General features: G+C 47.3%; 1 protein-coding gene across 1 annotated transcript; it reads right to left on the minus strand.

Moving 5' to 3' along the window:
• Positions 1-20,771: 20,771 nt before the first annotated feature.
• On the minus strand, positions 20,772-49,564 carry LOC144108681 (uncharacterized). The gene is made up of 4 exons (XM_077641858.1): positions 49,288-49,564; positions 48,356-48,595; positions 25,705-25,723; positions 20,772-21,012 (listed from the first exon to the last, which is right to left on the minus strand). Exons 1-4 carry the CDS (start codon positions 49,454-49,456, stop codon positions 20,772-20,774), a joined length of 669 nt encoding a protein of 222 aa, XP_077497984.1. The 5' UTR covers positions 49,457-49,564.
• Between the last annotated feature and the right edge of the window lie 7,984 nt (positions 49,565-57,548).

Consider the following 57,548-nt stretch of genomic DNA (forward strand, 5'->3'; position numbering starts at 1 on the left):
ATTAAAAAAAATGCACCATTCCAGGTCAAAGACTACATTTCTCATTTGCACCAAACCAACACAGAAAAAAATGTGAAAGAAGTCAGATTTCCAAGACTAACTGTTCAAATGAATTTCAGTAAGAGAAGGATGCGGCTGATGCCACATTAAAAAGAGGTTTATTGAACCAAAATTGAATGCGCCATAGACACAAACAAAAACAACATGAAAAACCAACACTGGTTGCCTGCCTTGTTTTCTGAGGCAGGCTCCATGGTCTTCTTTCCAACTTAAAAAAACAAGCATTGGATACGACATAATAACATTTTAAACCAACACAAAACAAATGCACAGAAAGCATGTTTGTTCACGGGCAGTGCAATTCCTTCGTGCCAGTGTTCACATGTAAAAAACAATGGTAATTTCCATTTATTTACCCTGAGAACTTATCAGTTATCACACATCATCTTTGATGATTAGGCACAATATAGCAAATTACACTCCTTTATTTTCAACATATGCACCTGGGTGCCAATCAAGACGCTTGCTTGAAAATATCCTCTTGGATCACACCAGGCATACGACTATAAAAAGAAAAACCAAATTTACAGCCTCATATTGTTGACAATAGCTGCCCATGGTTGAGAAGAAAATTGATAAGGTGCCCTGCAAAGGTTTCCTAGAAAAGCAGCGACCCTTAAAGAACACATTCCTTGTGAAAAAAGCAGCGTTTTTTAAAAGACAATGTACGCAATTCAGGTACTTGAGTAATGTGCTCATCTTTGAATTAGAGTCAATACAAAGAGTGGACGTCGACTTTGCAGCAACTGCTAGTAAAGAGTTCTTGAATCCAGACATGGCAAAGTGCCAATAGAAGGTCCCCATGCAAAAGTTAGCTAAAGAATAAACAGCACTTTACAGTTGAAGCTCACTTTGCTTCAAAAACACTTGACCAGTACACTAGTAACATTCTGGAGACAACAGATACGTAGAAAGAGGATTTAAAGTTGCTAAAAAAGTTAAAACAAATGTTACAATATGTAATTGTAACCATCACAGATTATAAAATATGAATAAAGGTTTGAAGCAGTCTTATGCTCCACCACAAGGTTCGTATGGATAATACAGCTGCGAATGTGTCCTGCCACAGCTGAATGGTGGGAGAAAACACCACAGCTTCATGGAACAAAGGATCTCGTCAGGTGAGTTTTTTTCATGATGTACCCAACGCGTCCTATACATGAAAGCCTTCTGGCAAAAGCAAAACTTGAATTGTTTATCATTCTTGTGATGCCGCACATGGACACACAGTAATTATTATGTTCGCATTTCTTACTGTGTTGTGATGAGAATGTCCTTGCGAGTCGAGTCGATGGTACTACCACCGGGCAAGTGCATGAGGTGCTCACACTAGCTTTGACCAAACCATCGGCTACCAATGTCTGTGTAATACTGAGCTGGCTTCTTTAGCACTGCCTAGTTCTTTGTTCTTCCACATCATGTGCAAACATGCCCTGCGACCTAGGCATCCATGCACAAAGTGTACACTCTGAATGACATGGGTGGTCTTCGCTGTTACGCAAGGGAGCTCTGCCCCAAAGAAGGCGCAGGAGCACTGCCGTGAGGTGTAGACATCATAGCACTGTTGCCACAAAAGTACAGATGCAAAAGTAGCTGAGAATATGGCCAAATTTTAATGCAACAGCGTTAAGGAGCTCCTGCCGCAGAACATCTGGCGTCATTGTCGTTGATAGTGACCAAGAGAAATAAGTTTAATGATAGGAATAGCAAAGAGGTCAGCCGGAAAAATGCATATCTGGCCTGCTGCTCTGCACTGGGGAAGGGGAAAAGAAGGAGGGTCATGATGGGTGGCGACGTGGTGAGAAGAGCGATGAGAATATGTTCACACACATTTGATGGCATCGAAACCACGACTCGAGGCCCATGTCACTCAAAAAACATGAAAACACCCGCATTGCCTGGACTGCTTTGCAACACTGTGGCCAAGCGCCTATAGCAGTAAATCTTCGGAGAGTGGCCTGCTGTCTAAATGCTTCAAGGAAGCGGCCAGCTTTAGTCTTGCATGCACATATACTGGGCACACCAGCTTCACAGTCTCGGTTATGCCACAAGTGGAATAGTTCGGGGTGCCTGCCAGCCGAATTAAATGTAAGCACTTTCGTGTGAAAGTGACATCTAAATGTAGTCTAAGCATCCAGCATGCATGATGCCGCGGAATTTCACGCGGAACCAAGAATTGTATTGCCAGATCTACTCTTTTAAAGCTGGTGTGCCGAGAGTCTGTGTAAGCCGAGTATCTCTCCGTCGCACTCTTCATAAAGTCCAAACGAAGAGAAGTGGTGTCCAATCTTGAGAAAGGCAGAACTGTACGGACACCATTGTTGAGAGGGCTCTTTCCTTCAGCATCGGCCCTCTAATTTCCATCGAGCCGGCAGTGTCCAGGACCCATTCAAATGCTAGTCGGTGACCTTTTTCTTGGGCAGATGAAAGTAGCTCAGTGATCTCTAGTGCGAGTGAATGGTAGGCAGTGTGGCATAGAAAACGTCCCCAAATTTGAAGCGCAGGTTTTCAGTCCGTGAATGTACAGCTTCCTTGAGGTGGTACCTCACAGATAACCGAATCCCTTCCCGAAGAGACACAAGCTCAGCAGCAATTGATGTTGAAATACGCCCTAGAACAAAACTGAGAGTCATCTGCCGAGCAGGTATCAACACAGCTGCTGTCGATGCCATTGGTGACATAGTTCAATCACTGTAAACGTGAATGTAGTTCTGATATTCTGACCAGGTGTACGCCAGAGCAAGTTGCTTCAGTTCGCTAACTGGTAGCATGGATTCCTTCAGTATTCTGGAAATATGCAGGCATACTGAAATTTGAGCCAACATCTATGGTGGCTTGACGGGATCATTGGAAGGGCATACATAGCCTGATGGTAATTGACACTGATGGCAGCAGAGTGCACTTGAAAAACTGCCATCCGGCCGCTTATTCAGAATCATTGTCAGTGGGTGACAGCGGTGTCGGGTAAGTACCCAGTGTGAGAGCCTGCAATGCCAGCAGCCCAGTTTTTTGTTACCGTTGAGCTTAGAGTATCGTTGCACAGTTTGTTGGAGTTGATAACATCTTGTTCTTTTATCTCTGCATGCTAAAATTGTGTTCTTTTCTTGGCAGAGTTGTCAAGTAGTCTTTGATCGCTGTAGCACATGTGTGGATGCAGCTTCATTGTCAGCAGTGTTTCGTCTACCGCAGATATCCGACCATTGTTGTTTTGAAGAATTACCTAGGATGCTACTGTGCTGTATCTTGCTTAGATGATGGTGCAAATGCATCTCTTGTATACTTGAGAGCTGCTCTGTTAGCCCATAATAAAAAGTATGCCTGGTGCTGTGGTGGGTTATCTGTCCAGTGATACTATGGCTTGCAAAACCTCCTAAGAGGGAGGTTTTCTCAGCTAGTAAAAAAAATGAATACGAACAAAACAAAAATCAGCAGCTGCACAAAGCCAGAACTTGATCAGAGAAAAACTTAAATATACAAACTAGTGCACACGTTCACAGCAATGAATACAAAAATCAGTGCAATTTCCATAGCTGCTGAAGTCAGGGGTTGTGACTGCTAGGCCACTGTGAAAAGCAGTCACGTGAGGATGTGAAGCAGAGGTACACTTGACATGTGCTGCACATAACATTCGTTCTGGTTTCCACTTTTGTACTCTGGTAACAGAGTTTACAATTTCTTCTTTTTTCCATTTTTTTTGGCTAGTGGCGAACTGGCTGCATGGGAGGACAGGCGACGTGGAATTCGTTTACTTCAGCATATTCGAAAATCTGCTCAATAAGCTGTTCCCTGAAACCAAGCTGGTCAAACTTGGCATTTCGATCAAGCTTTTGGGCTTTGGGGAGCTCACTTCGATGAGCTTGGTAGAGAATAAAACTGTTCGTGCATGCAATGTCCACACAATGAAAAAAGAGTGTCTTCCACCGACGGACGCATTTTGTCAGAACGTTGTATGCACCAATTTGACTGGATGTATTCACGCTGTTACGTTTCGCCTACGACGCGCGGTATAGCCGGCGCGGATGCAACGGACGCCGGGGCTTCGTTCAAAGTGGCGGTCATTTTGGCCCGTTCAGCGCTGCCGCAACGCCTCCCGCCAAGCGCGTCCAGGCAGGTTTCAATGCCACGTGTCTTCGTGTGTGTGTGTGCATGTTGGTGCCCACGCTTGTCAATGTGCGGCAGCCGGGGAGAGGAGCTCCCCAACTGGGAGGCGAGGTCTGACCGGCGCCGGCCCGGCGGACGCGTCACGTCATGTCTCAACATGTCCGTGCGTCGCCGTCTCGTGCGCCTCATCCCGAGCCGTTCCTTCTTGCCCTCGAATCCGAGGGTATAAAGGCAGCTGCCCCGGACGCCAAAGAGAGGCTTCGATTTCTTCTGTCGAGTAACGTGGTCGCCCTGACTGGCTGCTCTTTTGCGATGCTAGAATAAACAAGTTGTTCTGTTGGCAGTCGACTCATCCTTTGCCAGGAGCTTCGGATGTTTCCAGCTGTGCCGCAGGCCGCCAGGCCAACGCTACCCTTGGGGCTTGCGACCCATTTGCAACAACTGGTTGCCAGCGGTGAGATCGCGACAACGGAGGCCAGCAGCGAAGATATGCGATCGACTGTATGCTGAGCAGCACAACGACCATCCGGGAGCATCGCAACGAGCCCTGTGTGATGACTGGTTGCCTGCAGCGGAACGACTGCGCTGAATTCTTGGCTGCGAGGTTTGGTGAGTGCGGGACTTTTTTCTTCTGAGTTTTGCCAGGCTTTTGTTAGTGTCAGAAACAGAGCTGGTAATTGTGGTTGTCGTTGCTGCCGGGTTAGTTTGCGGCAAGACAATAGTAGGCAGTAGAGAAAGCAGCATTCGGAGCAGCCATGGATTTGAAGTCGTTGCGCAAACCGAAATTGCTGGAGCTTGCAAGAGAGTTGGGTCTGGATGTCTCAGACAAACTCAGAAAACCAGAACTGCTAAGGGCTATTCTTGAGTTGGAGGCTGAGGATGACGAGCTGTCGGAATGCCTTGAGACCATTGAGGAGAGGGCAAAAAGACAGGAGCGCGAACGTAAAGAGCAAAAAGAGAAAGACGAGCGCGAACGTAAAGAGCAAAAAGAGAAAGACGAGCGCGAATGTAAAGAGCAAAAAGAGAAAGACAAGCGCGAACGTAAAGAGCAAAAAGAGAAAGACGAGCGCGAATGTAAAGAACAAAAAGGTAAAGAGAAAGAAGAGCGCGACCGTCAACATGCTTTGGAAATGAAGCGTCTCAAGGTAGAGATGGAATGCGCTCGTAATGAAAATCAGGCACACGGTGCAGGAGAACGAGTATCGTTCAAAATGACTGACCTGATGCGGCCGTTTAAGCTTGGAGAGGACATTGGTTTATTCCTGGTTAACTTTGAGCAACGTGCGAGAAGCAGGGGTTCTCTCGGGAAACGTGGCCACAGCGCTTGCTCACTTTGTTACCCGGCGAGGCGGCCGACATAGTCGCTCGCTTGAAGAGAGAGGAGGCAGCGGATTTCGACCAAGTGAAATCGAGTCTGCTAAAAAAGTACAGGCTGTCAGCGGAGGCGTTCCGTCGGAAGTTTCGGGAAAATGAAAAAGGCAGAAGTGAGTCATATACAGAGATTGCCTACAGGCTTATGTCAAACATGCAGGAGTGGCTCAAAGAAGAGAAAGCGTTTGGTGACCACGAGAAAATTCTGCAGTGTTTCGGGCTGGAACAGTTTTATAGTCAGTTACCTGAGAACGTGCGGTACTGAGTCTTGGATAGGCCAGACGTTAGTACAGTGACTAAAGCTGCCGAGCTAGCCGAGGAGTTTGTGACGCGTCGGGCTCGCGGAGCTAGGGACGGTGAAAAGGGTGAATTTGGCTCCATGTCTGAGAGGCCTAAGTTCACACCCATAAAACCAAGGGGGGACACACGTAGTGCGGATGCGAGTGAAAGCAGTCCGACCGAACGTAAGGAAACGGCGGCAGCCGAAGCCGAACGCAGAAAGCGGTTCGAGACGAGGCAAGTGCGCGTGTGTTATACGTGCCAGAAGCCGGGTCACTTTTCGGCGCAGTGTTCAGAAACAAAAACAAAAGTCGTGTTTTTGTCATTATGTAGCACTGACGAGAACATGAAGCTTCTCGAGCCTTACATGCGAGACTTCCTCGTGAACGGGAAAGAGTGCCGAGTGCTTCGTGATTCCGCAGCTACAATGTATGTAGTTCACCCCTCTTACGTAGAACCCGATATGTTCACGGGCGAGTGCGCATGGTTGCAAGCCGTGGAAGCTCATAGCGTGTGTCTGCCCGTAGCAAAAGTGCGTATTGAAGGACCTTTCGGAGCAATTGAGACGGAGGCCGCAGTGTCATCTATGCTGCCCCCCCCAGTACCCGTACCTATTTTCGAACAGGTCGGATCACCTCCTGCGCGAGAAGGGGCTTTTGTTTGGTGAGGCTAGCGTTCAGGCCTTAACCAGATCGAGAGTACGGAAGCTCGCTGCGAAGGCGGTAGTTGCGGGGCCGACGTTGTCGAACAATGAGAAAGGGTCGGAGGCGCAGCAAGCTGATATTCAGAGCACGTCCGAACTGAATAAAATTGAGCCTGTAGCGTTGAAGGCACCAGGTACTGGAGAGGAAACGCCCGACACGGGAAAGTTAGAAGAGCTATCTGCAGATTTGCTCATCGCGCCTACGTCAGATGGATTTAATAGGTTGCTAAAATTCAGCCGGTCGGCTTTTTATAGCCGAGCAAAAAAAGGATGGCAGCCTAGAAAACATGCGCTGCAATGTCAAGGAAGGTATCGCCAAGAAAAATGCTCGTTTTGTGGAAAGAGGTGGGGTCCTGTACCGGAAGTATCTAGACCGCAAGGGAGTGGAGTTCGATCAGCTGATCGTGCCTCAGTGCTACCGTCAGGATCTGTTGCGCTTGTCGCATGGCGGTTCGTGGTCCGGACACCTAGGAGTTAAGAAGACTAAGGACCGTCTCTTGCAAGAGTACTATTGGACAGGGTGTTTTCGTGGCGCAGAACACTTTGTGAGGACATGTGACACCTGTCAGCGGGTTGGCAAACCAGGGGACAAATCGAGGGCGCCGTTGAAGTTGGTACCTGTCATTACGGAGCCTTTTAGACGGCTCGTTATGGATACAGTGGGACCTCTGCCGGTAACAGCCACGGGGTACAGACACATTTTGAATGTGATCTGCCCAGCGACAAAGTTCCCTGAAGCAGTGCCGCTTAAAGAACTCAGCTCAGTTGAGATAGTCAATGCACTACAGTCCATATTTGTGCGAGTTGGTTTTCCTGCGGAAATCCAGTCAGATCAGGGCACAGTGTTTACTAGCGCTTTGACGACAGCCTTTCTCGAAAGGTGTGGGGTAAAGCTGTTACACAGCTCAGTGTACCACCCACAGTCGAATTCCGTTGAGAAGCTCCACTCCGTCATGAAGCGCGTGTTGAGAGCATTGTGTTTTGAATAACAAAGTGATTGGGAGCTGTGTCTGCCTGGGGTGATGTTTGCATTAAGGACCGCGCCGCATGCGGCTACGGGGTTTTCGCCAGCTGAGCTGGTGTACGGTCGCTCGCTGCGGTCTCCGCTTCGCATGCTTCGAGATTCGTGGGAAGGCAGGGGCGACGACCCAGTCGTGGTCGAGTACGTGCTTAGGCTCCTCGAACGCTTAAGAAGGGCACAAGAGTTGTCAGGTGAAGCAATGGCGAAGGCCCAGCAGAGGGCCAAGGTTTATTATGATCGGACAGCCAGGGCCCGTCGTTTTGAGGTGGGCGATGAGGTAATGATATTGTGCACATCGCTAAAAACAAACTCGACGTGCAGTGGGAGGGCCCAGCACGGATTATTCAAAAACTGTCGGACGTTAACTACGTGGTGAGTCTGCCAGGAAAACGGAAAGCACAGCAAGTTTACCACTGTAATCTGCTCAAACCCTATAGACAACGGGAAGCAGTGGTGTGTATGATGGTAAACGTTCCCGAAGAGCTTCCAGGACTAGGCTCAGTGACGAACAGGGAAGACACCGATCAGGTCATTAGTGACTTACTCAGTAAAGCACCGCTGTCGCCTGAGCGGAAAACCGAACTACACCAACTCTTACAAGAGTTTCAAGGTCAGTTCTCTGAGAGGCCTGGTAGGACTTCTGTCCTTACTCATGAAATAGAACTTACCTCCCCAGAGCCAGTACGATCCAAGGCGTACCGGGTGTCACCCCGCCAGCGCGATATTATGGAGGCTGAGGTAAAGAAAATGCTACAGCCCGGTGTTATTGAGGCGGGTGAGAGCGATTATACCTCCCCTTTGATTTTAGTTGAGGTACCGGGCAAGGAACCTCGTCCTTGCGTCGACTACCGCAGGCTTACTTCCATCACTAAGGATCAAATTTATCCGATCCCTAACATCGAGGAGCGCCTTGAGAAAGTTAGTAGCGCTCAGTTTATTTCCACCCTAGATCTTGTCAGGGGTTATTGGCAGGTTCCACTTACAGAAGAGGCTAGTATGTATGCGGCATTCATTTCACCAATGGAAACATTCCATCCTAAAGTTTTGAGTTTTTGTTTGAAGAATGCGCCATACTGCTTTTCAAGCCTCATGGACAAAGTGTTGCGGGGACAGGAAGAATTCGCTTTACCGTATTTAGACGACGTAGCGATATTCTCCGCATCCTGGTCTGAGCATATGGCACACTTGTGGGCAGTGCTAACCCGCCTGCGCGAAGCGGGCTTGACAGTCAAGGCTCCCAAGTGCCAATTAGCACAGGCCGAGGTTGTCTACCTTGGTCACGTGATTGGACAGGGTCGTTGCCGCCCCTCTGAAATAAAGGTGGCCGCTGTGCGAGACTTCCCGCAACCGCGCATGAAGACCGATATTCGGTCGTTCTTAGGTGTCGCCGGCTACTATCAGAGGTACATCCCCAGGTACTCCGATATCGCGGCTCCCCTGACGGATGCTCTAAGAAAAACAGAGCCCCAAACAGTCGTCTGGGGCGAGACAAAGGAAAGAGCTTTTAGCACCCTAAAGAGCGCCCTAACAAGCCAGCCTGTGCTACGATCGTCAGACTACACAAAAGGGTTCGTTGTTCAGTGCGATGCTAGTGAGCGAGGCATGGGCGTTGTACTGTGCCAACGGGAAAATGGAAAGTGGAACACCCCGTCCTGTATGCTAGTCGTAAGCTGACATGTCGTGAGCAGGCGTACAGCGCCACCGAGAAAGAGTGTGCGTGTCTCGTGTGGGCCGTTCAGAAATTGTCATGCTACCTAGCCGGCTCAAGGTTTGTCATTGAGACGGATCACTGACCTCTCCAATGGCTGCAGACCATCTCTGCCAAAAATGGCCGCCTCCTGCGCTGGAGCCTCGCTTTGCAACGATATTCCTTTGAGGTGCGTTAAAAAAAGGGGAGTCTCAACGGTAACGCCGATGGCTTAAGTCGAGGCCCCTAACGTAGGAATCCGCCTCAAAGTTGTTTGTTACTGATGTTTTCTTCCTGAGGCAGGATTTTTAACATATTGCTTTTGTTTAGTGTTTGAAAGGGATGACGTGCTTTCTAGTGCAATTTTCCCATTTGTGGACGCGTTCTGAGTACTGCTTGACTACTGTAAGGAACTAGGCAGTAGTATAAAAGGGGAAAGAGCCTGGCAGAGCTCAGTGAGGGTTGTGTCGTGCTTGCTGACTGAGCGGTTGCGTTTCGGCGTAGTTCTAACGCTTGCTGGGAACAAGAACAAAAATGGCAACTCTTCCGATGTCACTTTGCAGTGTCCTGTGTGAACCTGAACCTGAGAACGAGGCCTTCTCTGCGTGCTGCGCTCAAGCAACGCCGAGGGACTACCAATTTCGATTACGAGCATCATCGAGCGACATCCCTCCGGACAGCGGATGCAGTCCCCTGACCATCGGGATCTCCTTCTCCCGGCGGGGCGGTCTGTTACGTTTCGCCTATGACGCGCGGTATAGCCGGCGCGGATGCAACGGACGCCGGGGCTTCGTTCAAAGTGGCGGTCATTTTGGCCCGTTCAGCGCTGTCGCAACGCCTCCCGCCAAGCGCGTCCAGGCAGGTTTCAATGCCACGTGTCTTTGTGTGTGTGTGTGCATGTTGGTGCCCACGCTTGACAAAGCGCGGCAGCCGGGGAGAGGAGCTCCCCAACTGGGAGGCGAGGAGGTCTGACCGGCGCCGGCCCGGCGGACGCGTCACGTCACGTCTCAACATGTCCGTGCGTAGCCGTCTCGTGCGCCTCATCCCGAGCCGTTCCTTCTTGCCCACGACTCCGAGGGTATAAAGGCAGCTGCCCCGGACGCCAAAGAGAGGCTTCGATTTCTTCCGTCGAGTAACGTGGTCGCTCTGACCGGCTGCTCTTTTGCGATGCTAGAATAAACAAGTTGTTCTGTTGGCAGTCGACTCATCCTTTGCCAGGACCTTCGGATGTTTCCAGCTGTGCCCCAGGCCGCCAGGCCAACGCTACCCTTGGGGCTTGCGACCCATTTGCAACAACGCCCAACATGCCAGCATCATATTCGTGCACAAGGAGCGGCTTTTTGATTGTAGTCACAGTCCATGTGCCTCCTGTTTTCTGCCTTCGTTTGGCTGGAACGTGTTCGTTGGCTGTGTGAATTGTGCTCATTAGGTTCACAGCACGCTGATCTTTCCACTGCATATACAAGACGTTGCCATCCTGAAGCCACCGGATGTCTCCACGCTCTGCTCGTCTCTCCCATGCGACATCCTTCAACTATGACGGAAAGCAGTGACGATCTTTGCGAGTGGTCCCACAGGCAAGAGTTTTCCGCTCGAGGAGGTGCTCAAAAAGTTTTGTGCATGTATAGAAACTGTCCATGTAAATTCTGTACCCCTGGTCAACTCCGAGCATAGCTTACTCACTACATCAAAAGCTAGACCATGTGGTCCCGGCAGCTCACGTCTGCCAGTTCACACAGAAAACTGAAGGGTGTACCCTGTTTCGGAGTCAGCTAATACCCAGAGTTTGTACTGCCGAATTCCTGACCTCCCTTTACATCTGACCATTCGCTCATCGTTGAAAAGCTTGCACTTTGGTTGGAAAAAATTTACTGATGTTTGGTTGACGTGCTTCAAAAGCCAGGACACCCTCCAGGTCTTGCCCATGGATGCTGTGGCTGTTGAATCATCGGGATCTGCTATGTGTAAGATGGTGAGCAAAGCGAAAAACCGGTTTTGAGACATGGCACTTCGTGGGAGAAGGCCAGAGTAGATGCTTCCTGTATCCCAATAAAGATGTAGTTGTGGCACTTCAACAATACCCATGTAAATAATGATTGCAATAAACTTCAGCATCTCTAAAGGAGTGACTTCTTCCCATGAGCCGTCACATCGAGCGTACATCTGTCTGTCCCAAATCTTCATCTGTGCGCACTTGTCAGTGTTCTCACACAGGGTCTTGATCATTTCCATCGTCAAAAACATTAAAAAGTAGTCCAGAGGTCTAGCGGACCCCTGAGAGCCGCTCTGATGCGGTGCATCGATATGGGCACCTGGGTTTCGTCTAGGCCGGAATATGATGTGATTTGCAGACATTGGCAAACTGTCTTGGCCGTACGTTGTGCAGACCCTGAAGCACACAAAAATAAACTAGCGTCATCAAATAAAAACTCACAGCATGAACAGAAAAAAAAACTTACGTGCGAGTATGGGCTGACTTCCCAGGCCTTTGAGACGAAGCATTGCTGCCTGAACTGACATCCGATGTTTGCATATCGTTGTCCGACTCATCACTGCTGCTTTCATCGTAAAAACCTGCACGAGAACCAGCCGAAGTGCTTGGTGTGAGCTTTCGCTTTTGAGGAGCGTGGACTGAAGCGGTTGCCATGATCACCGACCAACACTGCTGCACGTGGTTAAAGGTTTATTTTTCACAGTGCTCCGTCAAGTTAAAAAATAAAGAACCAAGAGACTAGTTCTATAAAGACAAACTAGACACTGCAGCTTGTCTGCAAGTGCCGAACAGAATTTTTGGCGGCTTGTTCAAAATAACGGTCATATATGACCGATTGTCTACGGCACTGTAGCAAAAGTGCTAATGTCCCAAAGTTGCCCCGACACTATAGACACATTGCAGTGAAGGGCGCAGGGTTATTCTCGACAATCAGGGGTTCGTTCACCTCGCTAAAGTAGGACAGCACATAGTGTTCCTGCAAAAAATTTTAGATTCTGAGGCTTCTTTTATTCATTTTAAGCACTGTAGGGTACACAGGCCTCAAAACAAGCTCCAAAAAGTAACCTGAAACTGCGGCTAAAAGAAGGTAACTTGCTGAGACCAGCAACCATGTGCTGTCTCACAGTGATGGGGTTCAGCAACCTATCATGTGAGATTTGTAGCAAGAAAAGTGTAGGGGTTAACAGCTGCATTCAGTACGAATATAACACAGCAGTATGACGGCTGCCCATGGTTCAGTTTTGCTAAGTCCATTCATAAGAGAATATCTATGCAGTAGAAGCAAGGACCGTAGAATGTCACTGTGATATACAGTAGAATCTCATTGATATGAACACGGTTGATACGAATTTCGCGATGATACGAATTCGCGAAATTCCCCGGCCAAAGTGCATTGTGTACGATGTGCAGAATTTCGAATCTTCCGAACTCTCTCCCTTGCCTCTATGGATGAAACAAATGCGCGAGCTGCGACTGCACCCTCGAGCATTAAGCGCTGCCCGCACATCGCCAAAGTCGCGATTGCTAATCACGTGGTACGCACTGCGATTAGTGATCTATGGCTGCAGAGCAGTCAATAAATCCTTTCAGCCGTAAACAGACCTGCTTGAATGCAATTTTCATGCTTCTGCATATGAATTTTGTTCCTTTCGATAATAAAAAATTTCAGATGAGACGAATTTTTTCACGACCCTGTGAGATTCGTATCACTGAGATTCTACTGTACTACTGGCTGGTGAATATTAGCCTCAACCATGGCTAAACAGCTTGGGCATGGCTGTAATCCGAAGGCAAGGCTAACAAAGCTGGATTCCGAGAGAAGGCAAGCATAGCAGAGGTAGCAGAGAGTTAGCTAGGTGGATGAAATTGAGAAGTATGTAGGGATAAGGTGGCCGCAGCTGGCATAGGACAGGGTTAATTGGTGAGATAAGGGAGAGACCTCTGTCCTGCAGAGGGTGTAATCAGACTGCTGATGACGACTAAAAAAAACAATGAAGGAATCCTTCCCACGTTGTTTTTAACCATGTAAACCAGAGTAATGAAAAGGAAAACTTTTTAAAAATCTCATGCTCAAGATTTATCTCGGCCTTCTGCATGGCTGCCGGATATGATGTGACAACACCAACAACCGGTGCGAAAAAATTTAGGCAAATTACATGTCATAGACAAGCTTGCTATTGCAAAAAGCTTTATTTCAACTTTCTAGTGTGGCATGTGGAGCATGTATGATTTTCTATCTACCTGCTTGTTGTACATCTTGCAACAATGTTGCTGTAGGTTGAGGTTGAAACAGTCTTTCACTCAAGACAAGTAGAGCAGTGCTTTGTTTTTGACAAATGTGGAAAGTCATCAGAGATACAGCATGACGCAAGGTGATGTAAACTAATGCATGCACATGACAACGACCTTCCATGCACTGCATGCAAGTGATTTTCCTCTAATCCCCTAGCTGACAGCACATTTCAGTTTCTCAACTTCTGCATAGCATAGTGACTGCCAGGCTCAGCGATCGCAGTTTCTTATTCAGAATACAGACACACAACTGCTTTTTTAAGAAACAATTATTCTTACAGCTGCTTCACACCACTCTTAATCCAGCCAGAGCAGGATCAGACACCAATTTTTGCAGTGCATGAAAAGAATTAGGGTCCTTTAAAATTAGTCAGAAAAAGAATTAGTCACCTAAAAGAGGCACAAAAAGAAGCCTCAATGAAAAATGTTAAGCTAATAAAAAAGGAAATAGCACTGTGTGGCCATGGCCAGTAACAATAAAACACACATCAGTATAAACACACATCATACTGATGTGTCTCTTCTCTGTTAAAGTCGTGCTGTGCAACTAGTAGAAATGAACACCTTTATGCACATGACTAAGCACTCTGTTGGATGACATATCTGCTACCCTATGTTACTTGGACCTGCGTTTGATAACTTCAAAATCGAGGGATGATTTCTCTGTAGAGGAAACCGTTTTTGCCTTTTACGATCAAGCTGATTTCAGGAGTTGCATTAACTTGTTTCTTATGCTTGTACGGGATTTTACCCTAATTAAAGTTAATTTGAGTGCCAACCGCCAACCTCATTACACTTAAAAGGGCAGTTGAAGACATTTGTACAAATGCAGAAACTAACCTATACTATCAGTGACAGCGCACTGACCTGATATCCGAGAGAGGCTTGCAGTTGAATCACTGGCAGCTGCAGATGCTTCACTGGACTCGTCACAAGCCTGCAAAAACGAAGAAATATTATAAAAGCGCAACACCGAGAAACTGACGAAACACACAGTGGTGTTGCAGTGGTGTCAAGTCGCAGCCCACAACAGACGGTAAATGTGACAGCAATTTTAAAAATAGGCTTTTCGAGTTTGAAGACTTTTTCGGGACAGCATTGACAGCTGTGTAGTGCGACAGGATACAGCTAAGACATGCAACTAGTAGGCAGCTTAATTGGTATTAAATAGTCAACTCTATAACTATTACTGCTAATCTCCTTATTCATTCAGAGGTGGGAAGCCCACTGTAACACTCTTATCAGTTTTTAGGATTTCAAAAACACACTTGCAGTCAGCGCTCTGGAAGAACAAATTTTGCCTACATCACGCCAAAATAAATGTGCTTTTGAGAATCTTGAGAATCCCTTCCAAAGCTTCTAATTCATCGAAATAGGCAAAATCTGTTGGGTCACAGTACAAAGAGTAACTGCATTTTCAAAATTCTAAGAGTTGATATGAATATTGCTTGCTGTGGGCTGCACCCCTCAATAAGTAAGGATACTAACAAAAGTATCTGGAAAGTTAATTACAGAAGCCGACCAATTTTTCAGACTCTAATAATTCAGAATTCCCTGAGGAACAGTCAGGCAGCTCATAGGAATGCGTGAATTTTCATGAGCGATATTTTCGGATCCTGTGGAGTTAAAAGTTCGATTTGTTAGACTAAAACAGATGCTAGCAATGCTGTGGGGACAGTTTTTCAAGAGAAAGTTTGTTTGTTCAGCCTAACATAAATGTGAGCGTGCATTGCTGTCCCAACTAACCGATTCTCTGCCGCCACGAAAGGCGGCATGTTGGATTTAAACTGAGTCAAATGGACGGCTGGCTTGGATAGGCTTGGCTTTTTGTACTTTGTTCTTGCCACTTGAAATAACTGCACACTCTTTGCTGCCATAGAGCACAACTAGAAAGAGCGTGCGAAAGCACTGAACCAGACAGTTGCAGAGTTCGCAGTTTGGACAATGCCACATGACAATGGGGCAGATGGTGGCGAGAGGGTGCTTTCGAATGTGCTTGCTTCTGCTCGTGCCATTTCACGGGTTACTTCTCTCGGTGTTTGTGAGTGTCGTTGCCACGTAAACTGAGTAATTGCATGACCTGCGGCCGTGTCGCACTGCCTGGTATCGTAGCCCGTTGTGCTCCATGCGATGTGGACTCGGCATTACTATTTTTATTTCTTTTTTCTGCCCACACTAATTCCTGTGTGGTATCGTGATGTGAGGTGGTGTGGGCATGACGAAAGCATGACTGTGGTTAAGATACTGTCCAATATTATCGCTTGCAAGCGGAATGCGGAGTGCTGCAAAGTTCACTATCTTTAAAGCCAGTTTTTTGCAGAAAGAATATTTTTTGAAGCTGACAGATTTTTCGGACTGTTCGCTTATTCGAACAATTTTTCGGGTGCCGCAAAGTCTGAAATATCGGTCATCGACTGTATAAATATTAGTCCACGAGCCTACTAGCTAGCAAGTCACAGCTGTTAGCTGATGTGCTGCACCGCTGACAATGATTTATCGAAAAACGCACTCTTTAACTCAAAAAGCATATTTTTAAAAATTGCCTAACATCTTATGTCAAACGTCCGGTATGGACTCAGTTCTACTTCAGTAGCACTAAATTTCAAGCTACGCAATGGGTGACCACGGCGAGCACCAGACAGTGGTACACTAACTGGAGGTCACTGGAAGAGGCTTTTCTGGTGTTGTGGTCAAGACCTGGTTTTAGATGCCTGGTCTAATGCGTTAACTTGCAGCCCTGGTGCTGGCCTTCTGCAAGCAGTACAGGCTTCCACCAATTAGCAACAGACTGCCTCAGAAGAATAAATGCTGCATCAACTGCAACATAAAAGCCTACAAGTTTGATATAACATATAATTCGATATAAAAGTTGCAGTAAGTTCAACAACGTACAAACATATTGAGATGGAGAAAAATGAATTTCTATGATAGCCACTCACTGCGTGCAGATTACCAAGCGAAATATTCGTGCATTTTTTGTTTACTCACTGCCTCAGAGAGAACACATTTTTCAAAGTTATCGATGGACTCCGAACACCTGAGACCACAGCCTTCTATTGACGAGCTATAATGATGAACCATGCCAAGTGCACGGAGCACGTCGAAGCATGTGGCCACCCGTCCTTTCAAGCCTTCGTCAAAATTCACATCAGTGGTGTCTTCGTTATCCACATCAGCAATGATGTCTTCGTCCGCAGAGACAAAGTTGCCTACGTCTGCCCCATCACAAATAGCACCAACAAATATGGACACCTGGCTTCACAAATCATCAAGACTTGCAATGGCTTCATGGACCTCATGAGACAAAAAATTTGCTCAGTTTTTTCCGGGGAAGCAGTCCACAATGTCAAAAGCAGGTCTGTAGTTTCGTTTTTGACATCATTCCACAAACCACTTAGCATAGACAGGGCACCTAAGAGGTCAATATTTGGCTCTCTTCCAGTTCTCGGGTTCTGCAGGAGCCGTTCAATCAGACGTTTCCTCAAACTGGCCTTCACCGCATGGATTATCCCCCGGTCCAATGGTTGAAGCACCAAAGTTACATTCGGTGGTGAGAAGCGAAACACAATGTTGCAGAACTAGCAGTGGACACAGAATAGCGGTGGCCACAGACATGGCAATCTTGGCCTACCGGGTCGTCATTCCAAGCCTGCGGCCACTTGGGAAAAAAGTCCACAGGTTATCCATGCTCTTAATTGGACCTGTCGGTCAACAGAACCGAAAGCGAATTCTGCAAGCATCGCAGAGACTTGCTTTTTCTGATCACGAGTGGTCGAAGCTTCGTTGGTCCATCGATGCTAGTGGCAAACAACCAAAGATTTTTTCTCACTTCATTCAACTCTCTTGATAATTTCCAGTTACATGGCAAAAGGAAGATTCTGCCATTTCATGGCTGCGATTGTGCGCAGACACAGACAAGAAAACTATGCAAAAATGCCGATGGCAGCACGAGTCAGTAAAAGTGCGAACTGCATTACAACGCTAGCTAGCCAAACTGATGCAACACGTTAAAAATGCATATTCTGGTTGGCTGGATACGCGTCTGCTGCCTACACGGTGGAAAATCCGCGTTATTACTGGTCTACGTGTGCTACATAGCAATAATAGTACCCGCAGATCCATGCAGGGAAGCTAATCTTTGGAGATATGATGAGGGAAGTCATCTTTTTGAGTAGACCAGTGTTGCCAGAAGTTCGAACTATCGGATGTGATGGGTAATTTTGTACACTATAGCCGTACATTTTCCTATACATTCAAGTTGTAGCTTTACGGTGCTTAAAACTAATTCGATATAAAAGATAATTAGATTTATCCGAGTTTGATACAATCGGGTTAAACCATACACAAGCTAACCAGCAGCAAATTACATGAATAAGTAAGTCAGCACTCACCTCCGGCCGGGTGCCACAAGATGAGGCCATGGCAATAAGTCTACGCTTGCTACAGCTGGCGTCCGGCAAACCTTCTGCATCAACCTGAAGATCATCCCGGTTGGTCAGGTCATTTTCTGCATTAATGGAGGAGTAACGGTGAGACACAAAGTGTGTGCAGTTCGCAGTTTTCTAGAAACGACCAGTAGCAAAAAGTATACCGTAGCTTGCCCATTTACCCTTGCATGTGCTGTTTGCTCACAAGACCCTCTCTGCACAAAGAAAGGAACAGCAGGTGCACTGAACTGCTGTTCAACACGTGATACAGAGCCACAATGCAGATACAGTGCTGGCAAGCCTGCTGGCCCAGCTTAAGAGCACATAGCGAGATGTGCCAGCGCAAGCAATATCTGAGAGGAGGGGAGGTCCCCACTGGTTTCTTAGAGCAGCCCCTCACAGCTTTGTACAAGCACGAATGAGAATATTAGATTTCCACTGATTGCAAGAGGCTTTCAACAAGGAAACTCGAGTTGAAAGTCTGTGCTTCTTTTCTCTACTTACTCTCTGTGTGTTATCTCCGGATGCCAGCATTTGTTTTTGATTCTTTAATGCCACTCTACAAAGTGCCAGACATCCGCGCAGCACAAAACAGAGGTGCTTATACATTGTGCTGCGACTCGCACTAAAAAACAGGTAGCATATTGTTACGGTTATTGTTCTTTTATTCCCGTATCAATATCAAGAAATAATAAAGTGCTCCATTGGGTCACCCTGAGTAATCAGTGATGATTACAAAACAGCATTGTTGCTGATGAAGTTGTATGTTGCGGATAAATGGTACCCAGTAGCGATGCCTGTGTGAGAAATGAGTTTAGTACTGACTGTGTTAACCAGGTGTTGAGTCCAGTATCATTACTACTTCAATTTAGAGATGTCATCACTGCTACCAGTACACGCTGAGCTCTGTTCACACAAATTTTACCCATTCATCAATTTTTATTTCAGATGCCAACCACTGAAAAGTGGTTAGAGGTGGCTGCAGGGTGTAGAGGTGGCTGCAGGGTTCTGCCACAGGCGAAATTTCCCGCACTGTGTGGGTGCAGTTGACTGGAAACATGTGCAGATACAGGCCCCATCAAATTCTGGCAGCCTGCACTTCTCCAAAGTACTAATTGTGCTTTGTCATGCTTTAGAAGCAATGCTCATGGTTGCAGTCACTTGTAGGGCACGTACTCCATTGTACAGATGGCAGTAACAGACAGCAACCTGAAGTTTGTGGCAGTTGATGTTGACAGCTACGGTCGTCAGTGATGAGGGAAGCCTGAGTGCCTCCAGGTTTGGAAAGTACCTGGAAGGAGGCCGTCTTGGGCTGCCAGCCCCCACACAGCTGCCTGGATTAACAGCAATGGCACCACATGTTGTCATCTGTGACGAGATCTTCGAGCACCATCCCGATTTCCTGCTGTCATATTCAAGAAGGTGCCAGGAAGACCACAAGCGGATCTTTAACTATCACCTAAGCCGGGCCAGGTAATCGAAGCTCCCTTCGCAACATGTATTACACAATGCTATTTATTTGCTGGAGGTTCGTGGAAAGCGCCTTTGGCGTTATGGCCTTGAGGTTTCAGATTTTCAGGCAAGTAATTAATATGACGCCCGAAAATGTCGACTTTGTTGTATGGCTGCCTGTGTTTTGCATAACTCCGTGATGGATGATGTCTTCCACATGGATGCCACATATGCCGATCAAGAGGACAGCTTTTGGAATGTTGTACTGGGTCAGTGGCGTGCCACCAGGCTGATGGGGGCTCAGCCATGCTCGACCTGCAGCCCCTTGCTGGCCACAATTTCTCTACGGAAGCTGCTGAAGCCAGGGATATTTTTTCGTCTTATTTCGTAAGCTCTCAGGATGCTGTACCATGGCAACGTGCATCCGCTGGACTGCGACCATAGGTCATGATTCATAACAGGGCCCCTGTTAAGAGCATGTGCAGTTCAGCATCTGGGCTTAACCTAGTTGGTTACTGCTTCTTACGTGCTGTATGCTTAATGGTGCGCGTGCATGCACATACACACATACTGATATGGAACAAGCATACAGACACTTCCCGTGATGAATACTTATTCCATGTCAGTGTGTGTGCCTATTGTAAACTTTGGTTTTGTTTATGGGGCTTAACGTTTTAAAGCGACTCAGGCTATGAGGGACGCTGTAGTGAAGGGCTCCAGATAATTTCGACCACCTGGGCTTTTTTAACGTAAACTGGCCTCTAGAATTTCGCTTCCATCAAAATTCGACCACCATGGCAGGATTCGAACCAGCGCCCATCTTTCGGGTCAGTGTGCTACGTGTGGTCAACAGGTCTCACTCATTTGTCTTTTGTACCAAAAAGAGCAAGCGTTACTGTCTGTTTTTATTTCTTTTCCAGTGCAGATGACATTGTCTTGAAATAGATGGCAACACAGGCACAGTATTAAGAAAAAAATAAAGTCTGTTTCAGCTGTTCCCCTGAACACAGGGCATTGAGTACCATTGTTTTACGAGCCCTACAAGGTTATAATTTGTCATAGCTTCTTTGCTCAGTCTTTTCTTTTCACAACTGCAGCAGAGTGAAATAAATGTGGTGCCAGACATACTGAATCTGCTTTCACTTCTGTTTATTTTGACGACGATATCACAAGGTGTGCAGGATACGCTCCCTGGCTGTATTTGCCTATAATATTCAGAATTTCCATCTGCAGGTGATGGTGCATAGTACTTGGCACATTTGCCAGGTATGGTTTCAGGGACAGCAAAAATGCTTGTTGGCATCTGCTGGCTGATGCCCCAGTAGCGCACTTGGCACAGATACAAGCTGTGCAGTTAAAACATTAAGCTCCTCCTGAGTTTTCCTTCACTTTTTGGGCTGCGGTGGGGCATTCACTGCACTAAGACAAGCAGACTGGCTCGTCGTGCCTTGCTCTTCATTAAAAGGCACAGCCTGAGAGATGCTGGACTGCGGCAAATCAGGGCACACAAAAATATCCACAAAAGAGTCTGCTGGTATCAAGTCATCGGCCGCAGCTGGAGGTCCTCGCCGTGGGTGGGCGTCAAGGCCTTCGTGCACGGGCACCACCTCCATGCTGCTGTGTCCTCTGCAGTATGGTCACATTACGTAAAAATTGATCACTAAGAGAATGTAGTGATAGGCTTTGACAGCAGCACTGCCAATACAACTGCGGCTCTATTTATAACAATGTCGCAAACCTGGCATTCACGAAATCACAGCTGCATTGAAACCGTACAAACCAAATTAAGGCATTACAGTGAACAGTTATTGCGGTGGATGAAGAATATACCCTGAGAAGCAGTACATGCAACATCCATTTTTACTGTGAAAATGGTACCCAAATGTTTCTTCTTAAAACTCTCGCAAACAAGTAAAATGGAATGCGGGTGGGAAAGTTGCACTGGAGTAATACTTACTGGCATACTTCCATTTGGTCCTTTAAGAACCTCATTCTTTCCAAGTGCACCCAGCACCTACTAGTCTTCGGTAGGGCTCCAGCTCCACTCCGTGTGTCCGTTTTCGGCAGTATCTTTTAGGTTCCGCCATCTGCACTGTACGCATTTAACAGTAACTGGAAGTATATGAAAATTAGTTACAAATGAAATGAATTATTTGAAATGATGTACTATAAACGCTTTTCAACACATGCCAGAAATTGTCTAGTGTGTTCCCGAGTTGGTTGTGTAAAACAAGACAGACAGGACTGCACTCCATTAAAAGCAGGGAACATGAACTAAGTACACCTAAGAAGCATTCCCATATCCGCTTCTTAGTTTCGGTGACTGCTGGGTTCATTCATATTTTGAACGAATATTCAGTTATCTTTCCCTGAATGTGCCTTCCCATAAGCGAGTGAAAATGCATACCACAAACAATGACAGCACATGCAAGACAAAACTAGGACAACTTTGGGACAAGTTTGATTTGAGCACAGAAATGGTTACAAATAAAACGGTGCTGCCACGGTAATTTCAAAGCTCCAAAATAATTCTGGTCACTTCAGTGCCTTTATAGCGTACCGACATTTCATAGCACGCATCTATTTTTCCATTTCTCCGCCATCGGAAACCGCAACACCAACTCGGAGGCACTTGTCTCGTGCTGAGCGGCAAAATATAATGTACTAAACCGGGTACAGGCGTGTGGTCCCCATTCGTGAACAAGGCCGGTCATCATTAAGTTTAGTGTTTCAATGTTTCAATTTTCTTGTTTAAAGAATAGAAATTTAATTGAAATGACAGCCCACATATTGGGCATGTGGTTGGCCACCGCAGTGTGTGAAGAAACAAAGACCTGAAAAAAATATGAGCGGAAAAGACGTCGTCGATACTTTTTCTCTGAGCAGCGCTCAGTACACTATGATTTACTGCCGTTTTTTTTTTGTTCTCGCTGCACAGTACCACTGTTGAAAACATCATGAATTCGCATATGCAACTGCGTACCTATACAGCGTGCACTGAGCATGTTGCATGCGTCGACCATCCGAGCCGGCTGTCGTTTATTGTCAAACGCGCGGCGGCACAATCACTCGTGATTAGCGCTTCGATGTTACAATTAACAACTCCAAGTAGAGTAAGTAAGTAAAGTATAGTACATAACTAAAATAAAAATGGTCGAAAAAGAACTAGTATGTACCTGTGGGGTTGATTGCTCTCGTGGCATCTCTTACTTCTTCCCAAAGTCCAGTTTTGTCAATATTCTTTTGATACGACATTCGACCTTACGTTCCACAAAAGTGGCCGCCTCACCACTTCATCAATCAGTAACTCATTGAAACACGGGCACGTGCCTACAAGAGCGCGAGGAGTGGACATTTGCAATGTGCGCCCACGTGCCCGCACAGCAACCCAAACAAACTTTGTGTTTGCCGCTCCCTCCACTTCTGCCAACACACGACCGCACGTGACATGACGTCACAATGCTTCTCAATGGTTAGTCGCAGCCGATCACACAGACGCTGCGAACGAAATACAACCGGACGGAACTCGATCGCAAGCAGTCTGTGACTAAACCGAAGGCCCTCCCCCGTTACAGACAGACAGAATTTGCAGTGTTGCAGGCAAAAATCGCATGCATGTGAAACGGCCCTCAGGCTTGCCTCCTGTGTTGGCTGCCAGAAAAGAAAGCGCTGCCTTTTGAGCAGCTGCCACCATGGCCATGCTTCAACATCTGTATTTGCTGAATCACACAAACACAGATGCAGACAGCCCTACCTGCCTCAATACAATAGCAGAAGGAACTTCTTGGTAGCGCCAGTGTGCAATTCATAAACATGACTGAGGTACAATAAAAAAAATTTAGATGTACAAGCAACAAGAAAATACTGAAGAAATTTAGGTATTTTCCATACACAAAGGAATTCTAATCCAAAACGGTGCACTTCAGGATGGCACCACTTGGTGTTATATAAAACCTTATTAAAACGTGCCCGCTTAAACATTAGTTTTGTTTTAAAAGTAGTGAAGTCAAGTCCCCCACTAAGCGCCCATTGAACATAATGCGTATTGGATCTGCATAAACCGCACCAGCATATCGCAGATGCATCGGTTAGCACATTTTCACTTTTCGTCGCATTCTTGCGCGACGAATTCACGACAGTTGCACCAACTCATAGGACGATTCGGCTAGCGATGCAACCGATGCAATGGCAAGCCACGTGGCCAATGACAAATCAGAGCCAAAGTTAACCAAATGCAGCCACAATAATTGATGATGTGATGATAATACAACTAGCACTATCTCTGGGAATTTCTCCGCAGCAGCAATAACTACCGGTGGCTTCCGCGATCAACTCTGGCAACTGCGCTCTTGATCGCGGAGGCCACGACCTACCGCTGTGGCACATCCACCTGCCTTCCCTAGCGGGCCCGGTTTTGGGTCCGTCCATGCAAACACCCCTTGCACCTCAATGGTTCAGACGTTATTTCGTCTCCGCCTGCTATGAATGTAACTGGAGGGGGATTTGGCGCTGCTGTCTGTAAAGCGTGACCCGAATGGAGCGTTTTTGCCCGCGAAATCGCGTTGCACGCCCGAAGACCACGCCGGCGAATTCACTCCCGCATGGTCAGCAGCTGAGCGGCTGAGCCGCCTAGTTGTGCGATGCGCACGCCCCCATTCAGGCATGTGCGTCAGGGCCACACACACTTAGTTCTCCTTGTCGCCTGTGGGTTAAGCTACAGTGCCCTCTCAAGTTCAAGCCCCCTCTGTCCCTGCAGCGTCTTTTCGTGGGTCCAGCCCGCTCTGCTTTTCCGTCCTCATTTGGCCGGCGTGCACAAGTACTTTCGTGCAATAGAGCGTAGACGACGGCTACATTTACTCAGAGGCATGCTTGTATTAAAGCAAGCCCAGCTTCAAAATAGAAAAACATGGGTTCGCCCTTTGTAGCACCGCAGGAAGGCTGAGCAAATACTACACAGGGGTCAGTTCCTTTTCATTACCGCTGAAATATTGGTAGAATTGCAAAGTAGATGCCCTTTTTTTCAGTAGATGCAGGTCATGTGAGAAGAGGACCCAGAATATTTCTTCAGGTACACCGCATGACGCCTGACTTGTTTGAAAAGCTTCACAGCCTTGTCAAAGAAGGAACTACAAAGCAACATTTCGTACGGGAGCCGATCACCTCGGAGAGCGCCTGGCAATGACTCTGCGGTGAGGGGCCTGCCAAGTTAAACCTAATATTCTACAAGCCATACGGCGCCCATCTGTTAGCTCATTTAGTTTTGCACAGAGCCTGTGATAGATACAACTTGCTTTTCGCCTCAATTACGTAAGAAAAATTAGCGATTTCCAGAAAATATTTGGAAGTAACTCGCAACATAAAAGAGCGTGCCAACGTTCAAACCTCTTTTATTAATTTCGTTTAAATTTTGCAATGAGATTTTGTGTCGAATACGTTGCAGTGCCCGTTGCTCACCTAAACAAGGCTTATCTGCATGCTTATGTCATTTGATCTGGTTTTAAGAGCGTTAGCTCTGACTCATCACGTTTAGACATTTCGTGGGGTCTGCTATCACCCTGAGACCGCAGTGCAATCTGTGGCAGCAACTGCTATCACGTTCCGAGATTTCATGGGGTATGCTACTACCCTGAGATCACAGCGCCATCTGTGGCAGCAGCTACAGCACGTCTCACATTGAGACTTGTAGCGCCATCTACAATGCATACATTCGTTCCGCTATATTTAGTCTGACAACAACGGGCACCCATACGGGGACAATTGTGTACCGAATTTGGTAGGCAAATAAAACCCTACGGGTTGTAGTATAGAAATAAAACCACAATTAAATAATAGGCAAACATTGTATTACATATTAAAGCATTCCATATCGCACTGCAAGCCGAATTCTAGGTCCACCTTGACCCCTCAAACGAAGCAAATTTCGTTTAGGACGTATCCTGAGGGGATGTAACTCGACAACGGGTAGACGTGCATCTCTCTGACAGATGGTGCTGGGCACTGATCGCTCCATCAGCTGGAAAAGTTGGTTTACTTTTCCAAACCACTCATGGTTTTCTTCACTGGACCCGCTGGATGCGGAAAGACTCGTTTTACGCATGGTCAATAAAGCTAACGCTCGTTACTTCGTCTACCAGACAGTGGCGGCCTTTTGTTTTGTATTGAGCACATTTTGTAGAACACAAACAGAGAAATGCAATGCTGCTTCATTGAAACTTCTCACATTTGTCTTCAGATACTTTTGCTTTGGAAAATGCAACAATAGAAATTGCCAGAGTTTTGAGTGGGACTAGAAACAGCCCGAGAGGCTATTCATCTTACCTGTCAAGTGTGGCAGGAGCTGGAGCCACGTTACACAAAGGTATGTGTAACTGCAAATCAAAGTAAGTAGGAAAGCTATATACTTTTAATGCCGAGCTCACGTTAAGTTTAAGAATGTTATGTAGAATTAGCAGGTACAAAAGGCCAGCGTTACAAAATTCATGAGGACATGAGGTGTTCCATGAGGCCATATCAAATTTAGTTGTTTTGAAAATTCTGCAATCTCGTTGTTTGCGCAGGCGCCCTGCCATCTTGTCGCAGAATAACTATGCAGTAGCGCTCGTAAAGTTGTCACAGCAATTTAAAAACTGCAGATATGTGCTATTTCAGGCAGCCACAGAGAAAGAGTGGCTGGAAATCGCCGCCGCCTTTTGGCAGTGGTGGCAGTTTCCGAACTGCCTCGGTGCTATCGATGGCAAGCCCGTGCAAATTGAAAAGCCTCCCAGTACAGGCAGCCTGTATTAAAACTATAAGGTATGTATTCAAATGTCGGACATTCTGTGTCCGCGGATTCATGGCACAAAAATAATTCAGCTTTATATGCTGCTCCATGGTTCTGCATGAAGTAAAACTAAGCCTGCCTTCTTGCAGGGCACATTTTCCATCGTTTTCATGGCGGTAGCCAACAGCAGATACTTGCTTCGACTGATCGATGTCGGTACCCCGGAATGCATCAGTCATGGCGGGGTGTTCAAGCGATCGACAATGGGCAAGCAGCTAAATGGAGGATTGCTGGATATGCCACCATCAAACCAGCTGCATATGTCTTCGTCGGCGAAAAAGCCTTCAAACAACTCCTGAGCGGGTGTTCAACTATTGGCTCAGTCGTGCACAGTAGGTCTACGCAGCACTGTTCGTCTGGTATATCTTTATGTTGTGTACGATAGCATGCCATCTCAATTTACTTTCGCACGACGCAAATGCGGCTCGAACATTCCAGGATTAAAATGAAATTATTATCCATGTTCGTGTATTCTTCTTTTTCTGGTCCTTCGTGTTAGTTGCGCTGTTTTGTACCTTAACATTTATTTCCTTTACATGAAATAGAGAAAGTTGATTTCGCAAAACAGAACCGCTTTCTTGAGACAGGTTAAATCACAGATAACTATATTTGGGCTAGCTGTTGAGCACAATAAAGTTTTCTGCTAATAATTAGGTGTTTTACACAAAGCGGCAGTTATGCACTCTGCAGATGTATATATTTTGCTGAATAATAATTTTTAGTGAGCATCAGCTATACTATAGTTCGATTATTGGTCAAATTTTTCGTGTAGCCAATACTTGGTTTGTTTGATTTTAAAGAAAGAGAATGAGCTGCCACATAAAAAGAAAAACCCTATACATGATATACTTTTCAGGCCTGACTTAATTACCTGGCTTGAAATGATTTAAAGCCCGAAAATACATTTTTCGTACTATATATAACCACTTAAATGAAATTACTTTATAGGAAACTCGTGGAGAACGCCTTCCGGATTTAAAGGGCGCGATTTCGGATCTTCTGAGGGTGGATGAAGCTGAAGAATGCTGGAGTAGTCAAGGCTGCATGTGCCCTGCACAATTTTCTATGCATTGAAGGCCGCGGGCACGAACTTTACTGCCCTACCAGATATGAGGACCACGAAGACATCTTTGGAAATACCATCGATGGCGCGTGGAGATCTGACATTGAAGCGGACACAGCCACGTCTGCGCTGAAGCCTACGTGTGCCAGGAACAGCCCGAGATTGGCCCAGGAGCTACGCGCCTCATATGCTGGTTTTTTTGCAAGAGAAAGACAAATCCCTTGGCAGTCGCCAGCCGAACAGCTAGGCATCCATGCACTCTAGACAAAAGAAGAGAATTCTGTGTAAAAAAGATGAACTCCTTTATTTACTCAGTGCATTCATACTTCGTTGCCACCTGCAGCAACTCAATTTCCATTTGCATACGACAGTGTTTTCGGCACTGCCGTAGTTTTTCGGCTATGACAAAACCAAAGTATTCTGCGGAATTGGATTCCTTTAAGGCTATTTGACCTAGTAGATTAATTTCTTTCTGAAACGCCTTTTCAGTTCGTTTCTTTTTGCGCAGTACATTGGGAACCACCCCACCTGTGCTGCTCTGTGCTGATGTGGCTACACAGTTTGATCGTGCTTCCGCATGTCTCGGAGTGCCCTGTAAAATGTCTGCTTGTTCTTCTTCAACTACTGCGCATCCTTCTGTCACTGTGTCATCGTATATGCCTTCAAGTAGAGTTTTTGCTGGAGAACAGTCCGCTGTCATTTCGACGACTGATTCTAATGGTGAAACGTTTCCACTTGTCCTGCATAAAATACAATATCGAGGGCATGACGACTGCAGCATTAAGTTCCGCAGAGTAACACCAAATCTGTCTTGCCTTAATCCAACCGCTTTTAAAATGCAATGTGCTCGTGCGGCAGTCCAGAATACACCATGCTTTACTGCGCGGATTTGCAATGTAACTGATGTGTGTTTCTTGCTTGTGTTACTTATTTGTACCTTTGTGCTGCATTAAAATTTTCAATATCTGTGCTGCTACTTATCTCTTATGTCCAAGAAACATGTACTTTTTCGAAGGTGATGTTTAAGCACTATACAGTTTTATATGGCTAAATAAAACATAATTGTATTGTGTCATCCTGCAATGATGCATAGTGATCAATGTGTGTGAATAAACATAATATTTTTGTGCATATTTTTTGCTACTCCTTCGTTTGTGCAAAGCCTGTTCAATCACTAGCACATTAACTTAATTTGACACCTGCTGACATTTCATACGACGCAAAAAAAAATCGCTGACCGAAAATGTCTCCCGTCCCCAGCACACTAATAAAACGACAACACAAACAAGTTTACAGAATTGCTTGGAGCCGGTTTTGTAGCTTCACTCTAGTTTGCGAACACTCCTTGTACTGAATTATTGAACAACACTCAATGGATGGGCTACTGAAAAATAAGCAATTTCAGAGCTGCATAAATAGTGCAAAGGTAACCAAAATAACCATTCTACGTACTCTGGGTATACGAGACTGCCGTGTAGGAAAGACATCTGTTTATAAAAAGGCCATCTTATGGTGACAACTGCATCAGCACCAGCACCGCTACATGGGGTGGCTGCGTCTTTCTTTTTTTTGACAAAAGTGTCCCGGAGGAACGTCCATCTCTTCGTGATTACCTGCACTATAAGAGAAAGAAATATTTATTTATACATGGCAGAGTCAACGGAGGCATCAATAAACAGGAGCAGGAAATGTGCGCAATGCACTACAGTATTTTCCACTGCCGGTATAAAAGCGGCGACAAGCTAATTTTTTCACGAACGGCCATCTTGTCACACTGAGAGCAAAGTGAGAATATTGTCTTATATTGGACCTTACTACGGTTGCTGCCTGGCGCTCGAGCATGCTATGCCCGGTAATTGCATAATTCATGCCTCGAACCACACTGGCCAGTGCACTATTTTGCGTACGAACGCTGCCGCTATCAGCCAGGATAAGCTAATCACAAGGTGCATCACAAATGAAAGAATCATTGTAGTCGTAGAAAAAGAATGCTGCACACATACCCGCAAGAACGCGACACAGCTATGCCGAAGTCGATAAATGCACATTCTTTAAGCTGCCGCATGCCCAGAAATATACGAGGTGCACAAGAGCAAATAATATCCGCAGGAGAATACATACCACTTTCTCCGAGGGCAGCGGCTACAGCCTTCCATGCTTGTTCCTTCTTTCGGGTGTTTTTATAATCAATGCTGCGGACGTCCCAGAGGATGTGTCGCCTTTCCACTTCGGTTATCAACCTTTCATTAAGTGTCCACCTGTCTATACAGAGATCAGACGGATGCACAGACAACGAAGTGAGGCCGCTGGCTCTCGCGCGTAAAATGCTCGCGAGCACGTCTCTCTCGACCGGAGTGGCTCCATCCTGAATCACGTGACCCCCGCTCGGGCTCTCATTGGCCTTCTGTCACTGCCCTCTCTCGGGGTCAGCACGGTGTCGGCATTTTTTTCTGTTCCGCCAGAACCCGACGATTTGCAAAAACGTCCTTCCAGCTGCAAAAAAATGCTCCCCTGCCATCAATGCCAACGAATCACCCGGAAAAACGTCTTATACAGGGCATAATTTCTGAACAACGGCCGCTGCAGCCTTCACATGTGGCCTTAAGCTGCTTGATCTGAGTGTGTAACGCGTTCTCGGTCCGCATCATGCCGAAGCTTGGACAGAAGCACCGGGTGCTCAGTATAAACGACAAGTTAGAGATAGTCCATGCTATCAAGAGAGGAGCAAAGAAATCTGTGCTGGCTTGCGAGAGACTTGCCACTGACAACTGTGTGTGGCATGTGGACCACCAGGGAAAAGCTGCACGGCAATGCTGCTGCGACTGTGAAAAGATGTCGGGTGAAGGCTCAACATTTCTGGATGTGGAGGAGGTGCTGAAGCATTGGCTGAAAGCAGCTCATTCAAAAAACCTGCCTGTTAGCGGACCTCTCCTTGAGAAAGCCCTGGTTTTTGCCTGCAGCTAAACCATGACGACTTTGTGCAGCAATGAATGGCTGGCGAGGTTTAAAGCGAGGCATGGCATCAGCACAAAGACCATAGCTGGGGAAGGTGCCGCAGCCAACGTGGATGGCGCAGAAGATTGGAGAACGGGGCAGCTGAGACGTACCATGAAAGACTAAGCACCCGATGACATTTTCAACATGCACGAGTCTGCGCTGTTTTTCAAGCTGCTGCCAAATAGAACGCTTGTGTTCAAGGGAGAGTTGTGTACCAGCAGCAGGCCTGCAAAGGATCGGATTTCGGTTGCGTTCGCAATTAATATGTTAGGAAGTGAGAGACTGCCGCTTCTTGTCATTGCCAAGTCAGCCAAGTCAAGGTGTTTCAAAAGCACCCCACTGCCATCGGGAGTCTTCTATAGGAACAACACCAAAGCTTGGGTGACCGGGAAGGTGTTAAAGGAATATATGCGCCTCACTGACTACCGTTTTGAGGCCAAAGGGAGAAGTGTTGTCCTCATCCATGACAACACATCAGCGCCTGTCGCGTTGAATGATCTCAAGGCTGTAAAGCTGGTGTTTTTGCCGCCGAATACCACAGCGATCGCCTAGCCCTTGGACCAAGGCATCATTCGAGCCGTTGAACAGCTGTGCCGAAAAAATCTGCTGCGCAGGATGCTGCTTGCACTCGAGTGCGGCAAGGTGTATGCCATTGACCTGCTGGGTGCAATTCACCTTTTGGAGCACGCGTGGCGACAAGTCAAGTTGACGTAGACAATGCAAACGACATCGCGGACGAAGCTTGTGACAGTCTTCTCGCTGAAGTCCTTAAGAGGAAAGGTGCTTCAGAAGGCATTACTTTCACTGATTTCAGGGACATCGACAGCGAATTGGAAACTTCGCCAGACATGTCCAATGAAGCCATCGCTGCTTCAGTTGTGGATGAAGTGTTGCCAACTGACAGCGACGAGGACGGCACAGAAAGTAACGGTGATTCCGGCTCAACAGTGGGAGAAGCTGCGAACACTGCAAATGTCATGCGGCTATTTGCCAAGAATAGGGGACTGGCTGGGAAGCTCGCTCGCGGTCTAAATGAGTTTGAGGCTGCTGTTGTCGCTGCTAGGGAACCGTGGCGTCAAACCAAAATTACTGACGTTTGCAGTGCTGAATAAAGGCTGCATGTTTTTTTTCCTTCTTTGATCCTGCTACTGATCTCCGGTGTTCTTTTCAGCAGGGTAAGTGGGCGATGTTATGCTACTCCTGTTAAGCCGTACTAATGTTTAGTACGTACTTTTTCCGAGTTCTGGCCAAATACGGTTTAACAAGGTTTTACTGTATTCATGCTCAAAATGATTTACCTGGGCACTCCCTTCAAGTCTACCATTTCCTGGATTGTCCGCATATATATATTCGTAATTCTTTAAGCGCTGTTAACTGAGCAAGTAGGTAGGTTAATCAGTTCATTGTTGGCAGACAACCATCTTTACTTTCTCAGCTTTAAATTAGTTAGAGACCTGACTGCGCCATTTCAGACTTTATAGATGCCACTAAGACCTCAAGACAATATTTACTGGCACTGGGAATGTGCTCGAAAAATAAGTGCATCCCCACTCTACATTGCACATGTCATTAGCCATTATCATTGCATTGCACAAGTTATTCAAATCTGCAAGAACTTTAATTGGTTTGGTTTGGCTTATGGGGGTTTAACGTCCCAAAGCGACTCAGGCTATGAGAGACGCCGTAGTGAAGGGCTCCGGGAATTTCGACCACCTGGGGTTCTTTAACGTGCACTGACATCGCACAGTACACGGGCCTCTAGAATTTCGCCTCCATTGAAATTCGACCGGCGCGGCTGGGATCGAACCCGCGTCTTTCGGGCCAGCAGCAGAGCGCCATAACCACTCAGCCACAGCGGCGGCTAAGAACTTTAATTGATGGTATGGTACAATACGTGATGTTCTGACATCCCAAAGCTGCCATAGGCTATGAGAGACACCGTAGTGGAAGGCTCTAGATGAATTCAATTTTAACTGCTTGCAGTGTGGAAATTTTGTCCCACGTAATAAATGCACCTCATAAAGTGAACTCAGTTTTCTGACAAAAAGGTGTGTTCATTACGCAAGTGAATGCAATGTTGTCAAGTAACCATCAAACTAAGCCACCTCAACACTGCAGCGAAGGTCTGCATTAAAAGTTCTAGCCAGCATGATGCCAGCAGTCCTGTCGACCTGACTTCAGAGCAACTGTGAGCCACCCAGCATGACATGTGGCCAAGGAGATGGGACACACAAGCTGACGACAAACTATAAAACCTCACAAGAACATTTTTGCAGGCTAGTTGGTGCATACTGACCGGGGTTTACAGCGCAGACAGACAAACACAGGAAGAAACGAAGTGACAGAACAGAGCACTGACTAACAACTCAGGCATTTTATTGGCCGATCAGTTGACTATATACAGCAGCTGCTCATATCAACAATGCAGAATGACAGGATAACGTAGGAAGAAATCGATACAGCTAATATCCCGTCATCGCACAGAGGGAAGGCATGCAACTAGTTCTCTTACAGCGTCAGATGTTTCAGCTCTTTTTTAATAACAAAATTGAGGGGTTGCTGACACACAAGCTACCGGACTTGGCAATCTCATCAGCTTCGATGATCGCTCTTCCTAGCTGCGTCGCACATCTGCGCAGAACCACTGCATTATCTAGCCTAGGAGCACAACTACTGCATTTATTAATGTATTCGATCATTTTACTGCTTCAACAATTTCTAACATCATTTGCGTGCTCACTTAACCTCTCGTTTAGGCACTGCCCAGTTTGACCAATATACCGCTCACTAAAGGTCAGCGGTATGGAGTATACGACATTCTTCGAACATCCTACGAAGTGCTTTTGGTGGCGTTTTGAACAGGGTACGTGCAAGGCTTCTGCATTCACTATCCTGCAAATCCTGGAGAGTTTTTCAGGTACGGAAAAGACCACCTTGACACCGGCCCTGGCCCAGATCCTAAAGTTGTGCGAAATCCTGTGAAAGTACGGGACAACTGCCACCTTCTTTTGATCCGTTTGATCAGGCCGCCTGCTTGCTGGTTTGTTCAGCAGGTCTTCGGAAAACTGACGTCAACAAGGATGGCTTGTAGCCTGCGCTTGAGAGGCACTGCACCTGACCCTTGAAGCTGTGTACTACGAAATGGCGCAGGACTTGTTCAGTGCGCTCGATAGGCACGATTTTACGATGCCTCTCTTAACCAACTTGGAGTGTGCTGAGTTGTAAGGAAGCAAAGGTTTGTTGCCTATGCATTCAAAGGCCCAACAAGCACGTCTACTTGAAAAATGAAGTCCTAGATCTAAAAACCTGATGAAATCTTCCAGTAATTTGTGCGTCAGCTGTAATGGTGGTAGGCACTCTGAAAACGTGTTTAAATGCTTGTTAACACATGCAGAAAACGATTCCTTGTCACACCCAACAAAAACAAGAATCAACGAATCTGAAAACTTGTAAAACGGTGGTGTCACGAAAGCGGGCATACAGCAACCAGTCACATGTTGACAAAAATATGTCCCTAAGGCATCTATAACTTGTGAGAACGCAGGCGAGTTCTGCGTGCGTTCCTTTGCTCTATTCTTTAAAACCATAGCAACTTGTTCTCGTTATTGCCCATGTGGCCTGCAAGTTTCTGTATCCGCTAGAAGGTGCTTCCTGCTGAGGTGATAGCACTGTTTGGTGGCTGCAGACCGTCTCCAGGACAGCGGCGCAGAGTTTGCAAAATACTGTGCTTTGAACACCAAAGACAGTGCCAGCTGTACAAGGAGTTGCTGTGGCTACGAGTGCAGGAGTCCTCGCATCCATCCAGTGCATCGATGCAGTGGTGCCAGTATTTGGTGATCATCGACAGGACTACAGAATTGCTATGGCAGAGAGTTCTTCCTGTATCCGCTAGAAGGTGCTTCCTGCTGAGGTCATAGCACTGTTTGGTGGCTGCAGACCGTCTCCAGGACAGCGGCGCAGAGTTTGCAAAATACTGTGCTTTGAACACCAAAGACAGTGCCAGGTGTACAAGGAGTTGCTGTGGCTACGAGTGCAGGAGTCCTCGCATCCATCCAGTGCATCGATGCAGTGGTGTCAGTATTTCGTGATCATCGACAGGACTACAGAATTGCTATGGCAGAGAGTTCTTCCTGTATCCGCTAGAAGGTGCTTCCTGCTGAGGTGATAGCACTGTTTGGTGGCTGCAGACCGTCTCCAGGACAGCGGCGCAGAGTTTGCAAAATACTGTGCTTTGAACACCAAAGACAGTGCCAGCTGTACAAGGAGTTGCTGTGGCTACGAGTGCAGGAGTCCTCGCATCCATTCAGTGCATCGATGCAGTGGTGCCAGTATTTCGTGATCATCGACAGTACTACAGAATTGCTATGGCAGAGAGTTCTTCCTGTATCCGCTAGAAGGTGCTTCCTGCTGAGGTGATAGCACTGCTTGGTGGCTGCAGACCGTCTCCAGGACAGCGGCGCAGAGTTTGCAAAATACTGTCCTTTGAACACCAAAGACAGTGCCAGCTGTACAAGGAGTTGCTGTGGCTACGAGTGCAGGAGTCCTCGCATCCATCCAGTGCATCGATGCAGTGGTGCCAGTATTTCGTGATCATCGACAGGACTACAGAATTGCTATGGCAGAGAGTTCTTCCTGTATCCGCTAGAAGGTGCTTCCTGCTGAGGTGATAGCAGTGTTTGGTGGCTGCAGACCGTCTCCAGGACAGCGGCGCAGAGTTTGCAAAATACTGTGCTTTGAACACCAAAGACAGTGCCAGCTGTACAAGGAATTGCTGTGGCTACGAGTGCAGGAGTCCTCGCATCCATCCAGTGCATCGATGCAGTGGTGCCAGTATTTCGTGATCATCGACAGGACTACAGAATTGCTATGGCAGAGAGTTCTTCCTGTATCCGCTAGAAGGTGCTTCCTGCTGAGGTGATCGCACTGTTTGGTGGCTGCAGACCGTCTCCAGGACAGCGGCGCAGAGTTTGCAAAATACTGTCCTTTGAACACCAAAGACAGTGCCAGCTGTACAAGGAGTTGCTGTGGCTACGAGTGCAGGAGTCCTCGCATCCATCCAGTGCATCGATGCAGTGGTGCCAGTATTTCGTGATCATCGACAGGACTACAGAATTGCTATGGCAGAGAGTTCTTCCTGTATCCGCTAGAAGGTGCTTCCTGCTGAGGTGATAGCACTGTTTGGTGGCTGCAGACCGTCTCCAGGACAGCGGCGCAGAGTTTGCAAAATACTGTGCTTTGAACACCAAAGACAGTGCCAGCTGTACAAGGAGTTTCTGTGGCTACGAGTGCAGGAGTCCTCGCATCCATCCAGTGCATCGATGCAGTGGTGCCAGTATTTCGTGATCATCCACAGGACTACAGAATTGCTATGGCAGAGAGTTCTTCCTGTATCCGCTAGAAGGTGCTTCCTGCTGAGGTGATAGCACTGTTTGGTGGCTGCAGACCGTCTCCAGGACAGCGGCGCAGAGTTTGCAAAATACTGTGCTTTGAACACCAAAGACAGTGCCAGCTGTACAAGGAGTTGCTGTGGCTACGAGTGCAGGAGTCCTCGCATCCATCCAGTGCATCGATGCAGTGGTGCCAGTATTTCGTGATCATCGACAGGACTACAGAATTGCTATGGCAGAGAGTTCTTCCTGTATCCGCTAGAAAGTGCTTCCTGCTGAGGTGATAGCACTGTTTGGTGGCTGCAGACCGTCTCCAGGACAGCGGCGCAGAGTTTGCAAAATACTGTGCTTTGAACACCAAAGACAGTGCCAGCTGTACAAGGAGTTGCTGTGGCTACGAGTGCAGGAGTCCTCGCATCCATCCAGTGCATCGATGCAGTGGTGCCAGTATTTCGTGATCATCGACAGGACTACAGAATTGCTATGGCAGAGAGTTCTTCCTGTATCCGCTAGAAGGTGCTTCCTGCTGAGGTGATAGCACTGTTTGGTGGCTGCAGACCGTCTCCAGGACAGCGGCGCAGAGTTTGCAAAATACTGTGCTTTGAACACCAAAGACAGTGCCAGCTGTACAAGGAGTTGCTGTGGCTACGAATGCAGGAGTCCTCGCATCCATCCAGTGCATCGATGCAGTGGTGCCAGTATTTCGTGATCATCGACAGGACTACAGAATTGCTATGGCAGAGAGTTCTTCCTGTATCCGCTAGAAGGTGCTTCCTGCTGAGGTGATAGCACTGTTTGGTGGCTGCAGACCGTCTCCAGGACAGCGGCGCAGAGTTTGCAAAATACTGTGCTTTGAACACCAAAGACAGTGCCAGCTGTACAAGGAGTTGCTGTGGCTACGAGTGCAGGAGTCCTCGCATCCATCCAGTGCATCGATGCAGTGGTGCCAGTATTTCGTGATCATCGACAGGACTACAGAATTGCTATGGCAGAGAGTTCTTCCTGTATCCGCTAGAAGGTGCTTCCTGCTGAGGTGATAGCACTGTTTGGTGGCTGCAGACCGTCTCCAGGACAGCGGCGCAGAGTTTGCAAAATACTGTGCTTTGAACACCAAAGACAGTGCCAGCTGTACAAGGAATTGCTGTGGCTACGAGTGCAGGAGTCCTCGCATCCATCCAGTGCATCGATGCAGTGGTGCCAGTATTTCGTGATCATCGACAGGACTACAGAATTGCTATGGCAGAGAGTTCTTCCTGTATCCGCTAGAAGGTGCTTCCTGCTGAGGTGATCGCACTGTTTGGTGGCGGCAGACCGTCTCCAGGACAGCGGCGCAGAGTTTGCAAAATACTGTCCTTTGAACACCAAAGACAGTGCCAGCTGTACAAGGAGTTGCTGTGGCTACGAGTGCAGGAGTCCTCGCATCCATCCAGTGCATCGATGCAGTGGTGCCAGTATTTCGTGATCATCGACAGGACTACAGAATTGCTATGGCAGAGAGTTCTTCCTGTATCCGCTAGAAGGTGCTTCCTGCTGAGGTGATAGCACTGTTTGGTGGCTGCAGACCGTCTCCAGGACAGCGGCGCAGAGTTTGCAAAATACTGTGCTTTGAACACCAAAGACAGTGCCAGCTGTACAAGGAGTTTCTGTGGCTACGAGTGCAGGAGTCCTCGCATCCATCCAGTGCATCGATGCAGTGGTGCCAGTATTTCGTGATCATAGACAGGACTACAGAATTGCTATGGCAGAGAGTTCTTCCTGTATCCGCTAGAAGGTGCTTCCTGCTGAGGTGATAGCACTGTTTGGTGGCTGCAGACCGTCTCCAGGACAGCGGCGCAGAGTTTGCAAAATACTGTGCTTTGAACACCAAAGACAGTGCCAGCTGTACAAGGAGTTGCTGTGGCTACGAGTGCAGGAGTCCTCGCATCCATCCAGTGCATCGATGCAGTGGTGCCAGTATTTCGTGATCATCGACAGGACTACAGAATTGCTATGGCAGAGAGTTCTTCCTGTATCCGCTAGAAGGTGCTTCCTGCTGAGGTGATAGCAATGTTTGGTGGCTGCAGACCGTCTCCAGGACAGCGGCGCAGAGTTTGCAAAATACTGTGCTTTGAACACCAAAGACAGTGCCAGCTGTACAAGGAGTTGCTGTGGCTACGAGTGCAGGAGTCCTCGCATCCATCCAGTGCATCGATGCAGTGGTGCCAGTATTTCGTGATCATCGACAGGACTACAGAATTGCTATGGCAGAGAGTTCTTCCTGTATCCGCTAGAAGGTGCTTCCTGCTGAGGTGATAGCACTGTTTGGTGGCTGCAGACCGTCTCCAGGACAGCGGCGCAGAGTTCGCAAAATACTGTGCTTTGAACACCAAAGACAGTGCCAGCTGTACAAGGAGTTGCTGTGGCTACGAGTGCAGGAGTCCTCGCATCCATCCAGTGCATCGATGCAGTGGTGCCAGTATTTCGTGATCATCGACAGGACTACAGAATTGCTATGGCAGAGAGTTCTTCCTGTATCCGCTAGAAGGTGCTTCCTGCTGAGGTGATAGCACTGTTTGGTGGCTGCAGACCGTCTCCAGGACAGCGGCGCAGAGTTTGCAAAATACTGTGCTTTGAACACCAAAGACAGTGCCAGCTGTACAAGGAGTTGCTGTGGCTACGAGTGCAGGAGTCCTCGCATCCATCCAGTGCATCGATGCAGTGGTGCCAGTATTTCGTGATCATCGACAGGACTACAGAATTGCTATGGCAGAGAGTTCTTCCTGTATCCGCTAGAAGGTGCTTCCTGCTGAGGTGATAGCACTGTTTGGTGGCTGCAGACCGTCTCCAGGACAGCGGCGCAGAGTTTGCAAAATACTGTGCTTTGAACACCAAAGACAGTGCCAGCTGTACAAGGAGTTGCTGTGGCTACGAGTGCAGGAGTCCTCGCATCCATCCAGTGCATCGATGCAGTCGTGCCAGTATTTCGTGATCATCGACAGGACTACAGAATTGCTATGGCAGAGAGTTCTTCCTGTATCCGCTAGAAAGTGCTTCCTGCTGAGGTGATAGCACTGTTTGGTGGCTGCAGACCGTCTCCAGGACAGCGGCGCAGAGTTTGCAAAATACTGTGCTTTGAACACCAAAGACAGTGCCAGCTGTACAAGGAGTTGCTGTGGCTACGAGTGCAGGAGTCCTCGCATCCATCCAGTGCATCGATGCAGTGGTGCCAGTATTTCGTGATCATCGACAGGACTACAGAATTGCTATGGCAGAGAGTTCTTCCTGTATCCGCTAGAAGGTGCTTCCTGCTGAGGTGATAGCACTGTTTGGTGGCTGCAGACCGTCTCCAGGACAGCGGCGCAGAGTTTGCAAAATACTGTGCTTTGAACACCAAAGACAGTGCCAGCTGTACAAGGAGTTGCTGTGGCTACGAATGCAGGAGTCCTCGCATCCATCCAGTGCATCGATGCAGTGGTGCCAGTATTTCGTGATCATCGACAGGACTACAGAATTGCTATGGCAGAGAGTTCTTCCTGTATCCGCTAGAAGGTGCTTCCTGCTGAGGTGATAGCACTGTTTGGTGGCTGCAGACCGTCTCCAGGACAGCGGCGCAGAGTTTGCAAAATACTGTGCTTTGAACACCAAAGACAGTGCCAGCTGTACAAGGAGTTGCTGTGGCTACGAGTGCAGGAGTCCTCGCATCCATCCAGTGCATCGATGCAGTGGTGCCAGTATTTCGTGATCATCGACAGGACTACAGAATTGCTATGGCAGAGAGTTCTTCCTGTGTCCGCTAGAAGGTGCTTCCTGCTGAGGTGATCGCACTGTTTGGTGGCGGCAGACCGTCTCCAGGACAGCGGCGCAGAGTTTGCAAAATACTGTCCTTTGAACACCAAAGACAGTGCCAGCTGTACAAGGAGTTGCTGTGGCTACGAGTGCAGGAGTCCTCGCATCCATCCAGTGCATCGATGCAGTGGTGCCAGTATTTCGTGATCATCGACAGGACTACAGAATTGCTATGGCAGAGAGTTCTTCCTGTATCCGCTAGAAGGTGCTTCCTGCTGAGGTGATAGCACTGTTTGGTGGCTGCAGACCGTCTCCAGGACAGCGGCGCAGAGTTTGCAAAATACTGTGCTTTGAACACCAAAGACAGTGCCAGCTGTACAAGGAGTTTCTGTGGCTACGAGTGCAGGAGTCCTCGCATCCATCCAGTGCATCGATGCAGTGGTGCCAGTATTTCGTGATCATCCACAGGACTACAGAATTGCTATGGCAGAGAGTTCTTCCTGTATCCGCTAGAAGGTGTTTCCTGCTGAGGTGATAGCACTGTTTGGTGGCTGCAGACCGTCTCCAGGACAGCGGCGCAGAGTTTGCAAAATACTGTGCTTTGAACACCAAAGACAGTGCCAGTTGTACAAGGAGTTGCTGTGGCTACGAGTGCAGGAGTCCTCGCATCCATCCAGTGCATCGATGCAGTGGTGCCAGTATTTCGTGATCATCGACAGGACTACAGAATTGCTATGGCAGAGAGTTCTTCCTGTATCCGCTAGAAGGTGCTTCCTGCTGAGGTGATAGCACTGTTTGGTGGCTGCAGACCGTCTCCAGGACAGCGGCGCAGAGTTTGCAAAATACTGTGCTTTGAACACCAAAGACAGTGCCAGCTGTACAAGGAGTTGCTGTGGCTACGAGTGCAGGAGTCCTCGCATCCATCCAGTGCATCGATGCAGTGGTGCCAGTATTTCGTGATCATCGACAGGACTACAGAATTGCTATGGCAGAGAGTTCTTCCTGTATCCGCTAGAAGGTGCTTCCTGCTGAGGTGATAGCACTGTTTGGTGGCTGCAGACCGTCTCCAGGACAGCGGCGCAGAGTTCGCAAAATACTGTGCTTTGAACACCAAAGACAGTGCCAGCTGTACAAGGAGTTGCTGTGGCTACGAGGGCAGGAGTCCTCGCATCCATCCAGTGCATCGATGCAGTGGTGCCAGTATTTCGTGATCATCGACAGGACTACAGAATTGCTATGGCAGAGAGTTCTTCCTGTATCCGCTAGAAGGTGCTTCCTGCTGAGGTGATAGCACTGTTTGGTGGCTGCAGACCGTCTCCAGGACAGCGGCGCAGAGTTTGCAAAATACTGTGCTTTGAACACCAAAGACAGTGCCAGCTGTACAAGGAGTTGCTGTGGCTACGAGTGCAGGAGTCCTCGCATCCATCCAGTGCATCGATGCAGTGGTGCCAGTATTTCGTGATCATCGACAGGACTACAGAATTGCTATGGCAGAGAGTTCTTCCTGTATCCGCTAGAAGGTGCTTCCTGCTGAGGTGATAGCACTGTTTGGTGGCTGCAGACCGTCTCCAGGACAGCGGCGCAGAGTTTGCAAAATACTGTGCTTTGAACACCAAAGACAGTGCCAGCTGTACAAGGAGTTGCTGTGGCTACGAGAGGAGTCCTCGCATCCATCCAGTGCATCGATGCAGTGGTGCCAGTATTTCGTGATCATCGACAGGACTACAGAATTGCTATGGCAGAGAGTTCTTCCTGTATCCGCTAGAAGGTGCTTCCTGCTGAGGTGATAGCACTGTTTGGTGGCTGCAGACCGTCTCCAGGACAGCGGCGCAGAGTTTGCAAAATACTGTGCTTTGAACACCAAAGACAGTGCCAGCTGTACAAGGAGTTGCTGTGGCTACGAGTGCAGGAGTCCTCGCATCCATCCAGTGCATCGATTCAGTGGTGCCAGTATTTCGTGATCATCGACAGGACTACAGAATTGCTATGGCAGAGAGTTCTTCCTGTATCCGCTAGAAGGTGCTTCCTGCTGAGGTGATAGCACTGTTTGGTGGCTGCAGACCGTCTCCAGGACAGCGGCGCAGAGTTTGCAAAATACTGTGCTTTGAACACCAAAGACAGTGCCAGCTGTACAAGGAGTTGCTGTGGCTACGAGTGCAGGAGTCCTCGCATCCATCCAGTGCATCGATGCAGTGGTGCCAGTATTTCGTGATCATCGACAGGGCTACAGAATTGCTATGGCAGAGAGTTCTTCCTGTATCCGCTAGAAGGTGCTTCCTGCTGAGGTGATAGCACTGTTTGGTGGCTGCAGACCGTCTCCAGGACAGCGGCGCAGAGTTTGCAAAATACTGTGCTTTGAACACCAAACACAGTGCCAGCTGTACAAGGAGTTGCTGTGGCTACGAGTGCAGGAGTCCTCGCATCCATCCAGTGCATCGATGCAGTGGTGCCAGTATTTCGTGATCATCGACAGGACTACAGAATTGCTATGGCAGAGAGTTCTTCCTGTATCCGCTAGAAGGTGCTTCCTGCTGAGGTGATAGCACTGTTTGGTGGCTGCAGACCGTCTCCAGGACAGCGGCGCAGAGTTTGCAAAATACTGTGCTTTGAACACCAAAGACAGTGCCAGCTGTACAAGGAGTTGCTGTGGCTACGAGTGCAGGAGTCCTCGCATCCATCCAGTGCATCGATGCAGTGGTGCCAGTATTTCGTGATCATCGACAGGACTACAGAATTGCTATGGCAGAGAGTTCTTCCTGTATCCGCTAGAAGGTGCTTCCTGCTGAGGTGATAGCACTGTTTGGTGGCTGCAGACCGTCTCCAGGACAGCGGCGCAGAGTTTGCAAAATACTGTGCTTTGAACACCAAAGACAGTGCCAGCTGTACAAGGAGTTGCTGTGGCTACGAGTGTAGGAGTCCTCGCATCCATCCAGTGCATCGATGCAGTGGTGCCAGTATTTCGTGATCATCGACAGGACTACAGAATTGCTATGGCAGAGAGTTCTTCCTGTATCCGCTAGAAGGTGCTTCCTGCTGAGGTGATAGCACTGTTTGGTGGCTGCAGACCGTCTCCAGGACAGCGGCGCAGAGTTTGCAAAATACTGTGCTTTGAACACCAAAGACAGTGCCAGCTGTACAAGGAGTTGCTGTGGCTACGAGTGCAGGAGTCCTCGCATCCATCCAGTGCATCGATGCAGTGGTGCCAGTATTTCGTGATCATCGACAGGACTACAGAATTGCTATGGCAGAGAGTTCTTCCTGTACCCGCTAGAAGGTGCTTCCTGCTGAGGTGATAGCACTGTTTGGTGGCTGCAGACCGTCTCCAGGACAGCGGCGCAGAGTTTGCAAAATACTGTGCTTTGAACACCAAAGACAGTGCCAGCTGTACAAGGAGTTGCTGTGGCTACGAGTGCAGGAGTCCTCGCATCCATCCAGTGCATCGATGCAGTGGTGCCAGTATTTCGTGATCATCGACAGGACTACAGAATTGCTATGGCAGAGAGTTCTTTTTTTTCTTCGGCGTTGTGTCCCAAAAGCGACCACCACGACTCGTAATAGCGTACACACATTGGGAGACGTGTTTCTTCCGAATGATGTCCAGCAGGTCCTTAGCTTCGGCCCAAAGTTCGCCACCGAACCACGTAGACCTCCGGCTGAGTTGGTAGAAATAGTAAGACAAGTTTCACGACATTCCGGAGATGAAGCTGACAGGTGTGTCGCTGAAGGCGTGGGCCTACTCCTACGACATAAGTCATCCACAAGAGCCTTCCCTGTTGAAAAGATCATTCACCACATGAAGGATAACACCCCGAACATTATACCGGCAGACAAGGAAGGGGGCTTCTGTGCCATAGAAAGAACGATCTATCTACACAAGGCCTCAGAAGCTATTTCACCCAATTTCCAAAAATGCAAAAATGTTTTGTTGCAGAAAGTTGAGACTAAAGCTAAGGTGCTTTCTGAAGACTTAAAATTGAACAAGCTATGAAGCCTTGTTGACAACGCAGAAAAACTGGCCCTGGAAATTTTTTTCTGCGCGAAGACTCGCAAGGATGCATGCCCATTTAGAGTCACTGTTTCGAAACGGGGCACCTGGCAACGCTCAGTAGCTAGGTTTCTACAAGAAAAATCTAGGGCTTTGAATACAGTGGACTCTCGTTAAACGGAACATCAAGGGACCGGGAAAATATGTTCCGTTTATCAGGAGTTTCGTTTAGAGAAAGGTTTAGGATTTTGCAATCCGTTCCACGCTGCTTGGTCCCGACGAGGCAGGTTTGCGCGCAGTTGGCAGTCTCCGCGGAAGCGGACCTCAAATGCAAAATCTAGATAATAAAGAGAATGGTACACTATGGCACAAACTTTATTGCACAAAAGCAGTAAGCAGTAAACTTCTTTTTTTTTCGAAGCACTACTGAAATTTAAAAAAAAAATGTCAATAGTCCATTTATTGTGGAAATCAGTGGGAACTGCAATTTATTATCTTGTGAAAAAGGACTTTATGTTTGCTTGTTTTAGCTCTTGCAACCGTTTTCTTTGGATGGCGCCACCCATACTAGACAGGCTGCTCACTTCTGCAGAATTTTGGGGAGCCGCCTTGCTCGCCAGTTCCCGCACGCTGTCGTGTCTGCAGCGGCAGCCTCCCCTGAAATGGCACGGCACACTATGCCATTCTGATCTTTGAGTCTCGTCAGCCACCCTTCGCCGCACGAGAAACCTTCGATGCCGAGCTGCAGAAAATTCTTCTGCTTGCGCGTAAATGAGTGGCCCGCTGATCGGAATGCTTTCACTGTGGGCTCTCCGCAGCCAAACCACCAGGCTCTTCTCCAGATTTTCGTGGTTGGCCACCCGCAGTCGTTTTCTTTGAGGGCCAAAGCGTGACGTCCTGAAAGCGTGCCACAGCTTATCCTTGTCCTGAAGTATCCTCATGAGGCTCCCCTTGGGGACAGCGTAATTCGTCGCAAACCCTGTTTTTGTGAAGCGACCACTCTCGAAGTGATTGATTATCTCCACCTTCCTTTCTAACGCAAGGGCATTGTGAGGTTGCTTCTGCGCTGCCATCGGATGCTGACTTCGCGACGAAATGTCACAGATGACGTTCAACAGCGGATGTAAGGCTTAAGCCTAGCTGAACACAACTACATGCACACTGTGACAGAAAGCAAGCGATGCAGTTGCAGTGTGCGAGAAAACCGGAAACGTGCAAAGACAGAAATCGGAAAGGGGGGGGAGTCTTGCCCCCATTTAGTAGGACGCAGCTCTTCAATGGTCAGGTGCAGTGCCTGTCAAGCGCAGGCTGCAAGCCATCCTTGTTGGCGTCAGGTGCCTAAGACCTGCTGAACAAACCAGGAAAGAGGCGGCCTGATCAAACGGATCAAAAAGAAGGTGGCAGCTATCCCGTACCTTCACGGGATTTCACACAACCTTAAGAAGATTGAGGCCAGGGCCGGCATCGAGGTGATCTTTTCCACACCTGAAAAACTCTGCAGGTATTGCAGGGCGTGAATGCGGAAGACTTGCACGTACCCTGTTCAAAACGCCACCAAAAGCGCTTCGTAGGATGCTCAAAGAACATCGTACAGTAAAACCTCGTTACTACGAACATCAGATTAACGAAATTTTCAGATTTACGAATTTTTTTAAAATCCCCGCCAAAATGCCTATATTTTAAATGTAAAAAACTTTCACTACTACGAATTTCAAGTTTCCTAATATTTCAGAATAACGTATGTAATTTAATCTTGCAATCATCGCAAGATGGTTCGTTATTGCGAAGTTCCGTCAAAGTTTCGTACCAAATCCCTGAAGCTGACGCCTATCATCATCATCCGAAGCAGCAGCTATGCGCTGGGGAATCCGTTGCGACGGATACAGCCCCAGCGGCATCGGCATCAACGCTAGTGTCGCGTTGAATGAATATAGGCTAGGCGGCACAAGGTGCTGCCCGATACAAAGGGTAACGCCGTTATCATCCATCCAGCGTGTGGTCGCATACTGCTCCGTAGTCTTAAGCCTATTCAGCGCAGTGTCACCATGTCGACAGCGAACGGTAGGATCTGCAAAGTTATCGGCGCTGTGATTGTGTTGTGCATTAGCTTTGCTGACAATGAGTTCTCCCGGCCCCCGCGTTAAAAAGAAGCGACGCCTGTTTTCGCTTAAAGAAAAAGCGGACATTCTGTTGCAGCTGAATGCTGGAAAAAAGCAAGTGGACTTGTGCAAGGAGCTTGACATCACACAGTCAACAAATACAACGATGCTCAAAGATCGGGACAAGATTATAAAACTACATCGAGAGTCGCTCACTCAAGAAAACGTCTGCGGCTGGGCAACTACCGTGGACAGCGACTTTCGAATTATGTGGACAGCGACAGCGTGGCGGCTACATCCGCAGAGCTCACCACTGAAGACATCGTGAATCAAGTGCACAAGCAAGAAGAATGTAGACGATGCCGACACTGGATGAGCGCACGAAGAGGGAGAGATTGTTTCCGGCTCGGATGTCCTAGTCTTTCTAGAAAAGACCCGATCATTCCTCGGGCGCTGAAAAGATGTCCCCGATGACGTGCACAGGAAGGTCGAGGATGTGGAGGCGTTCGCCCTGCAGCGCTTGTCGTCTACTCGCCAGAAGAAGATAACAGACTTCTTCAAGCAATAAATTGTAGTTAAACTGTGCCCAGCGTCATCGTTTATTATTTACTTACCAATACATATATCTGCTGCAAAGGTACGTAATTTTAGTTCTTGTGATGCATTACTGACATGAAAATAAAGGTTTTTCAGTACTACGATATTTCAAAATAACTAATTAAATTCGGCGGTCCCGTGAAGTTCGTTGTAACGAGATTCTACTGTATACGCCATACCGCTTAACTTTGGCAAGCAGTATATTGGTCAAACTAGGCAGTGCCTAAACGAGCGGTTAAGAAAGCACACAAATGATGTTAGAAATAATCGAAGCAGGAAAATGATCGAACACATTAAGAAATGCAGTAGTTGTGCTCCTAGGCTAGATAAAAATTCAGAAGGGCACTTTGTTGACCTAAAGTGCGGTGAGGCGAAAGCCTTTAGCGCGGTGTTGCTGCTTGTGTCACTGATGTGTGGTTACGATGTTAGTACACAATTGTTTGCGAATCTTAAATGGTCCAGACACTGGAGGGCGCTTGGAAAGCATCCGTTTGATTCAACGCCTTTCTGTAAACACTCTCCAGCATCCTAGACAAGGAGAACTACATATGTGTTGGCAGGAAGTAGCGTAGTTGTTAGCACACTCTGCTACGGAACGGAAGGATCGTAGTTCGAATCTCATCGTGCACAGATTTTTTTTCTTATCGAGTTGAAAAGCGTACTGGACAGATGGATGGACAGACGGATGGACAGACACGAGCATGAGCCATTAAAGGCTTTCGCCTTAATACAGTGGTGCTGTGCAGATTTACGACGCAGCTAGGAAGAGAGATCATCGAAGCTGATGAGATTGCCAAGTCCGGTCGCTCGTGTGTCAGCAACCCCTCACTTTTGCTATCAAAAAAAAGAAATGAAATGCCTCACGCTGTAAGAGAACTACCATATTTACATGATTGTAAGTCGACCAATTTTTCAAAATTTGAGTTTCAATTATGTGGTATGCTATTCCAAGCACACAGCCTTAATTTTGTTTGTCACTGTGCGGTGCAGTAGAACCTAGCTACAGTAAACTCGGATATCGTAAACTGAAATTGCGGTACCGTTCCGCCTTCCATAGACGACTGTACATTTTTTTTCGGTTATAGTAAATATATTTTTCGATGAAACGGATATAGTAAAGAGTGTCTGGCCGTGGCGATGTACTTCGCGCAGAATTATGACATCGCGGCACCCGCGAAGTAGGATTGCGAGGCAAATAGGTACCAAATGCTCCCTTTGAAGTGGCTTCATTAACAAGCTCGATGGGTGCGAGGAGAAGCAGACTTATCAAAGATCTTGAGGCCATGAGGCAAAGGACCACACGGAGAGGACCCAGGTGTCAGCTGGTTCCAACTACTGAGCTTTGCCCGATTAGAGTGTTGAACCGAGAGAGCGGAGGCCTGAAGTTTGAGCAGAACCGGACCCCTTTCCAAAAAGCCCCGACGCAGCTGCGGGGAGGAAGCGGATGTTATCTTCCCCAATCGCCATGACTATGCCTGAGGACAAAAGGGCCTCGTTTCCGGTGGCTCTTCAGCGGGCCGAGCACCACGGCAGGCTGGCGGGCATCGCCCCCATCTATCGCAAGGATCTCTAAAGACAAACGACCACTTTCGGCCTCTCTTCCCGACCATGCGTGTTGGCTGTCATCTGATGAAGAACAGGTGTCGGCAGCACGTGGGAACCTTCGGCTGGCCAGATGACATCACCTACCATAGTCAACGTGACCCCGACGGCATCCTCCTCTCTCTCTATCTCAACATGAGACGGTGGCGTGTCCATGTGTGCAGTGGTGTAAGTTTGCGCACCCAAGTGAAAGTTTCAGGCCACTCCCGCCCTGGCGAGGACATCCTCAACCTCGGGAATTTAGGGACGAAGAACGATATAAAACTCGGCAACGAGTGCAGTTGCGAATCCCACTTTTGATCTTTACGCTTGTAAAAATGTAAATAAATCCACTCGTAATCTTTCCCTCATCACCAAACTCCTTTAACTCGTCGACAGTCCTGTCCTGGCGGTGGGAGCGGTCGTCATCGTGACCGTGGTTTCGCTGAGACGCGACCCATAACCCCCCCTCCAACAGCTGCTTCCACCGAGAGGCCTTAAAGGTCCAAACGCTCGGCGTTGGCTCAACCACCAGGATCCCCCACTCCCCGGACACGGCTGAGCCACGTGCAGCTAAGCATGGGTGCTCAGGTCCATGGGGATGCACTGTTCACCATCATCCCCTTGCGGGGATGTCCCTGCAGATGCTCAGGAGCCCGTGGTGTCACAACTCACCAACATCTGCATATAGCAGACGCCCTTGCGGGGCCCGACTCGGCTCATCTTCGATACCCGAAGCAGTCTCCAAATGCAGCGGCAACGATGACTGAGCCCCAGCTGCCCTGGCTTCTGTGCTGAATGATGCAGCGCGCACAGCGGGTCGCACAAGTTTGCTGCATGCTGCCAGGAAAGCGGGCACCCCATCGGCCCTCTGGAGCTCCTCTGTGAGTGATGTCGGTGCAGCTGCAGCAGCGCCTGAAAGAGAGTGAGAGAACAACTCTTCAAGAATACTAATTAGCTTAATTAACCATTAATGTCATAGCAAAACTAAGGTCCAAAGAGTGCACAGTGATGAATTTTACATTTCATTTCATTCATTCTTAGTTCTATGAATGGTCAGCAACAAAAGGTACCAAGTACCTGAATATGTCTTTAAATCTCCAACAAATATCAGAAGCAGTGCAATTTTTGCACAAAAAAAAGCACATACCTCCAGTGAGTTACTATGCATAATTAAAAGGGAGCACTAATCATAACAAAACTAACAAAGGGTAGAGAGTGCTTTTTTTTTTCAAAAATGAATTAACAACTAGCCCGTTCAACCACCGTTGCATAGAGAATGCATCAGACCTGACATTAAGGCACTAAACGCAGTCATTTTGAACACTAAATTTGCAAGCCACTGTCAGGAAGACATCTAGATTGACAAAATTTGGATAGCATCACTCAATCTGTACTGGCTTAAAAGGCTAGCTAGCAAGAGCTTAAAACCTTGCTGCCCATAAGTGGTCTAATGGCATGGCTGTCTATTATCTGAGTACTCCGTATGTAAGGTAATACAAAGGTACACAAAGATGAGTAAGGTAAGATAAAATGACTTAATACAAAAGCTCCAAGCTACTCCTGAACGAAGCACATCAAATGCATGTGGCATGGGAGCATCTCACCTGTCTGGCAGTTCCTTGTGTGGTGTCCTTTTGTCTTATTCCATTGCCGTTTCATGTAGTGCCAGCAGTTCCACAAATGCAGGACACTTCGTGGCCGCACACCATCATGGCTGTTGAACTCATGTTTGATTTCGATCCACACTTCGTTCTTTTCATTCAGAGCCGCCATGTCTGTCCCCTCATATTCGATGATTTCGATATGCTTTCTGATTAGGCACAACAGCACTGTTTTCTCTTTTTTACTTAGTCTTCCCTGGACTGTCTCCTACATGGCAACAGAGACGTGCACTGCAAGTTAATAACGCACAAGCAGAGCTATAAATCACTTATTTATTAAACAAGCAAAAGAACAAAACACATACCACCGCCAAACACCATGACCACAGAACTCAAAACACACATTGCTGGTGGGAACAGTGCCATGTTAAATCTTTCATTTTCAGTTGCTGCCAAGACCTACTGAACTCCACAGCTGCCAAGAATTTAATGTCCTTGATGACCACACGTTCCAACCTTCGTCCACCACACAACCATTGAGAAAACTTAATACACCGTTTCGTATCCTACTTGTAGAGATGTAAGGCAGATCTGCTGTTGTCTACACACAGTGTGCTAACGGCATTGAAGTGGTTTGCATATGTTTATGAGCGCTGTTGAGAAAGTAATGTCCAGAGCTCTACAATGATTTCATGTTATGGAGGACAGGTACCTTCATCACACAACTTGTAGATGAACTGCAGTGATGCCAATGCTCTTTCCTGTTTGCAGATCTCTGAATCTGAAGCACACAATTATCCACTTTCAGTCCTTTTCATCACTGACATCATAAGATAGGATCTAGTGGCGAGAAATTTTTTTTTCATACCTACTATTTTGTCAGAAAAACTGTGCCTACTGCTGCTGAAAAAGTGTCAGTTACAAAAAAAGGCACACAACTGATTTTTTTTACTAAGAATAAAAACTGAATGAAGTTATCCTCGATGTTCCTTTTAAGAATGCATAAACTGTGTTCATTTTTTTCTGTTGGAATGCACAACAGTGTTACATGCAAATGGTGTCTATGTCAGCAAAAATAAAAGCAAGGTTGCAAGTACAATGCATTTTGTTTCACAATGCGACATTCTGTGCGTTTAGCTAAGCACTGCAGTTTCGGTTAATTACGGCAGTGGCATTACTCGCAAATCCACTCTGGATTGTTCAGCACATTACAAGGAAGGTGACCCAACAGCTAAGTGCCGTTGCTTGTCGAGCATAGCCAGCCCATGAGGCTACAGCAATGCCTTCCCAATCAGAGTCCGCAATCTTCACACTAACCCTAAAACCTGGTTCATGCCCAGGTTCAAACCTGACCGCGGCGGCAGCGTTCTGACGGAGCCGAAACGCAAAGATGCCCGTGTGCTGTGAGATGTAGGTGCACGTTATAGATCCCCAGGTGGCCGAAATTATTCCAGAGCCCTCCACTACGGCACCTCTTTCTTCCTTTCTTCTTTCACTCTCTCCTTTATCCTTCCATTATGGCATGGTTCAGGTGTCATTTATTTCCCCAAAAACCAATTTTCAATTTTTTTTGGTTAACTGTAATAACAATGAGCAGTGGTTACTACCACTTTAGCGATAGCTTCCAGACGTAGGTGCGGTCTCAGCGATATCTCTGTGCTTCACAATCATCATCAGACTAACTATAACCCCAACAGACAAAAGCCTTTTCAATTAACCTAGCCCTGTCCCAATTGTGGCCACTACCCAGATGCATGGAAAGTTTGCTCAGCATTTCAGGCAGATAATGAATGCAGAAAAAACAGAGGCTTCAAACACCGTAAACGTCTGCACTGGAACAATTTTCAATGAAATGCCAACAGTACTGTAAGGCCATCAGCCTGAAAGCTTCCGAGGCACAACTATCATCATCATCAGTTGGATTTGTTTTTACAGTTGTCAAGGTTGTCCTTGCCAGCTGCATAATTTTTTTCACTCACTCATAAAACAACGAGCTTCCTGTTATGGAAAAACCGCAGTGTAAGCTAGCTCTTGAGCAGACACAACTGCAATGGATGAACACCAACACAATGCTACTCTCTTCGACAGACTTGTAGGAGATGGTGAATTTCTATGTGCAGTGCCTTCCTTTCTATGGAAATGCGACTTGCTTTTCTTGGCCTTGGATAAAGATAGCCTGATGATGATCAATTCCTATTTTGTAGAAAAGGAAGTGACAGGTGATGATCAAATAATCTAACGCAGTTTTTACTTCTGGAACGACAAGCTATGCTACGGAGCAACCCCAGGAGCAGAAAAAACTGCATTTTAAAAAGTGTTTGGAGAAAGCAAAACAAAGTTTTGGAGCACGGTAGCAGTAGTTAAAAAGTTTTTTTTTTAAGTAACTTGAACTGCATTTCGGAGCTGCATAGCTAACTTTCTTCATATATATGTTTATTGCATTACGTCCGTAAATAAGGGAGTCATCGCCCATTAGCATCCACCAGAGTGCCACCATATGGATATAAATTCTATAAACGCATTGGCCTAAGTGAATGTCTTTTCTACCACCTTTCATCACATTTTAACATGCACCATGAAAAGGGATAATGTGGAACCCCTATTCCGCAGTCTTGGACCATTAAATGGTCGCAATGGCAGAGAGACGTCATTGTGAACAAACTCTGCAAGACAATAAATGGAATGTTAATGCCATAAGTGACAATGACAAAGGCTGGTGGTGATGATGAGATATTCATGAATGCAAGCAATCACTGAGCGCGAGCTTACATGAAACTGCGTGTTAGCAGAGTCACACACTACCAGGGAGTCAGATGAAAGAGCAACCCGTGCAAAGCGTTGCTGTCTTCTCCCATAGTTAGCTCACAAGGGGCTCTGAACTAAACGTAAACACAAAGAGGAGCTTTGTAACATACTCCTAAGCAAGCTTGAGCAAGCATAGCCGGAAAACAGGGTGGCAATGTAATTTCACAGTGCAGCGAAGCTGAAACGGCCACATAGACATATTTCAACACAAGTTATCCGCCTGTAAATGCGGCAGTGATTATTCTCGTGCTTCACGCGACCCCAAAATTGAAAAAAAAATCAAACTAATGAACGAAATAGTTCGCTTGCACTATTTTCCACCCACAGTTGGCCAGTTGCTACATGTACAGAAGAACGAATTACTGGACTGGTTTCGAACAACCGTTCCCTTCGCTGCGTCGAGTATCTAATCAGCAGGCTCAAATATAATGCTGGGCTATGCCATCTACTTCTGAAGACGTCGGTGAAACGTTACGGTAACTGTATAATGATGCCACAAACTGTGTTAAGTGATGTTAAGTGCATGACTGATGACAATGTTTATACGCGTTCTGACGACTTCAGCCAGCAAACAAACGCTGGAACTGCGTACAGAATATTGTTTCTGCAGTAAACTAGCGTAGCTAGCAAGTAATGTGATGCAAGTACGGCCGCTAGAAATGGCGAGGACATGTCTGGCTGCTCTGACAAATATACCACGTGTTTATGTACAGCTAAAGAACAGCAATGACAAATGTGCGTGCATGGACGCGGTTTTATCAGTTTAGTTCGTGCTCTGGAATTAGCGACCGGTATGAACTTGTGCACACCATGCTTTACACCTGCTGCCCATCCTCTTATGGTCCCTTGAACCGAACAAACGGTTCTGCGCCGATGAACTGACAGTAGCGAGCGTCTCCCGCGTGCCAAAAAAAACAAACGCGCAGAATGAAAAGTACCGTCAACACGACTTCCTAAACATATGCACTGCATGAAGTTTTAGGGGTGTAGAAACTATGTCTCGCAGAAATTAATAAAACAGCGCTTACCGAAAAACTTCGCGCGCGATTGTGCAGAGAGATGATGCGAACCGAGCTACAGATAGCCGAGCGGAGATCAGCTGTCCACTCACTGGATGGATGAGCGAATGGATCGCTAAACCCTTTTTATCGGGAGACAGCTTGCGCTACTTAGCCTATAATTTCTCCCTTGTTAAAATTTTATTCAGTGATGCTTACATCAACGTTTTCAAATAAGGACAGTTGAAAAATTGTGCCAGAGTGCCAGGGAGCAGAACAGACCCAAACCGGTTGCCGCTAAGGCGGTAGCGCTGCGGTCACTTTGAGATGGGCGCGTCGTCTGGATAGATGGATGGAAGGTAGGTGCGTGCCCTTTGAAACGGGCAGTGGTTGTTGCCACTATGATCAGTTTTTTTTTCGTTTATTTTTGTTTACTCTGCTGTAAGTTGTTAATACAATTCGCCATTTCCTTTTAAAAAAAACGTCTTCCTACACTTTAAAACTTATGTCACACCTCTGCTTTTGTGCCACCAATCCCCAATCGCTTTTTGCTAATTTCCACCGCAGATTTATTCGCATGACTATTGTAATCTCTAAACCCTAAGGCCTCAGGAAGAGTGACTGTGCCTGCATCGACATCGGGATGGATACCTTCGCATTTTAGGATGAGGTGTTCTATCGTTTCTTCAGATTTACCACACACAGCACATGTGTCATCTTCTTCGTTAACTTTTTTTCTGTAGCTGCGCGTTCTAAGACACCCTGACCTAGCGTCAAAGAGGAGGGCACTGCCTCTTGAGTTATTATAAAACGATTCCTTCCTGATCTGCCTTTTCCGGCATCGATATAGTTCTACACTATGCTTCTTTTCCATTGAATCTATCCAATTTTTACCTTCGACGTTTTTAACCTGTCGTTTAATGCTCATTTTCTCCTTCCTCGTCTTTGGCATACTTACTGGCCAGCTTTCTAGTTCGTTTCCGCCACTGTGTGTCAACGCTCTTTCTGTACAGGTATTTAAATACCTTAGCTGCCCACCTGTTATCATCCAATTTCCTCAGGCGTTCTTTGTATAGTACTTTACTCTGAGCTTCCCGTGCTTCGAACGTTGCCCAGCCATATCCCCCTGTACTGCCTCATTTGTGGTTTTCCCGTGGGCACCTAGTGCTAATCTTCCGACAGTTCTCTGATTTACTTCTAATCGCGACTGAACTGCAGCCCTTAAGCATAGAACCGCATTCCCGAAAGTAAGCCCCGGCACCATTATTCCTTTCCAAATACCTCTGAGGACTTCTTACCTGTTGTACCCCAACAATGCCCTATGTTTCATTATCCCGACATCTCTTCGCCCTTTTGCTATGAGAGACTGTTCGTGCTTTTCCGTGTACATATGCCCGTTGTTTACCCATACCCCGAGATATTTGTATTCGGCCACTCGGGGTATTTCATGGCCTTGTATTGTAAGCTCCTGATCAGCTGTGCCGTTGAAAACCATCACACCTGACTTAGTTGCGCTAAAACTGAAACCTAGACTGTCTCCTTCGTCTCCACAGCAATTCACCAAATTTTGAAAATCTTCCTGGCTATCTGCTAACAGTACAATATCGTCCGCATTCATTAAACCTGGTAGTCGTTGCTCAACAACCTTTCCGCCTAATGTGTATGACCGATCATAACCTAGATTGCTTCCTTGTAGCCTTCTTTCCATACTTATCATATAAAACATGAACAGCAGCGGTGATAGAGGACAACCTTGCCTTAATGCTTTGTGTATCTGGATAGTTGTTGTACTCTTAATTCCTTCCCATTGTATTTGAACTTCATTTTCTCGATATATTTCCTGTAGAAAATTAATTACCCCATGACTGACAACTTCACCTTTTAATATGTTCCACAGGAGTTCCCTGTTCACGTTGTCGTATGCACCGCTTATGTCCAAGAAGGCTAAATACAAAGGTCTGTTTTCCGCCTTAGCCATTTCTGTGCACTGGGTAAGCACGAACAGGCAATCATCTAAGCGCCTACCACTTCTGAACCCGTTCTGAAGTTCTCCGAGAATTCTATTACGTTCCACCCATGACAGCATTTTTATTTTCACCGCCTGCATCGCCATCCTGTATGTAACTGATGTTATCGTAATCGGTCGGAAGGATTTTATGTTCGTCTTATTGCCTTTTCCTTTATAAATCAAATTCATTTTACTCTGTTTCCAGCTGTACGGAATTTGCTGATTCGTTATGACTGCCTCCAATACTTTTATCAGCGTTTCCTTGCCTCTTGGGCCAAGTTCATTAATTAGCTTGATTGGAATTTCGTCGATCCCTGCTGACGTACATCTTGGAATATTTCTTTCTGCCCTTTTCAAGTTAATATTCGTCCGTTCCACGCTGTTTTCTATTGTGCGTTCCTGTGTTGTTCCCTCATTTGGGGTGATTACTCTATCGTCTTTCTTAAATGACTCAGCTATAACTGCGCTATTTGTGCTAACTGATCTAACTGAGCTATTTGCGCTATTTGTTCGTCATTTAATTTTCCACACTCTTTTTGACTCCCGGTCTGCTACTTCCAGCCATCGCCTCCTCTAGGAAGATGCCTGCCGTGCAACGTTCTTATGGTGTCTTCGACTGGTCGCTCCCGCGATCCGGTTAGGATCTGTCCACTGATCCATAGGTGGCTGGATGCCGCAATACCGCTATCCGAAGTGGGCGCAAGTGAAGCCACCGGAAGTTTGGTCTCATGTCCCGGAAGTTCGGTCTCTTAATTCTGTGTATTCCAATGCAAAAAGTCGCGTCTTTCGTCATTCCGTTCTCAGTTTTTCACGTTGTTTTCGTGTAACGTCTACTGTAGAGTCACTAAGAGTTTAGTTGAGTGGTTGTAAACTACCGGTGGGATTAGCCTTGCAGTTGCTGCCGGCAATTGCTCCACCGTAGCGACACCTAAATAGAAATCACAGAAACACTGTCCGCAAAAACCCAAATAGACACTCCTGAGGTCACCATGTGGAGGCCTAATCCGTGTCCTGCAGGTAAAGTAGAAGAAGGCGAGAAGCATCCCTTCTACTCGACTGGCTCCCGCGCGGGAAAACAATGTCCTGAAGAGAACTGTGAGGAACTCCTGCCTTCTTGAGGGATCCGAATAACACAGCCCGTTCCGCGTTGTACAAAGTACAGCACAAGAGGTAATGTTCTATGTCACCACACACACCACACGTTGAACACAATGGTGACAACGCTAGGCCAGTCTTATACATCCACGCCGGCGTACGAGCAGAATCCGTGCGAACGCGGTGCAGCAAAGTGGCTTGGTACCTTTTGAGACCCTTGGTCACACATGGCTGATGAGGAGAGCTCCACAAAGAACTGAAGTGGCACGACACCACATCTTTGAACATTTGCTTGACTTCATGAAGGACTCCATGTACTGGAATCCCGGAGAGAGCTGTATGGGCGAGGTTGTCTGCTATCTCGTTGCCTAAGACACCTATGTGCGAGGGCACCCATTGAAAACGTATAGAGAAGCCTTTGCTATGCAGATTCTGCACCAAACGCAGGGATCTACGACTCAAGGCATCAGTGGGGAACCCGTACTCTAACCTTTGAAGGGCAGAATTTGAATCTGTAATTATGACAGTAGGTTGAGGCGTACAACACCGTAACTTCTTTAGAGCTGCCTCAATGGCAACGCTTTCGGCCATTGTGGAGGACACGACTTTAGTAAAACGAACAGATCAATCATACTTCAAAGACGGAATATGAAAAGCAGCTGCACTAGATCCTCTGACCTTGTCCACAGAGCCGTCTGTAAAAATTTGAAGATGACTGGCATATTCGGTCTCAAGATGTTCCAGTACGAGCGAACGCATTGCCGCTAAAGGAGAATTCCGCTTAGCGCGAACGTGGGGAATTGTCAAGGAACAATCGAGGCTCGGAAAGGACCAAGGTGGCTTCAATGTCTTAGGTCGATCTCGAAGGTCGAGACCCAGAGAACGAAGAGTATTTAAAGCCAAGTACGCCCGGGACTCAGATCTCTTTCGAAGGCGCTGTAGAAGCGCTCTCCCGGCAACAGTCTCTCTGAGGCGGCCAATTTGCAGCAAAAGTCTTTGTGAAGCGGCTAGCCGAAGAGGTTTCGATTGAGACTCATACAGTACTGCATTGTTTGGAGCAGCCTGCGGGACGCCGAGAGCCCTCCTTAGTCCCATTCTGTGCAAAACCTCAAGGCGTTCCAGCTGTGATACCGAGGGGGAGATTAAAGGGAGCTGATACATTATGCGACTTGTCACCAGGACATCGTGAAGCCTGATCATTGAAGCAGGATGGTTTCTCCATTGCTCACTAGCAACTCTACGAAGCACATCGAGACGCGAAGATAGTGAAGCCACAATCGAGTCCACAGCTCGTCGCCACTGTAGACGTGAGTCAATAGTGACGCCCAAAAAACGTATGTGGTTAACCTGACGAAGGC

Source organism: Amblyomma americanum, chromosome 10, assembly GCF_052857255.1.
Source record: "Amblyomma americanum isolate KBUSLIRL-KWMA chromosome 10, ASM5285725v1, whole genome shotgun sequence".
Classification (NCBI taxonomy): domain Eukaryota; kingdom Metazoa; phylum Arthropoda; class Arachnida; order Ixodida; family Ixodidae; genus Amblyomma; species Amblyomma americanum.

Excerpts from the sequence above, each read along its gene's own strand:
- LOC144108681 (XM_077641858.1), bottom strand. The coding sequence starts at position 49,456 with ATGGCGGCTCTGAATGAAAAGAACGAAGTGTGGATCGAAATCAAACAT. Across the intron at positions 48,596-49,287 it reads CACAAGGAACTGCCAGACAG|GCGCTGCTGCAGCTGCACCG; the intron begins GTGAGATGCTCC and ends ACTCTCTTTCAG.